This window comes from Danio aesculapii, chromosome 3 (assembly GCF_903798145.1).
Source record: "Danio aesculapii chromosome 3, fDanAes4.1, whole genome shotgun sequence".
Classification (NCBI taxonomy): domain Eukaryota; kingdom Metazoa; phylum Chordata; class Actinopteri; order Cypriniformes; family Danionidae; genus Danio; species Danio aesculapii.
Window position 1 is genome coordinate 9,207,315 of NC_079437.1, and position 72,089 is coordinate 9,279,403.

Sequence of the window (72,089 nt, forward strand, 5' to 3'; positions counted from 1 at the left end):
AATAACTATCACTTATATGTCATTTGTGCAATTTCAGGAAAGTCGATGTGCTAAGAGAGAGATGTACAAAAACCAATGATGTAAATGAGCATTCAGAGGCTCTCAGTCACTGACGCAAAGACATCATGGGGTTCAAATTGAACGTTCGTGAGCCACATGCTCTTGTAATGCCTGCCAATCACACAGAGAGAATCTGAGAGAGAGAGAGAGAGAGAGAGAGAGAGAGAGAGAGAGAGAGAGAGAGAGAGAGAGAGAGAGAGAGAGAGAGAGAGAGAGAGAGAGAGAAGGAAAGAAAACCCCTCTATAACGGTCATTACAGCCATTAAAAGAAAACATGCTTCTTAGTATGTGTTTAAGGCAACATTAACTAGTAACAATGAGAGGGGAAAAGCTTTTACTGTGAGTGTTACAATCATCAAACCTTTGATTTCTATATTAAAATATGCTAAATTTGGAAAATAGGACCGTTTTTACAAAAGGCACTTTAATAGTCGCAATTTCCACTTCTAATATCTAATTAGGACTTATTACAGTTGTGAAATACCTCAATTATGAGGTCAAAATTCAGAATTATGACAAATACATTTGTTTATTATTAAATTCTCCTTTAGATTTACTTTTGTCTTAATGCAATAGACTAATTTGATTTTTAAATCGACAATTATAAATCAAGATAAAGGTGTAAACGCTGACATTAATAATTAATATCAATTTAAAATATCAATATTATCACAAAAAACAAAATTTACATAAAATGTGTAGTCTGTGATTCTGAACCAAATTGGATATAATAATAACTGCAAAAAAACAATAAATTACAAAAGAAAATCTACTTTTAACCTCATTATCAAGACTTTTTATTGCATAATATATAACAGGCAAAAAAAACCTATATTAAAAATGAAAAATTATTAAATAAAAATGTACGTTTATCTAAATTTCACACTAACTCATTTTCTTTTCAGCTTAGTCACTTTATTAATCTGGGGTCACCACAGCGGAATGAACCGCCAACTTATCAGCACACGTTTTACGCAGCGGATGCCCTTCCTGCTGCAACCCATCTCTGGGAAACACCCACACACACTCATTCACTACGAACAATTTAATGGCATAAAACAAATAGGACAGAATATATATACAGTACTGTATAGGTGCCATATAAGAACCATTTTGGTTCCCCAAAGAACCTTTCGGTAAACAGCTTTTAAACAAAAAACATTTAAAGAAAACATGAAAATAAATTCTAAAATAACCTTTTTCCACTATAAAATCTAATATCTCCAGAATGTGTCTGTAAAGTTTAGCTCTAAGTACCCATCAGATAATTTGTTAAAGGGCACATAGTTTACCTCTTTTTTATGGTTTAATATTAATATTATGGTTGTTCTGAGTGTGCCAGTTTAGGTTCAGTTTTAAACACAATTCAGATTTTTTTATTATAATGTGTTAAAAAGTGTCATGTTGGGGGCGTGTCCACAGTTCGCTGATTTATGGGTGTGTTGCTTCACATGTAGATTAGTTTCGGCTTCCCGCCAACGTAACAAGGGGGCGGGGCCATGAGCTCAACCGCTCTGCGTTTCCAACAGAGTCTGACAGGCAGACGGAGGAGAGAGAGAGGATCAGCATTCAGTTGTACATGTACAACTCTGACACAGACCAAGCAGAGAGTACAAAATCATTTGTGTCTTTTGTACAGTTTTACAGCCAACTGTGTGCTAGTTTCAAGTGCCGAGCTTGTACACAGAAACTAATAACCACGCACACTGAATTAACTTTGACTGAGGCACCGGATGCGCCGCTCGAAGCCGCGACACGGCACACCAGACACTCTCTGTGGCGCGGCAGAAACATGAAGTGTCCCGAATCGTCGCGGCACGCATTTTTGAATTCTAAACATAGGTTTCTGCAGCGGTCCGCGGCGCCCAGCCGTCGACTTGAGTATACCCTGATAGAAACCGATGTTTAGAATTCTAAAACGCATGCTAGTTAAGATCACAGGGAGCTTCTGGGATCGCAAGAAATGCAAACGGGTGAAGTATAAGGTAGACTTAGAGAAGTACACATGTTTGCAAACCTACCTAAAGATCATGGCGAACCTACCTAAAGCGATCATGTGGAGAATATTGCTCTTGTGTTGAGCCCAAAGAGCCTTGCATCTAAAAATAGAGCTAGGGTGTTCCTTTAGTGATATTGCTTCGACTCGCGCTGAAAATGGCGGACGTGAATCAACAAACTGAGGATATAATGCCGCGCCTGTCAATCAATATTGGTGGGCGGGGGGACCGCTCTCCTACGCCAAGTAGCGGTCGATTTGAAAGCCGCTCCAATTGGTCCACCGTTTTTTATGTTGTTAAATTGAAAAAAAAAAGCACTGGGTGTGTTTATATCACCCCAATATGACGGTCTATACACCATACATGCACATATGTCTGTCCAAACAGCTTGAAAAGTAGATTTTTTACCATAGGTGCCCTTTAAAGCCTCCAGAATCTGTCCATTTTGGTGTCTGAACACACTGTAGCTGTTTTTGTAGCCTGTGGCTTTAAATCAAAATGAACTGCTTCTCCTCACCGTCTCTCCCAATTCAAAACTAGATTAAACACCTTTCTCTTTAGTAAAGCATACACTCAGTGCATCACTTAGCGGTATGATACATGAATGTGCTCCACACAGGTTTCTGCATCTTGTTTATATACACTATGAACAGCAGCTACGCTAATTATTCTCTTTATTTTCCATTTCCACCTGGGGATACTCAACCCGAGACCCTCAGACTAAGCAGCGCCACTGATTCGATCCAAGACCAACGACGAGATGATCCCAAGGTTTCTATAATCCTGGACCAGGCCGTATCCTGAGCAGCTGCTGTGGTGGTCATGGAGGAGTGGAGAGCATGAGTCTAATTCCTGTGACACTCCAGGGACAGCAGAATCTTCGCTAAGGTCCAGCATTCTCCAGCCTCCGGCGCCTATACTGCAGCTCTGCACAAGACGTTTGGCCAGAGGAGAAATGATCGTGCCCAACTGAGACTGGTTTCTCTCTGGGTTTTTTAATTCACTTTCGCCAATTGGTGGAGTTTTTTCCTCGCCGCTCAGGCCACTGGCTTGCATGGTTCGGGATCTGTAGAGCTGCGCATCGATGGATTTGCTCTTCAGTGTTTGGACTCTCAGTAGTGATTATTAAACCACACTGAACTGAGCTCAACTGAACTGAACTACACTGTTTCAATTTACTATGATCTTATATGTGAAGCTGCTTTGAGACAATCTACATTGTAAAAGCGCTATACAAATAAAGGTGAATTGAATTGAATTGTTGCCACATGTCTGCTTCTCATCATGCATTATGTCAGATAAACAGCAGTCAGTGATAGAGACACAGATGAAGCTGAAATACAGCTCACTAGTCAAAAATACCAAGCAAGTTAGTTAGTTTAATGTATTTGTTATGGAGTTTATTCAAGCCTTTCTGAAATGATGAGTCACACACAGATGCTGTGTGCAGTACACACACACAGACATACATATTCTCGTTTACTGACACCATGCGGTCGTGTTGATTATCGCGGTTAAGAATAAGCGATTTTACTGTCTTTATTACAAACATGCCCTGTTTTGAAAATGTTTTTAACTTGTAAGACTTTTAAAAATAACAGAGTTGGAACAAATATCTAAATCCCAGTTTACTGTATTTGCAACAACAAAAAAAATGTTCTGTGGACATGTGTTTACATGTCATTATAGAAACATGGCACCTGTCAAACAATTCGGTGGGCTGCACTCCTACGTCACGTTGCAGTGGGCCTCAAAATCACTGGGATTTGGATCCTATTTTAACGTCAGTAATTTTTTATTAAAGAGACTTGTTGGGTTTATATCACTCCAGTATGACTGTGGACACACTATACCTACACACAGTTCTGTCCAAACAGTTTACAAAAGTTGTTTTTCATCATAGGTGCCCTTCAAAGGTTTTCTGTGAATCCCTAAGCATCAACAAAAACATTTTTTATAAGTGTATGATTTGATTACAGAAAAAGCACAGCATTACTCTTTTTTAATATATAGAAAAAGCATTATAAACATTAGATGAACAGTAAGAACTTGGCAGATCTATACAGTGAAACTGGAATGCAGACACACTCACACAAATACACACCCATCATTTCATTACACCAGTAAAATATGCCGCTAAAGCTGTCAGACAATAGAGGTTTTCATTGATTTTAAACACTGGGTTGTTCACCTGCCTGTAAAGATTTACAGTGAGAGTGAGAGATTCACCTTATCAAACAGTACAAATGCCTGCTTATGAAAGTAAACATACTGTGCAAGAACACAGTCATAAGAAAATGGCTGAATATTAAACTCTATTAAGTACGTAATCTGGGAAATAAAAGTATTGCCATAAGAATATTTTCACCAAATTGTCCAGAGAAACACATTTTAGTCACTCTTTAGCTTTAGATACGATTCTTGCTATTATCAACCATTAACTCAAACTCCCAATTTGCTGCTTTTTTAGTTGGGTTTAACCAAATGAAAAGTACTAAACCAAATGATGTTTGGTAACTATAGTGTTTTTGAAAAATATTAAAGTTCTTAAATTATTATATGTGGTTTTCCATAGTTGCTATGGTAACACAACTACAGTAATATAAACAAATCACTAAGTTTTTTTTTCAACTATAATTTACACTAATTGGCCACTTTATTAGGTACACCAGTCCAACTGCTCATTAACACAAATTTCTAATCAGCCAATCACATGGCAGCAACTCAATGCATTTAGGCATGTAGACATGGTCAAGACAATCTACTGCAGTTCAAACCAAGCATCAGAATGGAGAAGAAAGGTGATTTAAGTGACTTTGAACGAGATTGTTGGTGCCAGACGGGCTGGTCTGAGTATTTCATAAACTGCTGATCTACTGGGATTTTCACGCACAACCATCTCTAGGGTTTACAGAGAATGGTCTGATGAAGAGAAAATATCCAGCGAGCGGCAGTTCTGTGGGCACAAATGCCTCGTTGATACCAGAGGTCAGAAGAGAATGGCCAGACTGGTTCCAGCTTATAGAAGACAACAATAACTCAAATAACCACTCGTTACAACCGAGGTATGCAGAAAAGCATCCCTGAACACACAACACGTCCAACCTTAAGGCGGATGAGCTACAGCAGCAGAAGACCACACCGGGTGCCACTCCTGTCAGCTAAGAACAGGAAACTGAGGCGACATTCACATAGTCTCACCTAAATTGGACAACAGAAGATTGAGAAAACATTTCTTGGTCTGATGAATTTCGATTTCTGCTGCGACATTTGGATGGTAGGGTAAGAATTTGGCCTCTTCAACATGAAAGCATGGATCCATCCTGTCTTGTATCAACGATTCAGGCTAGGAGTGGTGGTGCAATGGTGCTGGGGATATTTTCTTGGCACACTTTGGGCCCATTAGTACCAACTGAGCATCGTGTCAACGCCACAGCCTACCTGAGTATGGTTGCTGACCATGTCCATCCCTTTACGACCACAGTATTCCCATCTTCTGATGGCTACTTCCAGCAAGATAACACGCCATGTCAAAAGCGCGAATCATCTCAGACTGGTTTCTTGAACATGTCAATGGCCTCCACAGTCACCAGAACTCAATCCAATAGAGCACCTTTGAGATGTGATAGAACAGATAATTTGCATCATGGATGTGCAGCAGACAATTCTGCAGCAACTGCGTGACATTATCATGTCAATATGGACCAAAATCTCTGAGGAATATCCAGTACCTTGTTAAATCTACGCCACGAAGGATTAATGCAGTTCTGAAGGCAAAAGTGGGTCCAACCGGCTACTAGTAAGGTGTACCTAATAAAGTGACCGGTGAGTGTACTTTAACAAACCAGTTTACTCTAGTGAAAAAGAAAGTATTCTACAGTATTTATTACAGATTATCAGTTGGAAACGTTGACTCAACTTAAAATTGTAAGGCAATTTGAGCTTTTTGAGTGGAAGCAACTTAAATTGATCAAGTTCAGACCTAAAAGTTGAGTCATCTCAAAAAAGCAACTTTTTTTTTAGTGTGATGCTGTTGTAGCATTCATTCGCAAAGATTTGCAAACAAATCACCATAGCATTTTTCATGTGGGTATGACTACGAGTAATGTAGAATAATATACTGCTGTTCTAAGTAGTAAAATTCTTATAGGCAGGATAATGATGCATTAATAGACGGAATTGGTAGGCTACTTATACTAATGTGCTGGCCAAATTTCTTTCACAATCCATGAGAATGTGCATTGATCCACTAGACAGCGGCTTGAATTATAGGCGCACACACACGCACAGTATACAGTAGTGTGTTTTCAAAAGGCGTATCGTAAAACGACGATAATTTTTTACAACGCAAAGCAGTTTTATGATCTGTCATCTGCTCCGGCTGGGAACGATTCCCGGCGCTTTAATATACTTCAATATAATCAATGAGTTCGCCATTAGGAGCTCGAGCGAGACATTTATTAGCTTACCTCAGAAAGACAGAGACTAGCATGTGTCTGTGACGTAGCAAGCGCTCTGGACCTGTTGCGCGCGAATGAGCAGCCAAACTCATTACTCGCACGCTCATGGAGAGAACAGGTCCTTTCCTGATGAAACGAGCTGAATAACTCAACCATTTTACTAAGGAAACACCTGAAGTACATCTAGACATTTGCTTGAATCTTGGGTACAGATAGCGCCTTAAATAGTTGGCGGAATGTGATTGTTTTACCCAAACAAAGCAAAAAATATGTGCGCACCGCAGCATTACTTCTTAACGTGAAGTCTTTAGACTGGAACTGAGGATGAAGTGATGTCCAGACTCTCGATGTTGGATTTAAGTCAAAGAGACATTCAGTCATCAAATATCACTATTGTTCACTGAAAAGGAGACGAGTAGATTGTGGAGGAGCTCCTGAAACCCAGAGGACCGTGCACTGAGTTTGAGGTATGGACTGAATTACGCACTGTAATGTACAATGAGGGAATCATTTACCATCTTAATTGTGCAGCTGATTGTCACGTAACACGACGATTTCAATCAGATGTCATGTTTTTTAAACAGTTTTCGAAAAGTTTTAGCAATTGCAAGATATATATTATATTATATATTATAAAAGACACATTTTGTATGGGACATCCTTCTCTTACCATCTAAAATCTTTAGTTTAAAAGGTAAAACAGAACTAATTTTATTTGTTTACCGTGGTGGTTAATTAACATCAAAAGCTCTACAGCAAAGAGAATTTGACCCATTTTGGGAAAATACGAAACAACCCAACGGTTAGGTTTAAAACATTTTAATTAAAATAAATCCAGTTTAGTTGTTCTGTTTTTATAGCCTATAGACAACAACATCATAATCTCAGAGATTCTAGTTTCAGAATAATCTGGCTGAATAATGGTCTGGATATGTTGTCAGACAGAAAACAAACATCAGTAAACAAAATACTAGCTTTGATTAAACAAGCATGTACAGATCATGTAGGCATAAATGGCGTCAAGTAATGTAACAACAGGACTTATCTTATGCAATTTGCCTTTTGTCTTTTATTGTTCGTGCACTCTAATTTCTAAATTATGGGTTGTCATAAACCAATGACGGGTCAAATATGCACAAACCCAACGTTGGGTTATTTTTTCGACCAATTTTAATCCATCAGTTGGGTTATTGTGCATATTTGACTAAACGTTGGGATGAAATAATAGATTTTTTTGTGTGTTTTTGAGGCCATAAAGTCTTCATATGCAGTTAAAATCTTATATTTTTATAGGTCTATACTGTGATAACGTCTGCATTGTTACATTTTAGTTAATATTTACATTAATGTTTTGTTTTATTATTAAAGTAAGCTATAGCAATGCATTGGGTTAAAATAACCCATAGTTGAGAAGGTGCTAAACTCTCATTTCTATGTGGAGTTTGCATGTTCTCTCTGCGTTCGCGTGGGTTTCCTCCTGGTGCTCTGGTTTCCCTCACAGTCCAAAGACATGCGATACAGTTGAATTTGGTAGGCTAAATTGTCCGTGGTGTATGAGTGTGAATAAGTGTGTATGGGTGTTTCCCAGAGATGGGTTGCAGCTGGAAGGGCATCCGCTGCATAAAACATGTGCTGGATAAGTTGGCGGTTCATTCCGCTGTGGCGACCCCGGATTAATAAAGGGCCTAAGCCGAAAAGAAAATGAATGAATGAATGAATGAATATACTGTTTATATATATATATATATATATATATATATATATATATATATATATATATATATATATATATATATATATATATATATATATATAATTTATATATAATTTAAATATATATAATTTTTTTTTTTGCTCGTTCAAACTAATTTAAAATGAGCTGAAATAACACAATTCTTGAGATTTCATTGGGACAACTTAAATTTTTATGTTCAATCCACATAAATTTGTTAAAAGTGTTAACTTAATTTGTGTTGGGACAACATGAATGAATTGTGTGGAACCCTGCATTTTGTATGTTATATAAAAAATACAGGGTTATTTTTATATTTTGAATATGTTATATGTTGGGGTATTTTTAACCCAACGTTTACAGAGTTCATGTTACAAAAAATGTTACGTTGATGTAACCCAGCGTTGGGTCTAACATGAGACAAACTCAATTCTTGGGTCAAGAAATATCATAAAAAATTTGAAGTAACCCAATGAAGCATTTGTCCATATTTGCCCAATGAAATGTTACGACAACCCAGCATTTTTAGAGTGTATATTTATATAATTCCTTCAATACCTACACATGCTTACATAATTTAGGTATTCTACTGATTTTTTCCAGTAATACTCATAACAATCCATTTGATGCCAGCTATATATAAAACACCACGTTATTTTCATATATATTTACAGCATTGGCATTTTATTGTAGTTTATTTTTACATTATATGTCAATACTGTAAACTGGCATATTGCTCGATCACCAATAAAAAACAAAAAAATAACCAATTTTATCATTCATAAATGCTATATTAAGACCACCCTGCACAAAGGGTTTCTGCACATCTCAGATGAATCATAAACTGAGCAAGAGAGAACAGGGGCTCGTGATTAAATAAACCGTCTTGCACATCTGACACCTGTCATTATAAGCAATGGAAATCATAAGTGAACATGTCTGCACATCAACACGCTCTTTAGTCACGGTCACCCGCTGGATTAGAAGAGCGCGCGGCCGCGAAGGCGGGTTAAATATTGACCGCTGCGGACGGTTCAAATGAGTTAGTGTCCACTGGACTGTTTGTACTCATAACAGTGGCATCGTTACCCTTTGTTTCGATTCATGCTTCAGCGCATTTCTGAGGCAGAGCTTTATTTGTGCAACACATTGTGTCGCTCACTTTCCACGCCTCATATCCAGCCCGAGTGCCACTTAAAGTCAAGGTCGTGTCAACCATCCAGAGTGTAAACAACACGCAAATACTTCATACCTAGTATAATTTATTATTACTCTCTTAAATAAAGGGTTAAAAAGTAACTATTTATAGTACTTAGGTAATCTCTAATCTAAACAAATCCAATCAGTTGTCCAAGTAACTGGCAAACTCCAAATGCAGCCACTTAAAATTACTGTATGATCCTAGCATATGATGCTTTGACATTGATTTCACCAAGTAGGACATAAGCATTAACATCTATGTTGATCCTGGAACAACATTCCAATTAGCCAATCAGAATTAAGGGATACATCATTTATGTTAAGGCTTATGTTACTGATGAACAATGGGGGATAGGCCTTGAACAGATCCACAGATCATCAGTATGTGCAAGGCATGGCCTTATACAATTCAAAGCAACACATCGTTTACATTGGTCCAAGCTAAAACTTACTAAGATATTTGCGTAAGGGGACCCCGCATGTGATCGATGTGGACTAGCCAGCATCACTGGCTCATATGTTTCGGAGCTGCCCATAATTATCATCTAACTGGGAAAATACTTTACTAACATTCTCAAGAATGTCTTAAGCTGATAGATGTCCCAATCCCCTTTGCAGTTATAGGCTTTACTGATTCTGAGATCTAAAAACAATACAGAACAAAATATAGTTTCACTTGTCAGACTATTAGCACGGAGGTTAAACGTATCAAACTGGAAACAGAAAGCTGTCCTACATATATACACATCTAATGAGGGACGTAATGAAACATTTGGAATTGGAGAAAATCAGATTCTCCCTAAAAAGAAAGATGTCAAATTCTATGAAATCTGGCAACCTTTCATAGATTATTGTAAAGACATAAATTCCATGGGTAATTTAAATTGAAGAGGATCAGACTAACTTAGATTAAAACTGAAGACCAGTGTTTTATTCATTTTTTATTATTGACTTATTGCATTTACCTACTATTATTATTATTTTACTTATGTATTGTTAGTATTTGGTATGTTTTATTGTCAATTGTTGTGTAAATATTTGTAGGTTGGAATTTGTAAGTCATTGTATTGGAATGTAAAAAAAAAAAACGGTTATAAAAAAAAGTGTAGGCTTATGGTTGGGTTTAGTACTTCTACATGATTGTTATCCAACTATTATTATAGATCTAGATATTGATATTCAATAAGTAATTTTAGGATTTTTGGTAAAACTACAATGATGTGGTATTACTTAATTTTAGTTTATTTACTGAGTAAAAATGATAAACTGAGAGACAAACTACACTACAATGATGTGATATTAGTTAATTTTAGTTTATTTACAGAGTAGAAATGCCAACTGAGTGACAAACCACACTACAATGATGTAGTATTAGTTAATCTTAGTTTATTTACGGAGTAAAAATGACAAACTGAGTGACAAACTACACTACAATAATGTGATATTAGTTAATCTTAGTTTATTTACTGAGTAAAAATGACAAACTGAGTGACAAACCACACTACAATCATGTGGTAGAGTGTTCTCACTAATGGCATCTCCCTTTGGTATGAGAATAGTAGTGTATCTGACAAGAACACCATCAAGAGGATCATAAAGTCAGCTAAAAGGTCTGTTGGAGTCAAGTTGACATCTATCGAGGAACTTTATCAACGACGTTGTCTGTCTAGGGCAAATAGCATTTTAAGGGATCCAACTCACCCTGGCTATAGCCTGCTCACGCTTATGCCGTCAGGCAGGCATTACAGAAGCCTGAGGACCAAATCAGTGCGGTTTCGTGATAGTTTTTATCCTGTCATTATAAGACTTTTGAATAAGACCAATTCTTTAACACTATTGATAGCTAGTGTAAAATAGTAAATCAATAAATAGTTAAACTAGCATAAATTATTAATATTATAACTATTATAACAAATGGTGAAATAGGTATTTAAGTATTAAGTTACTCTCTACTTTCTTTTTAAATCAGGTTATATCTTATATAACTATATTTTTATGAAATTATAAAGCTTGTCTATCATGTTAGGATTTTATAATGTTTGTATAGTGATGTCTTTTATGTTCTTGTTGGGTCTGTTGCAACGTAATTTCGTTCTGCATTACAATTTTATTGTGATGTTTTGAATGACAAAATAAAGGAAACTGAAACTGTATTAGTTAATTTTAGTTTATTTACTAAGTGAACAAACAATGAACAAAACATTTCAGTATTGATTCATATTTTGTTAGTGGAAATAAAGTCATTCATTATTAGTTCATGTTAACCCACAGTGCATTAACTAATGTTAACAAACACAACTATGGAATTTAATAATGTCTTAGTAAATGTTGATCTATGATTATGATGTACAGGCCCGGGGCCCACCACCCATCTACTGACAAAGTTGAGAATTTGGCCCCTGTGTGAACTCATTTGTCCCATTTAAGACAAACTTGATATTTTATTATCAACTCGAGAAAATCTGACTGAGGAAATGAGCTGGTCAGTTTGTTTTTTTTGCCCATAGGCTACAGTTTTTAATTTAAACCAAGATATAACAGATTCCTAATTGTTTTTAATGTTGGATGACAATACATTAAAAAAAACAGCATTTTTTCATATTTCTTTGTTCAAAATGTTTCATTTAAAATTCTAATCTCATTACATTATTTATAAAAATGCACATCTTGTAAATGAACACTTTGTAGTAAAATAGTATGGTTATAGCATTAATAATGAAACCTTATTATAAAGTATAAACATTTTTGTTTTTGTCAAAATTCATTAGAATATTTAAAAAAAATAATCTTTCATGAAGACATTTTCTAAATTTCTATTTTATTTCTAATTCAATATTGGTGTTCCTCCAGGATAATGCCACACAATTCATTCATGCTGCCCAGACATTAAGTAAAAAAAAAATGTGTTGCTTCAGCTCATTTTAGAAAGCAGTTTGAACAAGCACCTAAATTAATTTGAGTGTAATTTTTCTTGTTAGTCATATACTTCACTAAGAACTAAATTTAGACAACTTTAAAAGATGATTTCTCAGTATTTCTATTTTTTTCAAACCCTCAGATTTCAGATTGTCAAATGGTTATATCCATCTTGGCCAAATACTGTGATTGTTAGCTCATTCATTTAGGTTTCAGGTGAAGTTAAAATCTCAATTTCCAAAAATCAACACTTACGACACTTGTGATCCAGGGTGACATATATGAAGAACCTACACTGTAAAATATTTGACCTTAAATTTACAGTAAATTACTGCCTAATAATTGCATTACTTTCAAAGTAAAGTACTGTATGTAAATTAACAGTAAATTACCGTGAGGTGCTTCGTTTAACAATAATTCTGTAAATATTTCTAAATATCAAAAAAGTGCCTGTACTAGCAGTAAAGTTAATGTGTATTAATTTCTATGTTGAATAAAATATTAATGGTGTTTAAATTCCTATAACTACGTGCAAAAGAAATAGCCATTTTTACAGTAATTTGCTGTAATCATGATGCCTGCCTTAATTTCACAATAAAATTATGAATACGTAAATTAAACAGTTAAATACTGTAATGTGACACTAATGTAATTTACTGTGAAAAATTACAGTAACATGTTGTGAAATTCTGGGAATTTATTACAGTGTTTAATACAAAGAGACATCAGTGCACAATTCAGTTGTTGAGTCTCTATCTTTAGGATATTTAAAACTCAAAGACTAGCTTTTCCAGTGTATTTCCATGTCTAATAAATCTGCATTAGATTTCTCTCAGAATATCCATCAATTTAAATATGCTAATCATTATAATGAATACATTTGAAAGGTCCTGCCTCTGCACTCCAGAGGTGTTTTCACATGTTTGGTTCAAATGAAACGAACTAATGCATTTGCTCTGTTGGCGGAGTTCATTTGAGTAGGTGTGAACGCTCAATCTGTACCTTGGTGATGCACACCAAACAAGCAGACAGAACGCTCTTCAAATATGGGTCCAAGTTCACTCGCAAACAAACTATGGTGAGTGTGAAATATAAATCCAGATGTAAAATTCAAAAACAAGACTTAAATTCACAAAATGTCTCTTCATTTGTATGTGTAACTAAGCAATTCCTCACAGTGTTTTGGCCACTTTACATAATTTGATAACGTCTTTGTGAGTTTTCATTTGATAAGAATATCTTCATATGTAAGCACATAAACAAACATGTTTAGGCTTATGCAGAACTGCTATGGTCACGAAATGTTATAAAAGCCTTTTTTTTTTGGTTTGGTACTGTATAGGTAACACTTTATTTTGATGGTCCATTTGAGTATTAGTAGACTGTCTGCTTAATATCTGTTGATATGATCCTTCAACAGACATTTAACTGACTATAAGAAACTTTGCAAGTACATGTCAACTTACACTAACCCTAACCCCAACCTAACAGTCTACTTATAATCTAATGAGAATTAGTTAGCATGTAGATGCAATGTAAATTAAATTCAACAAACAGACCATCAAAATAAAGTATGACATTCAAAAAGTAACTCAAATACTTTATCGATCACTTACTGTACAGAAAAAAGAAATGCATAACTGTTAAAAGTAAATTGAGTTACTTTTACAAAGAACATTTCAATGCTCCCATTAATGACCTTATCCGCTTTATTAATTGGTGACGTATGTAATACTGTTTCCGGGTCCAGCCGCTACTCAGTTAAATTGGGAAAATATTGTTTATGATCACTTTTTAGTCATATCATATCACACATTAAAGTGAATTTTATATAAAGTCATAGTGTACACAACAATCTCTGGGCCCAAAATTTTAACAATTTATAAAATAATTATCCACTTTCTGGCCATTGGATATTAGGCATTAATATATATATTGCGATCGTGATTTTTGAAAGTATTACAGCGATTTGTAAACGTTTATTATTACCATTTCATGAGTCTCCCCATTCAGTTTGCTAGAGCACTTGGACCTGGAAGCCGCTTCGCGTGATGTCACACTTAACAAGCGGATAAGGTTACTTCAGTGCTGCATGGGGAATACACTGTTGGTCAACTTCACGGTTTTAATTCATTTGCATTCTCACAACTAAAACACAAGACAAACTTCATACACAGTGGCAATTCAAAGTGCTTTACATAAACAAGAATAAAAAAATAAAAAACAAACAGTAAAATGATTAAAAACAGGTTATAAAAGAATAAAAAACAAAAAAGAAAGACATAATAGTGCGATCTGTTGAACGTAGCTCAGTGCTCATTCAGTAAAGGCACAGCTAAACAGATGTGTTTTCAGTCTTGATTTGAATGTGCCTAATGTTGGAGCACATCTGATCATTTCTGGAAGCTGATTCCAGCAGCGAGGGGTGCTGTTAGTAGATAAAAGCCGATTCACCCTGCTTTGACTGAACTCTTGGAATTTCTAGTTTATTTGATCCTAAAGATCTGAGTGATCTGTTAGGTTTGTATTCCGTGAGCATATCTGTAATGTATTGAGGTCCTAGGCCATTTAGTGATTTATAGACCAGTAATAATACTTTAAAATCTATTCTGAATGTAACCTGGAGCCAGTGTAAAAACCCGAGGACAGGTGTGATGTGCTCTAAAGCAGCTGAATAATATATTCAGAAACAAAAAAGCCAAAACTTAAGCTGCTTCAGCATCCTAAAAGATTGTATTTAACCTTTAAACATGTTTCTTCACAGCTTGAGTATGAAAACCAGCAACAAATATACAAACAAACAAAACCTTTATGAAATAAATCATTCATTCATTCATTCATTTTCTTTTCAGCTTAGTCCCTTTATTAATCTGGGGTCGCCACAGCGGAATGAACCGCCAACTTATCCAGCACATGTTTTATGCAGCGGATGCCCTTCCAGCTGCAACCCATCTCAAACACTGAAACACTCATTCACACTCATACACTACGGACAATTTAGCCTACCCAATTCACCTGTACCGCATGTGAGAGGAAACCCACTCGAACGCGGGGAGAACATGCAAACTCCACACAGAAATGCCAACTGACCCAGCCGAGGCTCAAACCAGCGACCTTCTTGCTGTGAGGCAACAGCCCTACCTACTGCGTCGCCGAAATAAATCAATGAAAGCAAATTAAATTATCATTCAGAATAAATTTGGTGAAACTCAGCACCAAAAGATAAACTTTACGGATTTTAAATAAAACAAAAACATAACAGCTGCTCAAAAATTTAAAATCGAGGAGCAATTTTCAAGCTAACCACAATTTAAACATGGTATGCCAGCACCTTATGGAAAGTCAGCTGTGTAAATTCAAGTGCAAAATCTGCGGTTGTATAACAGCTATAAAATATGTAAAACAATAAAAAAAAAGTTATCACAGCATTTTTCGGAGCAATACAATACTATACACTTAAATAACGTGTTCTGAAATATTACAGAAATGTGTCACTGTGTCTACTAAACTAATCAGCTTTGTTATACAGATAACAAATGTGTGCTTATTTATTTGAAACAACAAACAGAGTGGTATTAGTAATAGTAATGTTAATAGTCTCTTGCGTGCACACTTGGTGTACTTCACACACACTCGGTCTTTACTTTTGTCCAGTCTGTCGCCTCGTACACACGTTTTACGGTGGTTTGTTGGCATCCACTAATCCCACAATGTGTTACTTACCAAGTAACGGACGAACACATCATATTGTAATGATAACACAGTTATTATATTTAAAAAGTAATGCATTACAGTATCAGTTACTGTTAAAAGCAATGCTGTTTCAGTAACGCATTACTAGTAACGTGTTATTGCCCAACACTGCTGTTAGGCTTTTTCTTAGAGATAGTTTGCCTAAAAATGACACTGTTATCATCTGTCCTCACTCTTCACTTTCTCAAAACTATGTGTGCTACTTTCTTCTGGTGCACACAAAAGAAGATGAAGTCCCCACTGACTTCCATAGCATTATATTCTTTTACTATGGAGGTCAATGTGTACCATCAAATTTCTTGTTTAGTGTTCAACAGAAGAAAGAAACTCAAAGGTTTAAAACCCCTCGAGAGAATAAATGATGAGATGATCCTATCTGTCCAAACGCAGTATTAAAGTCACTGTTGGAGAACATTCATCTGAGGCAGCACATTTGTCATGTGGTGTTCCCCAGGGATCTATTTTAGGCCCTATTCTTTTCTCCTTATATATGCTTCCTCTGGGCTCTATTTTTCAAAAACATAGCCTGTCTTTTCCGTTATGCGGACGACACCCAAATCTACCTGCCTTTGAAATAAAGTTAAAACGGGCTAGAGACCTTTATGCTCTACTTGTCGGATGTGAAAGACTGGTTGTCCTTGAACTTTCTAGATTTTAATGAAAGTAAGAGTGAAATGATTTTGTTTGACCCGTCAAACTCTTCTAGAGCACCGATAGTTAATCTAGAAAAAATAAGTTTTTTTATGAAGCCCTGGGTAAAAAATCTTGGTGTTATTCTAGAATCTAGATGATGGCTTGAGCTTTGACAAACAGATAAATACAGTGGTCAAATCCTGCATCTTTCAGCTTCGACTTTTAAAAACAGTCAAATCTATTTTATCCAGAAAAATTTTGAAAAAATAATCCATGCTTTTATCACCACTAGATTGGACTATTGTTACTCATTATACTTTGGGATTAGTCAGAAAACCTTATCCCGTTTACAATTAAGTTCAAAATGCTGCTGCAAGGCTTTTAACAGGGACCAAGAAACATGAGCACATTACACCAGCTTTACGCTCTCTGCACTGGCTGCCTGTGCACTATCGAGTCACTTTTAAAATGCTGCTCTTGGATTTTAAATCTCTAAATGGCCTCTAAATCTCTAAATGGCACCTTCTTATCTGTCAGACATGTTAATTGAGCATCAGCCTAGTCGGTCCCTTCTGTCATCTAACCAGAGACTGAAATTATTTTGTTCGACCCGTCAAACTCTTCTAGAGCACCGATAGTTAATCTAGAAAAATTGCGTTTTTCTATGAAGCCCTGGGTAAAAAATCTTGGTGTTATTCTAGATGATGGCTTGAGCTTTGACAAACAGATAAATGCAGTGGTCAAATCCTGCATCTTTCAGCTTCGACTTTTAAAAACAGTCAAATCTATTTTATCTAGAAAAAATTTGGAAAAAATAATCCATGCTTTTATCACCACTAGATTGGACTATTGTTACTCATTATACTTTGGGATTAGTCAGAAAACCTTATCCCGGTTACAATTAAGTTCAAAATGCTGCTGCAAGGCTTTTAACAGGGACCAAGAAACATGAGCACATTACACCAGTTTTACGCTCTCTGCACTGGCTGCCTGTGCACTATCGAGTCACTTTTAAAATGCTTCTCTTGGTTTTTAAATCTCTAAATGGCCTGGCACCTTCTTATCTGTCAGACATGTTAATTGAGCATCAGCCTGATCGGTCTCTTCGGTCATCTAACCAGAGACTGATATGCATCCCTAAGTCGAGGCTGAAATGCAGAGATGACCGTGCTTTCGCAGTAGCTGGTCCTAGGCTGTGGAATGCTCTGCCCCTCTGTATCAGATCTGTTTCTTCCCTGTCTGTTTTTAAATCTAGGTTAAAGACTTACCTCTTTGATTCGGCATTTTATCAGTGAAAATTGTCTGTTTTAGCTATAATTTTATATATACATTTGGTTTTATCTGTTTTGATTTGTATTGCGCAGCACATTGGTCGACCTCTGCTTGTATTAAATAGTGCTATATTAAATAAAATTGACATTGACAGTAAAATTTTGTTGTGAAATATCTCTTTAAAAACAAAAGATGATCCATTACTAAATATATTATTCAGCATTTTTTATTTTGGTCCAGACCAAACTACAAATTACAAACTGAACTACAAATGTAAATACCAACACAGGGTCGTTCTAAAAATGTAGCCCTATATACATTTCTGGAGATCATGAATTAAGTAGCTAGAAGTACGTATGGCTGCATTTCATCTTTAAAATGAACACTAGGGGGGCGGTATGACATCATTCCTTGTCGAGCTAGCAGCTGACCACTTACCTCCGTATGGGTGGATTTCCCGCTCTTACCCGTTTGTCCAGTAGCTCAACATGTACGTCAGCGGACTTGAGACGCAGAGAGGAGTTGACCACGAAGACGAGGTTCGAGTCTAGGTAGAACAGAAAGTGGGTAAGAGAAAAACAGAAGCCAAAAAATAAAATAAACAAATAAAAAACAGGGTAAGAATGTGGTAAACTCTGAAAGCATGGTAAAAATCTGGCCATGAGGGCTTTTCTTTTTCTGGATTGCTTTTTAAAACTGTCGGTTGGGTTTAGGGAAGTGGGTGGGTCGATCGGTGCTTTTCAAAACACTATAGGTTGGGTTTAGGGAAGGAGGCGGCTGGGTCAGTCGATCGGTCAGTCAGTCAACAGCAGCCTTTGGTGGATTTATGCAAAAAAAGCAAGCTCGAATGGCAATCACTAGAAAAATCTGAGATCTGATCAAGCATACACAGCGGCCTCTGGTGGATTTGTGAAAACAAAAACTGCAAAAAACATACCTCCTGGGACGTATTTGGCGCTCTCCAGAAATGTATATAGGGGTACGTTTTTAAAATGAGCCTGGGTTGGTAAAAACACAATAAGAAAAATCAGTAAAGCAGAGTAATGCATTGTGTTGTGAAGATTTCCAGCACTGATGTGTATGCTGAATGAATAACGTCTCAAAGGAATGTCAACAAAACAGATAAAGCCATTCTCCAATGGATTTTTCAATCACACACTGTGCGCACAAGCATGCAATTCCAATTGCACATCCACACTTGAGATGATAACACCATTGCATTCTCATTTTGCTTTCAGCCCCCCGGTGACCACTTTTGCGCCTGTATCCAAACATGGCAACCCAAGAGCCGATATACAACACGACCCTCTCAAACCAAACCACCAATTTCTCCATTGACATCAATGAAAACCTGCTGGCTGAAGAAGAAAGCACCAAAGCCCTGGCTGTGATCTACCTCGTGGTGTTCATCGTGGGTCTAACAGGAAACTCTCTGGCCATTTTTGTAGTTCTCCGCTACACCAAAATGAAGACGGTCACCAACATGTACATTTTAAACCTAGCCGTGGCTGATGAGCTGTACATTCTGGGACTCCCGTTTCTCACCACCCACAACGTGCTCTCCTACTGGCCCTTCGGAAACTTCCTCTGCCGCATCCTGATGTGGGCCGACTCCATCAGTCAGTTTACCAGCACATTCTGCCTGACAGTAATGAGCATTGATCGCTACATGGCTGTGGTGCATCCTATCCGTAGTGCCAGGTGGCGGAGACCCAGCGTTGCCAAGGTGATAAATAGCATGGTATGGGCGCTTTCATGTCTACTAACGCTGCCAGTCATTATTTATTGTGACGTCCAGCCGGGACTCAACACCTGCAACCTGAGCTGGCCTGAGCCTCGTGATGTTTGGTCCACAGCTTTCATCCTTTACACCGCCATATTGGGATTCTTCTGTCCACTGCTAGTTATTTGTCTATGCTACCTGCTAATCGTGATCAAAGTTAAATCCACCAGCGCACGAGCCGGACTCTCCAAGCGCCGTAAATCTGAGAAGAAAGTGACCAGAATGGTGGTGATCATCGTTGTTGTGTTCGTTATTTGCTGGCTGCCTTTCTTCATGCTGAACATCTTCAATTTGGTGGTCACGCTTCCAGAAAATAACATCATCACCGGTGTTTATTTTCTTACTGTGATCCTGACCTATGTTAATAGCTGCGCCAATCCGCTGCTCTACGGATTTCTGTCGGACAACTTCAAGAGGAGCTTCCAGAAGGTCTTGTGCATCCACAGGGTCAACGGGGTCAGCGACGGACATCCCAACCGCGCTCGTATTAGCAGGAACCATCAGGAGGCGTTCTTTCCTCCGAGGAGCTTCGATTATAATGACCACGTCCAGAGCTATCAAGTAAGGTGCTTTAACTCTGTATATATTAATGATATGTTTGTTAAAACACACAATACATCTTTTAATTCTCTAAAATAACATGTGGACGTTCATAGTTTTGAAAGACAACAGTCGGCGTTGTGTACATTTGAATATAAATAATGCTTAAATAACATTAACAACACAATAACATATATACACTCACTGGCCGCTTTATTAGGTACACCTGTCCAACTGCTCGTTAATGCAAATTTCTTATCAGCCAATCACATGGCAGCAGCTCAATGCATTTAGGCATGTAGACATGGTCAAGACGATCTGCTGAAGTTCAAACAGAGCATCAGAATGGGGAAGAAAGGTGATTTAAGTGACTTTGAATGTGGCATGGTTGTTGGTGCCAGACGGGCTGGTTTGAGTATTTCAGAAACGGCTGATCTACTGGGATTTTCACGCACAACCATCTCTAGGGTTTACAGAGAACGATCTGAAAAAGAGAAAATATCCAGTGAGCGGCTGTAATGTGGGCGCAAATGCCTTGTTGATGCCTGAGGTCAGAGGAGAATGGCCAGACTGGTTAGAGCTGATTAAGGCCATTCTGAAGACAAAAGTGGGTCCAACCCGGTACTAGTAAGGTGTACCTAATAAAGTGTCTGGTGAGTGTATATTAGTTATGGGTCAAAGACTAAAAGAGACTTTTTTTTTGTTCTGATGATGACAATCATATATTTTACCACAATGTAAAAACTAAAATGTCATTTAGAGCGGTGTTTCCCAACCCTGTTCCTGGAGGCACACCAACTGTACATATTTTGGATGTTTCCCGAGTCTTATCTGACCTATCCATTTCAGGATTTGGAGTCTCTTCTAATGTTCTAATGAGTTGATTAAGGCAGGGGTTCCCAAACTTTTCAGCATGCAACCCCCAAAATAACAATGCCAGTGACTCGCAACCCCTAAATTTCTCTGAGGTGTAAAATATAAATATACAAACATTGCGCACACAACAATAGGCCTATATAAACAAGCATATTGACAGCACAAGAAGCAGTCTAACAACCTTATCTTTTTTATAGTCATTTATTAATTTAATATTAGCCACCTAATGAGACTGGTGGACACAATTTCAGCACAAGTCTATTCTTGCTTTAATTTTGGAGACCGTCAATCAGAGATCATTCTCAATGTTCAGTCGTGGCCTGTGTTGCTTTTAATGCATTTGATTGGCATAAAGGTGTCAAAGTTTAACCTGGTGCTATAAAAACAATCTGCTGCAGCTGACGCTATTGCTGTGTTGTTAATCTAACTTAGACACAGTGATTCTATGAAAAACATATTGAAAGGCTGACTGCTTTTCCTTTGCATGTTGTTGTTTTTAAAGGAACTATTAACTACTAGTATTATCTTCTGTGGGTTATGGATAAAATATGATAATTCTAATAGTTTAATCTAATTTATTTGACTTTTGGAAATCACAGTTCCCCCTGTCATTGTCCCGCGACCCTCACTTTGGGAACCACTGGATTAGAGAGAGGTTGTAAATGTGTACGTTTGGTGTGCCGTCAGGATCAGGGTTGGGAAACACTGATTTAGAGTACTAACTAACAGTAAGCATACAAAATTGATTTACTAATATAAAATCTGTTTAAAACTGAACTTAAGATCATTGAAAATATATTTAAGGATCAGTGTAGACACAAAATACTTATTTATTGTCATATTAACTATGAACTATCCTTCAAAAGTGCCAGATTTGAACCCATTTGTCAGCAAGACGATTTTTATTGATTTAAAATTTATTAAAATAGATTTTTTTGTTTCTTTTAAGTAGAACAAAAAATAATGAATCATTAGGCAAGCCATTAAACAACATTAGTTTGTTCTGTAACTAATCGGGAAAAAGGCTTAAGGGAGTTCTTTTAGTTTGGCTGAAATAAAAAGGTAAGAAAAATATACACTGCCTGACTAAAGTCTTGTCTTGATCTCAGTTGTAAGAGCAACAAATAATAACTTGACTTCTAGTTGATTATTTGGGAAAGTGGCAGAAGGTCGATTTCTCTGATGAATCATCTGTTGAACTGCATCCCAATCATCACAAATACTGCAGAAGACCTACTGGAACCAGCATGGACCCAAGATTCTCACAGAAATCAGTCAAGTTTGGTGAAGGAGAAACATCAGCAGCCTGAGTTGCAGCTGCGTATTATATTACTAACCACAGGAGAGGGCAAATTCTTCAGCAGGACAGCGCTCCTCATACTTCAGCCTCCACAGCAAAGTTCCTGCAAGCAAAGATCAAGGTGCTCCGGGGTTGGCCAGCCCAGTCACCAGACATGAACATTATTGAGCATGTCTGGGGTAAGATGAACGAAAAGGCATTGAAGATGAATGCAAAGAATCTTGATGAACTCTGGGAGTCCTGCAAGAACGCTTTCTTTGCCATTCCAGATGACTTTATTAATCAGTGATTTGAGTCATTCAGAGATGTATGGATGCAGTCCTCCAAGCTCATGATGGAGTCATACACAATATTCATTCTTTTTCCACTGCAGTATAACTTTATATTCTATACTGTACATTATTTCTGTTAAGTGACCAGACTTTTTGACTAAGCAAAGTCAGACCTTACTGTCCTAATGAAATAATTAAAAAGCCATGATCATATTTTATTTTGGTAAAATAAGCGTAATCTTGAGGCCTTTGCCTTTCATATAAGCCACTTCTGATACCAAATGATCAACTAGAAGTCGAGTTATTATTTGTTGTTCCTAAAACTTGGATAGGTGACAAGACAGTGTCAGGTAGTGTACTAGGAAGTACTGAAATAAATCCATGCTCTGTTAAGCATCACTTTAGAAACATTTGAAAAATAATTACAATTACACATGATGAGGGCTAATAATCTTATCAGGTGTTGTTTTCCCAAAACTTTTTGAAGCAAACAAAACAAAAAAAAAAACTGATGCGGACAGACACTAAAATAGAACATCTTGTCTTTGACCCTCATATCTGGCAGATTATTTACAGCTGGTGGAAAAGTTGATGCAGGCAATTTTAGGCAATAATTTTGCATTATATTTTGAACTTTCATTGAGATCCCAGCATACTGCTACTGCAATTATTCTGCTTCTCTCATACTACGACTAAAGCGGGAAGGCTCAATGGTTACAGTCATAAATGTCAGGGTTATCAGAGTAAACAGCCCAGGCAGAACATCACTAAATCTTCTCAAATCAAACAGGTCAAACCCATGACAACTCAGTCATCAGATTATGAAACCCATCTTCAGAGAAGTGATTCAGGACCATAAACACTAAACAACCAGGTACATGTTCTTTTCTCATGGAGCGCCAACATTCCAAAACATCCCAACCCGACCGCATGGACAAAAAATAATCGGACTATTTGAAGTTTTGGCGAATTAGTGAATGGTTTGTATTTTTTTATACAACCACAATTGCGTGCATTAAAAAATAATCAAATGAATAAAAATTTTAACTGGTTTGTGAGAATTTATGCAACCAATTCGTCAAAATGTAGAATAGTTACCAACTGCCCAATGATTGTGTTCTAATTAGAATGCATGAAGAATAGAGGAATGTTGACGTTGGAATGTTGGAGCTCCAACTTTTAAAATCTTTCTGAATGCATGGAAAATCTATCTATTTTATATTTTGGCGAATTCGTGACTGATTCGATTTAGTTCATACGTCCTCATTTGTATGATTTTTTTTAAGAGAGGAAAAGCCACCAACTCGCCAAAATGTAAAATAGTTACCAACTGATAAATAATTCTGTCGAATATTCTACTTAGAATATTGAGAAACATGGAAGTTTGAATGTTGACGAAGCATTCCTAAACAGTCCAACCCGATTGCATGTAAAAAAATTTATATATTTTAAGCTTTGGTAAATTAGTGGCTGATTTGTATCATTTTAACAACCTCATTTGTATGCATGAAAAAAATTAAATAAAATGCCACCAATTGGCCAAAACATAAAATAGTTACCAACTGCCGAATCATTTTGTCGAATATTCTATTTTTATTTTATTTTTTTTAAGTTGACTGATCTCAAAATTGTAAGGCAACTTGCTACACAGTTTTTTTTGTTGTTGTCAACTTTTAATCAAAGTACTTCACTTGACTTTATTTAAAGGAGACCTATTATACAAAAATCACTTTTATAAGATATTTAAACAGTTGTTTGGCAAAAGTCTGTGAATATAGCCAACCTCTGATATTTTTTTTCTAATCAGACTTCATAAAAACAGCCTACAGAAACAGTGATTGACGTTTCCCCTTTGTACATGTCAACAGATTTAATGCTCCGTGCATTAGTGACGACCCCCCCTCATTAGCATGAACAGCCCTGAGTGAGAAGCAACAGTTTTAATCTGCTGCTATGCTGACGCATAGGCACTTTTAGCCCTGCCCTAATTCTAAAATAGAGCTGGGAGCACAATCTCATTTGAATTTAAAGCGACAGTCACCAAAACCGCACTTGGAACTTGGATCAAATCCTAAAGGGTTCAGTTCTAAAGAGTTAGGTGGTATTAAAGTGTGTGGTATTTTGAGCTGAAACTTCACATACACACTCTTGGGACATCAGAGACTTATTTTACATCTTGTAAAAAGGTACTAAATAGGTCTCCTTTAAGTCGAGTCAACTAAAAAGCTCTGCAGTAAGTTGCCTTATACTTTAAAGAAAAGTTGATTCAACTTAAAATTGTAATTAGAATACTGAGAAACGTGGAGGTTTGAATGTTGGAGAAACAACATTCCTAAACAGTCCAACCCTATTGCATGAAAAAAAAAATTGATCAATTAAAAAATATTGGTGAGTAAGTGACTGATTTGTCTCATTTTTAACAGCCCCATTTGTATACATTTAAGAGAAAAAGGGGGAAAAAAGACACCAAAGACGTCAAAATATAAACTAGTTACCAACTGCCAAATAATTTTGTTGAATATTCTGCACTTAAAAAAAATAATAAAAAAATAAGTTGACTCAACTTAAAATTGTAAATTGTAAAAAATTATTTATAGGGTATTTTTAGCTGAAACTTCACATACACACTCTAGGGACATCCGAGACTTTTTACATCATGTAAATAATTCGCCTTTAAGTAGAGTCAGCTAAAAAAAAGCTCTGCAGTAAATTGCCTAACAGTTTTATATCGCATTAAAAAATAACTAAAAATAAAAGAGACCAATCCACCAAAACATAAAATACTGCCAAATAATTGTCGAATAATCTACACATTTTTTTTTTAAGTTGACTCAACTTAATATCGTAAGGCAACTTGCTACACAGCTTTTTTGTTGACAACAAAAAGTTTAAAAGTTGACAAATTTTAGCCCAAGTACTGCTCTTGACTTGATTTCAAGGGGATCTATTATGCAAAAATAAAAAAACTTACGTGTTTAAACAGTTGCATTGCAACAGTCTGTGAATATAGCCAACCTCTAATATTTGATATCACATTTTATAAAAACAGCCTGCAGAAACACTTTGATTGACATTCTCCCATTGTATATATCAACAGAGGAGAAAAGCCCCGCCCATTAGTGACGATCTCTCCCTCATTAGCGTAAACAGCCCTCAGTAAGAACACACTCTAGGGACAGAGACTTATTTTACATCATGTAAGAAGAGACATAATAGGTCTCCTTTAAGTTGAGTCAACTAAAAGGCAGCAAGTTGCCTTACAATATTATGTTGAGTAACCTTTTTTACAGTATCGTTAGAATATTGAGAAACATGGAAGTTTGAATGTTGGAGAAACAACACTCCACACAGTCCAACCCACTGCATGGAAAAATCGATCTATTTGAAGTTTTGGCGAATTAGTGACGGATTCGTATCATTTTGTTCAACCTCATCTGTTTACATTTTTAAAAAAAGCCAATTCGCCAAAGTGTAAAATAGTTACCAACTGCCAACTGATTCTGTTGATCATTCTAATTAGAATACATTTAGAATACTGCGGAACATGGAAGTTTGAATGTTGGAGAAACAATGTCACTTTGAACTCTACCGCAAATAGAGTCGTGCAAAAAAATACCAATAGCCTGTTCAACACTCAAAGTAAATCCCCTTTAAATTAAGATAAGGAACAGAAATGCTCGGATTACATCTAAACTGCATTTTGAACAATAGAATTCTCAGAAAAGCTGCTTCAGGCTAAACACTTTATTCCTTCTGTTTTCTGAATCTGACACCTACCTCTTGCTTTTCAGTCTATTGGTTTGGATGCCGAGCACTGCGCCAAACCTGAAAACCATCATCCGGGACCACAAGTGATCAGCCAGTCCATCTAAAAGCCGGCGTTGTCCAATTGAAGACATTCCTGCATACAAACAGTACTGTGTATATGGAGTTTATTTATAAAGTTATTGTCGTCTAAGCCTAGATCAAACACTCTCTGGTGCACACACACACACACACACACACACACACACACACACACACACACACACACACACACACACACACACAAACACACACACACACACACACACAAACTACATTGCCATATTATTATCATATATGTAAATATCCTTCATGTAAATATGTATTATATTTGCTCATCATTTTGTTCAGCATGACTGAAAAAACCTTTGGACCAGTGTCTTTTGCTGTTACAACTTGATGGATTGTTGATAATTTGGTGGTGGTGGTGTTTTTGTGGATTTCTGGATTGAGTATACACAAATCCATTTCATATATAGGACTTGGAGGAAATGCCAGCTAGCCTACTGTATTTATTAAAGACATATTTTGTTGATGATGGATGAAGCTGCATGTCTGAAGCAGAAAACAAACAATTGCCCAGAAGATCTTCAGAGCTAAAAGAAAATGCACAGGCAGAAATTGGGTGTTTATTCTTGTTGTTCTTGGGTTTAAAGAGGTATACCTGTATTTAGCTATAATAGTCTGTGTTTATTTTACTCCTAATAAACCTGAGAAACAATCTAACAATGAGTTTCCAATATAAGCACCAAGTCTATTGAAAAACGTGCATATTATTTGATTTTTGTACTGTGTGTAGCAAACAAAACCAAGTAAATCGCTTTAAAGAGAGGACCAAATTGTAAAAGGGGCTTATTTACAGTTGAAGTTAGAATTATTCAAGTGTATCTCTCTGCGGACTGCAAGACAAGGACGTAACATGAAGACACACAACTTGTAGTAAGTTAGAGGTGTAACTTGCAGTTATCGAGATCCCATTGAACCATGCGAGATGTCACAACGAAATATTGTCGGCAAGATGGCAGAATTATTTACCATTCACCAAATGTTTTCATTAGTTTTCTCCAGTTTTATCCACAACCAATTAATTTGATGCATTTGAGTTTAGGGTTGGGGAAGGTGTAGACGTTAATAACTGTGATGGTTGGGTTTAGGGTTGGGGAAGGTGTAGACGTTAATAACTGTGATGGTTTGGTTTAGGGTTGGGGAAGGTGTAGACGTTAATAACTGTGATGGTTTGGTTTAGGGTTGGGGAAGGTGTAGACGTTAATAACTGTGATGGTTTGGTTTAGGGTTGGGGAAGGTGTAGACGTTAATAACTGTGATGGTTTGGTTTAGGGTTGGGGAAGGTGTAGACATTAATAACTGTGATGGTTGGGGAAGGTGTAGACGTTAATAACTGTGATGGTTGGGTTTAGGGTTGGGGAAGGTGTAGACGTTAATAACTGTGATGGTTTGGTTTAGGGTTGGGGAAGGTGTAGACGTTATTAACTGATGGTTTGGTTTAGGGTTGGGGAAGGTGTAGACATTAATAACTGTGATGGTTGGGTTTAGTATTGGGGAAGGTGTAGACGTTAATAACTGTGATGGTTGGGTTTAGGGTTGGGGAAGGTGTAGACGTTAATAACTGTGATGGTTGGGTTTAGGGTTGGGGAAGGTGTAGACGTTAATAACTGTGATGGTTGGGTTTAGGGTTGGGGAAGGTGTAGACGTTAATAACTGTGATGGTTGGGTTTAGGGTTGGGGAAGGTGTAGACGTTATTAACTGATGGTTTGGTTTAGGGTTGGGGAAGGTGTAGATGTTAATAACTGTGATGGTTGGGTTTAGTATTGGGGAAGGTGTAGACGTTGATAACTGTGATGTTGGGTTTAGTATTGGGGAAGGTGTAGATGTTAATAACTGTGATGGTTGGGTTTAGTATTGGGGAAGGTGTAGACGTTAATAACTGTGATGGTTGGGTTTAGGGTTGGGGAAGGTGTAGACGTTAATAACTGTGATGGTTGGGTTTAGGGTTGGGGAAGGTGTAGACGTTAATAACTGTGATGTTGGGTTTAGTATTGGGGAAGGTGTAGACGTTAATAACTGTGATGTTGGGTTTAGTATAGGGGAAGGTGTAGACGTTAATAACTGATAGTTGGGTTTAGGGTTGGGGAAGGTGTAGACGTTAATAACTGTAATGGTTGGGTTTAGTGTTGGGGTAGGTGTAGACGTTAATAACTGTAATGGTTGGGTTTAGTGTTGGGGTAGGTGTAGACGTTAATAACTGTAATGGTTGGGTTTAGTGTTGGGCAAGGTGTAGATGTTAATAACTGTGATGGTTGGGTTTAGGGTTGGGGATGGTGTAGACGTTAATAACTGTGATGGTTGGGGAAGGTGTAGACGTTAATAACTGTGATGGTTGGGTTTAGTGTTGGGGAAGGTGTAGACGTTAATGACTGTCATGGTTGGGTTTAGGGTTGGGGAGGTGTAGACGTTAATGACTGTCATGGTTGGGTTTAGGGTTGGGGAAGGTGTAGACGTTAATGACCGTGATGGTTGGGTTTAGGGTTGGGGAAGGTGTAGACGTTAATAACTGTGATGGTTGGGTTTAGGGTTGCGGAAGGTGTAGACGTTAATAACTGTGATGGTTGGGTTTAGGGTTGCGGAAGGTGTAGACGTTAATAACTGTGATGGTTGGGTTTAGGGTTGCGGAAGGTGTAGATGTTAATAACTGTGATGGTTGGGTTTAGTATTGGGCAAGGTGTAGACGTTAATAACTGTGATGGTTGGGTTTAGGGTTGGGGAAGGTGTAGATGTTAATAACTGTGATGGTTGGGTTTAGGGTTGGGGATGGTGTAGACATTAATAACTGTGATGGTTGGGGAAGGTGTAGATGTTAATAACTGTGATGGTTGGGTTTAGTGTTGGGGAAGGTGTAGAGGTTAATAACTGTGATGGTTGGGTTTAGGGTTGGGTATGGTGTAGACGTTAATAACTGTAATGGTTGGGGAAGGTGTAGATGTTAATAACTGTGATGGTTGGGTTTAGGGTTGGGAAGGTGTAGACGTTAATAACTGTGATGGTTGGGTTTAGTGTTAGGGAGAGTGTAGACGTTAATAACTGTGTAGACGTTAATAACTGATGGTTGGGTTTAGTGTTGGGGAAGGTGTAGACGTTAGTAACTGATGGTTGGGTTTAGTGTTGGGGAAGGTGTAGACGTTAATAACTGTGATGGTTGGGTTTAGTGTTGGGGAGAGTGTAGACGTTAATAACTGTGATGGTTGGGTTTAGTGTTGGGGATGGTGTAGACATTAATAACTGTGATGGTTGGGGAAGGTGTAGACATTAATAACTGTGATGGTTGGGTTTAGTGTTGGGGAAGGTGTAGACGTTAATAACTGTGATGGTTGGGTTTATGGTTGGGGAAGGTGTAGACGTTATTAACTGTGATGGTTTGGTTTAGGGTTGAGGAAGGTGTAGACGTTAATAACTCTGATGGTTGGGTTTAGGGTTGGGGAAGGTGTAGACATTAATAACTGTGATGAATGGGTTTAGTGTTGGGGAGAGTGTAGACGTTAATAACTGTGATGGTTGGGGAAGGTGTAGATGTTAATAACTGTGATGGTTGGGTTTAGTGTTGGGGATGGTGTAGACATTAATAACTGTGATGGTTGGGGAAGGTGTAGATGTTAATAACTGTGATGGTTGGGTTTATGGTTGGGGAAGGTGTAGACATTAATAACTGTGATGGTTGGGGAAGGTGTAAACATTAATAACTGTGATGGTTGGGGAAGGTGTAAACATTAATAACTGTGATGGTTGGGTTTAGTGTTGGGGATGGTGTAGACATTAATAACTGTGATGGTTGGGGAAGGTGTAGACGTTAATAACTGTGATGGTTGGGTTTAGGGTTGGGGAAGGTGTAGACGTTATTAACTGATGGTTTGGTTTAGGGTTGAGGAAGGTGTAGACGTTAATAACTCTGATGGTTGGGTTTAGGGTTGGGGAAGGTGTAGACATTAATAACTGTGATGAATGGGTTTAGTGTTGGGGAGAGTGTAGACGTTAATAACTGTGATGGTTGGGTTTAGGTGTGGAGTGGGTTTAGATGTCAATAACTGATGTACAGCACCATTGCTGACAACAAAGGTTTGAATTGTGGGTATCCATAATTTAAAATTGCACCTCTACTGCAAGCTACACACCTTCATGTTACGCCCTTGTCTTGCAGTCTGCAGACAGAGCCTACTCAAATTATTAGTCCTTCTGTAATTTTTCCCCCAATTTCTCTTTAACATAAATATATTTTCAACACATTTCCAATCATAGTAGTTTTAATAACTCATTTCTAATAATTGATTTCTTTTATCTTTGCCATGATGATAGTACAAAATATTTGACAGGATATTTTTCAACACTAGTATTCAGCTTAAAGTGACATTTAAAGGCTTAACAAGGTTAATCAGGCAGGTTAAGGTAATTAGGCAAATTATTTTTTAACAATGGTTTGTTCTCTAGACAATCTGAAAATGTATTGCGTAAGGGGGCTAAAAATATTGACATTAAAATGTTTTTTTTTTTTATAAATTGTAGCCAAAATAAAAAAAAATAAGACTTTCTCCAGAAAAAAAACTTTATAGGAAATACTGTGAAAAATGTCTTGCTGTGTTTATTGGGAAATATTTAAAAAAGAAATTCAAAAATCACAGGAGATTGAATAATCGTGACTGCAACTGTATGTCAAATCACTATAATCACAGATCTACATGAGCAGCTGCTTATTTAAAGAGGACCTTAAAAGAAATACCTCCACCCATTCTGGTTTAAACGTTAACATCTTGTTTGATCTGGATTTCATAATTGCAGACCAATTATATTTCACTCCTGACTCACTTCAACATCCAGGGCAAACAGGTCAGCAGCTTTTCCGCACTTCACTGGCTTTAGATTTACAGAGACCGTAAACATTAATAGACGCTTCATTAAATGGGTCGGTTTAGCCAATTTATAACCCAACTATAACCCTTGGGTATGTACTGTACTGTACAATGACAAAACGCATGTGTAGACGAGAATACTCAAAACAGCAGCAGTATACTGACAACATCTTACATGGAGGAAACAGTCAAACCTTTTTGGATTTTTGTTGGTATATTTTATAAACAATAAGAAAGAGCAAGAAACATTAAGTGCACAATTTTTTTTGCTCCAAAAAATGTTTTATCGTTTAATATATATATTTAAAAAATTACATTTTAGTAGGAAAAAGATTGTAAGTTATTAGTGATGAATTGTTGTGCACTATAGGATTTTAATCTTAACATGAAGCAGTGTGTGGATTAAAATCCTGCAACACTTTAAGTGCCAAGTTCATTCATCCATCCATTGATTTTCCTTTGGCTTATAGTCCCTTATTTATCAGAGGTCGCCACAGTGGAATGAACCACCAACTATTATGGCAAATGTTTTACGCAGAAAATGCCCTTCCAGCCACAACCCAGCACTGGGAAACACCCATACACACTCACATTAACAAACAAACACTAGTCAATTTAGATCATCCAGTTCATCCGCATGAGTTTGAACTGTGGGCGAGCACCTGAAGGGAACCCACACCAACATGGGAGAACATGCACACTCTACACAGAAATGCCAACTGACCCAGCCGGGACTTCAACCAGCAACATTCTTGCTGTGAGGTGACAGTGCTAACCACTGAGCCACTGAGCCGCCTAAACGCCACGTTTTCACCATCAACTATAGTGGCTTATTACCTGCCTATTATTAATATATTGGCTGTTTATTAATACTTAAATTACATATTCTGCATGTTTTATTGTATATCTTTAATCCTACTCAATACCCAATCCCAAACTACTTCCTTAATAACTACTAATAAGCAGCAAATTGAGAGTTTATTAAGCTAAACGTCATAGTTAATGGTTTATTAATACTGAGAATTGTACCTTAAAATAAAGTGTCACCAAAAAGCCATTACCATGTGGTAATCTGTTCACTATCCCACTTGCAGCTTCTCATTTGCCTAGTTATAGACAATACAGTGAAATATTCAATCAAATATGTCATGAGTATATCTAATACACTGTAAAAAGCAATTAGTTGAAGTTTCTTTAAAAAGTGAGTATTCTCTATTCACATTCTTTAAAGCCCATGCACGCGAGCGCTCTGTTTTTAGATGCTGTGTCATGTAAAAAGATCTTAACTTTAACACGCAGTGCAGTTCATCACTGTTATATCCACAGCAGTGCACTGAAAAAGATACATTGGATTAACATAGATAAGTGGTTACAAACTATTAATATGGGTTCAATTTAAACAAATACAATTTAGTAATGTTCAACTTAATTGTTTAAATTCAGCCCATATAAACTTTTTGCAACCACTTAATTTTGCTTCCAAAAGAAAAAAAAAAAAGTCCAATGAATCCTTTTTTTCAGTGTGGACCAGACCAGAAGGGGTTTGTTCTGTTTAAAGGGCGCAGTGGCTGTGTACACACACGCTTTATGCTGTGCTTTTTTCCCCAAACCAATCTGAAGCATTGTATCTCATGTTTTTAGAAGTAAAGACATGTTCAGTGTGCATGAGGCCTTAGTATGTTCATCAGCCAATCAGAATCAAGCATTCAGCAGCCCCATAATATACAGGCAAGCCTGAAATTATTCATACCCCTGGCAAATTCTGACTGTTACATTTTTACGGAAGCCCTGAACCGCAAGGTGAAAAAAAAAAGCAATCTTGGTGGTGAGAAAAAAAGAAAAAAAGAAAACTTATGTCGTTATAACGAGATATTATGTCGTTATAACGAGATAATCTCATTATAATGACATAATTATGTCAAAATAACGACTTAATTATGTCGAAATAATGACTTATGTCGAAATAATGACTTAATTATGTCAAAATAACGACTTAATTATGTCGAAATAACGACTTATGTCGAAATAATGACTTAACTATGTCGAAATAACGACTTAATTATGTCGAAATAATGACTTATGTCGAAAATAACAACTTAATTATGTCGAAATAACGACTTATGTCGAAAATAACGACTTAATTATGTCGAAATAACGACTTATGTCGAAATAACGACTTATGTCGAAATAACGACATATGTCGAAAATAACGACATATGTCGAAAATAACGGCTTAATTATGTCGAAATAACGACTTAATTATGTCGAAATAACGACTTAATTATGTCGAAATAACGACTTAATTATGTCGAAATAACGACTTATGTTGAAATAACGACTTATGTCGAAATAACGACTTAATTATGTCGAAATAACGACTTAATTATGTCAAAATAACGACTTATGTCGAAATAACGACTTAATTATATCGAAATAACGACTTATGTCGAAATAACGACTTAATTATGTCGAAATAACGACTTATGTCGAAATAATGACTTATGTCGAAATAACGACTTATGTCGAAATAACGACTTATGTCGAAATAACGACTTAATTATGTCGAAATAACGACTTATGTCGAAAATAACGACTTATGTCGAAAATAACGATTTAATTATGTCGAAATAACGACTTAATTATGTCGAAATAACGACTTAATTATGTCAAAATAATGACTTAATTATGTCGAAATAACGACTTAAACACAGTTAGGCTATGTCGAAATAATGACTTAATTATGTCGAAATAACGACTTATGTCGAAATAACGACTTAATTATGTCAAAATAATGACTTAATTATGTCGAAATAACGACTTAAACACAGTTAGGCTATGTCGAAATAATGACTTAATTATGTCGAAATAACGACTTATGTCGAAATAACGACTTAATTATGTCAAAATAATGACTTAATTATGTCGAAATAACGACTTAAACACAGTTAGGCTATGTCGAAATAATGACTTAATTATGTCGAAATAACGACTTATGTCGAAATAACGACTTAATTATGTCGAAATAACGACTTAATTATGTCAAAATAATGACTTAATTATGTCGAAATAACGACTTAAACACAGTTAGGCTATGTCGAAATAATGACTTAATTATGTCGAAATAACGACTTATGTCGAAATAACGACTTAATTATGTCAAAATAATGACTTAATTATGTCGAAATAACGACTTAAACACAGTTAGGCTATGTCGAAATAATGACTTAATTATGTCGAAATAACGACTTATGTCGAAATAACGACTTAATTATGTCAAAATAATGACTTAATTATGTCGAAATAACGACTTAAACACAGTTAGGCTATGTCGAAATAATGACTTAATTATGTCGAAATAACGACTTATGTCGAAATAACGACTTAATTATGTCGAAATAACGACTTAATTATGTCAAAATAATGACTTAATTATGTCGAAATAACGACTTAAACACAGTTAGGCTTTGTCGAAATAATGACTTATTTCTATAAACTTGAATTACAAGATGGCAGAATATAGGAACAGGTCAATGTGCATGCTTTAAGTAAAATCTTTAAGGTTCAGAAATTATCGAGCGTTAATATGGGAATTAACCAGGCATATTCTTTCACATATGCACTGGCGTGTTCACTTGTTCATTTTGTTCAAAGTTAAATAAAAGCTGAGAAATATTTCTTCCACAATGATACCTGTTGTACATCCTCTTATTATCCTTTGGGAGAAGTCTGTGTCATTTCTGGTCCAAAAAATACATTAAAAAATGCTGGTTGAATAAAAGTAACTAAGTCAGAATTTGCCAGAGCCATGACTAAATTCATGCTTGACAGCACTCTGTGTGTGCGCGCTGTTTTTTTCAAACTATTTAAAATGAGCTGAAACAATGCAATTCTTGAGTTTCTTTGGGACAACTTAATTGTTTTATGTTTAATCTACTTACTCAACACTCAACACAAATCAATTGTGAAGGAACCCAGCATTTTTTACAGTGTGTATATGATTTTATTGCACACTTTAAAGCCAATCAAAATCAAAATTCCCGACAGACCATGGATTAAATTGACAGAATAACACTGGACATAGTGTATGGACAAACAAAACCAATAAAACTGTATTCAACAGAAGAAAACCATACAGATTCGAAGCGATGCACTGTTGAATTTTTTGGTTTAACATGAAAACAGTGAGGACAGTGGCATCATTTGCATGTGCATTATGTGTGTTTGAACCAATGCCATCTCACGCCAATTCGTAACTTTGATTTAGTGGCTAAATCATATGAATTTGTACAATCTCATTTGTACATTTTAGTATGTTTTCTTATCTTCCGATGACGGTTGTGTTTAGGGGGTGGGGTTTGGTGAGATGCAACCTTTTAAAAATTGTATGCGTGTGCGACTGAACTCATGAATTCATACAGATTAGCCATTAAACTGACAAAACGTGAAATAGTTACATTTCCTCGTGAGATCAGACTGGTTTAAACACAATTACAAACTACGTGACAGTATGGTCACAGATTAGCATCGCCAGCTACTGGCCTACAGTATTAGGGGTAACGAAATACAAGTAACATGATTTACGTAATTACATTCGTTTTCTAAGTAACGATTAAAGTAATGCATTACTTTAAAAAAAAAAAAAATTAATAATATTAGTAATAATATTTGAGTTACTTTTTTGAAAATGTAATCCGAGTTACTTTTTAGTTTAATTAATTCGCTTTTAACAAATAAATTGCTGAACTAAAATGAACGTTGTCACATCAAATCACGCGCTCAGTAAGAGAATGAATTGGCTTGGACAGAAAACCAAGAAACCAGAGCCTTACATTTCTGCGATGGACGCGTTCTCATTATTTTAAATGCATTGATGAAAAGGACAAGGGAATCATCTCAAAGGACAGTGAATTTATGTTACTAACAGGACAAAAAGTACAAAAGATGCAAACACACTGCTTAAACTTTCATTAATCTGTATTTATGGCATGCATCCGCTAGTTAAGTGGTGACGTATGGAGTACTGTTCCTGGGTTTAAGCCGCTACTCATTTGAATTGAGAAAATATTCGCTTATGACCACTTTATAAGTCATATCACACATTAAAGTAAATTATATATAAAATCATTGTGTACACAACAGTCTCTGGACTTGCTGCGTCGCCGACACTAATATTTGAACAATTTATAAAAATAAAATTAATCACTTTCTGGCCATCGGATATTAGGCATGGAGATATATATTTTAATTGCGATTTTTTAAAGTATTACAGAGCTTTGTAAACGTTTATTATCACCATTTGTTGAGTCTCCGCATACATAGAGCATCAACACTGCTTGATAGAGCACTTGGACCCAGCTGCTGCTTCACATGACATCACACTTAACAAGCAGATAGCTCTGGGGTCAAGAAGTTCTCAGAAGATAACTTTATCATTATTTGGCATGTGTGTTATTTTAAAGTAAATTAAGGTGTAGGTGCGTTGTTAATTCAGGGTGTTGCAGGGTCTTAAGTATTAAAAGTTGATAAATCAATTATGAGAAATTTAAGGTCCTTAAAAGGTATTAAAGTCTTAATCACATTTTTTATGAGGTCATAAATTTTGTTCAAGCATTATCAAAAGTGTTTGACTCCAAAAATAAAAAAAGCATTAATATATTTATTTTCCTCCTAATATTAACAACGGCGTGCTTGAGCCACGCGATTGGTTCGGGCCAAGCTGCTCTCTCTGGGTGATGTCATGTAATTTGCACCAAACACGGAAAGGTGATGTGGCGCTCTCCACATGTAGCAAAACAGACGGCAAAATGGGAAAATGTAAGCTTGCGTGCTCCTGGTTGGAGAAAGACAAGTTTAAACAGTGGCTGAAGCCTGTCGCTTAAAACAGAAAAAAATTATTCTTTCAAGCTTTGTTTGTTTTGAGCTTATCTGAGTTCTGTTGCGTAGTTTTGCTCCATTCAATTAACTACAACTGTTTATTAACAACTGTTTATTAAGTTAAAGGCTTGATACTGATCAGAATTTGAAGTGGCGATGAGGTCTTAAAATATTCTGAGAAGGTCTTTAAAAAGTCTTCAAAAGGTATAGAAATGTCCTTCAGGTTTCCTGCATCTACCCTGTAATTGCAAAGCTTCTATTTAAAAACTAGAAAAAACCCTGCAAATTCTGAAAAAGATCAAGCTTCAGCCAGATAAGAAAACGAAAAGCAAAAATAACTCAAATATAATGTAACACACTACTTATAATAAAAAGTACACTGTAAAATAAATCCGGAATTTTATGTTTTATTTCCAGCAGCTGGGATCCTGGAAAAAAAGTGGAAAATAAAGTCTGTTAATTACAGAAATTTACTGTAAAATAACGGAAATTAAATTACAGAAGTTTCCTTCAATTTAAGTTTCTGGTAAAATTTCCGTAATTCAACCTGTTATTTTACAGTAAATTTCTGTAATTTAACGGCTGTTATTTTCTGGGGTTTTTTTCCAGGACCTCAGCTGCTGGAAGTAAACCATAAAATTCCGGATGTTTTTTTACAGTGTAACTAAGTAACGCAACTAGTTACTTTTTCGGGGAGTAACTAAATATTGCATTACTATGCTAAATAATGCAATGCATTACTTTCAAAAGTAACTTTCCCTAACACTTAGGGCTGGCCGATTAATCGAAAAGTAATCGAAATCGACATTCAGAACCTATAATTGATCAAATTTTTCCAGGTAAATTTTTTTCAATTACTCTTTAAAAATGTAACTACATGTCGCATGTTTGCACTACATTGACAGTGATTGGAAGCTGCGCCAGAGATGCCTTAGGAGCCGATCACACTGAACACGTTTTTTGCGTTGAGAGGCGCCTTTTTTTGAATGGTTTACTAATGGCTGCAAGCGTTTTGCACGCTGCTTATGCGCCCTGCGCGCCTCGCGTTTTAACCACCTGCTGCACCTCGCATTTTTGCCCTTATGCGCTGTGTGCACGCAGTTGAAAAAAAAGTCAACTCTGAGCGGAAAAAGCGTGTTACATCACTCGCGTCTTTTTCATTCTCCAATCAAATGAAAGCAGAGGCGGGGTTTCCTTTGAGATGCCTGCAGTGTTTGTGTTGTCAAGAAAATAACGGAGACTTTTGAAAAGGGAGGAGAGACTTGAGGTTCCTGTAGAGACTTGAGGTTGCTGTTTTGAGCTATCCAGTGCTGTATGACTAGAGCCAGGCAGAATCTGCAGACATTTTTTGCTATTTCTGCGGAGAATTTTGGTAAAAATCTGCAGATTTCTGCGGAATTTTTTTGGGAGTCTCATAACTAAAACCTTAATATGTGAAACCTTGAGAGAAACCAGACTCAGTTTCAATTTCTCCGCTGGCCAAATGCCATGTTCAGAGCTGCAGTCTCAGCGGCGGAGGCTGGAAGCTGGCCTCAGCGAAGACTCGTCTGACCCTGGAGCGTCACAGGAATCAGTCTCATGTTCTCCACTCCTCCATGACCATCACAGTAGCTGCTCAGGATACGGCCTGGTCCAGGATATGGAAACCTTGGGATCATCTTGTCACCGGTCTTGGATCGAATCAGTGACTCTGCATAATCTGAGGGCCTCGGGAAGAGTGTGATTATAATTAACATAGCTGAATAATTAACGTAGCTGCTGTTCATAGTGTATATAAACAAGGTGCAGAAACCTGTGTGGAAGCCCGCTAAGTGTTGCACTAAGTGTATGCTTTACTGAACAGATAGGTCTTTAATCTAGTTTTGAATTGGGAGAGTGTGTCTGAGCCTCGGACGTTATCAGGAAGGCTATTCCAGAGTTTAGGAGCTATAAATGATAAGGCTCGACCTCCTTTACTCGACTTAGCTATTCTAGGTACTACCAGAAGCCCTGAGTTTTGTGACCTTAAAGAGCGGGTTGGATTGTAGCGAGACAGAAGATTGGTTAGATAAACAGGAGCTAGATTATTTAAAGCTTTGTAGGTAAGAAGCAATATTTTAAATTCAATACGAAACTGAACAGGCAGCCAGTGTAAGGAGGATAAAATTGGGGTGATGTGATCAAATTTTTTAGACCTGGTAAGAACTCTGGCAGCTACATTTTGTACTAATTGAAGTTTGTTAATAGAGGATGCTGGGCAGCCAGCAAACAGTGCATTACAGTAGTCCAGCCTAGAAGTCATATCAATTAATATCAACAGCAACACTCTTGCACAATACCCAGCAGATTCAATCGTTGCCTAGCGACATAAAAAAAAGGCCACTAGGCTTCTTTTTTTCTTGTCAACAAAAAAGGCAGTGTAGTGCGCCTTGCGTTTTCGAAACGTAAATTCGCGTTCTGTGTGATCGGCCCCTTAAGATGGCATATTTTTTATTATGTTGTTCAATAAATAATCATAGATAGTGTGCGTTTCCTTTAATTATTTTAAAATCAAGTAATGCACCATTCAAAAATCTCTCACTTGTAATATGTGAGCATATTTCATTCATTTATTCACTTTTCGGCTGAGTCCCTTTATTAATCTAGGGTCGCCACAGCGGAATGAACCACCAACTTATCCAGCACATGTTTTACGCAGCGGATGCCCTTCCAGCTGCAACCCAACACTGGGAAACTCATACACACACTCATTCGCACACATACATACATTATGGACAATTTAGCCTACCCGATTCACCTGTACCGCATGTCTTTTGACTTGTGGGGGAAACCGGAGCACCCGGAGGAAACCCACGCGAACACGGGAAGAACATGCAAACTCCACACTGAAACACCAACTGACCCAGCCGAGGCTCAAACCAGCGACCTTCTTGCTGTGAGGCGAAAGCACTACCTACTATGCCACTGCGTTGCCCGTGAACATATTTACTGCACAAAACTTGTCAGTGAACTATGCGGACAAAAAATAAAACAAATAAATAAAAGAATCATTAATCGTAATCCAGATAACACGTTCAATTAATCGAGATTTAGATTTTAGGCCAAATCGCCCAACACTGCTGGCCTGGCATGTGAAATACAGCATTGTCAGTCTTTGTTCATAGATCAACGTTGTTGTCTGTACTAGAGAGGTTGACTGTGTGTTTCTAAAAAGCACACAGACCAAATCCCTTTATGTTTGGAAATACTACGCTTCAACTGATCCAGAACGACCTTTAAGAAAGGTTCAACTGCAGGATGATTCTATTAAATGCTCACTCTTGCCCTTTGGACTCTATAACACTGCTGAAGGAATGCAACACTGCACCTTTCTGGCACACAGACATCCTCCTGCAAACCTACAGATCACACCGGCATCACAAGAGCACATATTATGCTTCTTTTAAAAACGTTTCATTACGCTGAACGAACAACGCATGAACTCACGGTTTATTGTTGACACATCATCAACAGGCTCTGAGCAGTGTTTTTGGTCACAGCCATCCTAAAGTTTATTTAGAGTTCAGTCACTCATTTGTAGAGCTATAACCAGTATGTAAGACATTTACCAGACACAGACCTGACAAACCAGTTTCAACACCATGCCATTTCGCTCTTTATCTCTTGTCAACATGCCCCCCCCCCCCTTCTCAATTTTGCCGGCTGGACCCCTATGCTTACTCTGTTTACTGACAATCTCTCTCTCTCTCGAGGCACAGGAGGTTGTGAGTGTCATTTGTCCTTTTTCGATATGTCCAAATCTGCTGTATACAAACTCTCAATGTCAAAGTAGAGGACAATGACCAGTGAAAACAGCAGCAAGACTTACGTTTTCCTATCAGTTTATAGTATTCAACGCAATTCAATTCAATTATTCGTAAGCAACATATTCTAAGTGCTCATGGTTTATATCTGCACATGTGCGTGACATTTTTGTGCATTTACACAGTATATCTGACCATGGATCACAAAAACCATCCTGCGTATGTTGAAGAGGTATTTTTGAGCAAAAGTCAATAGCCAACAATACATTTATGAGTCTAAATGATAGATTTTTCTTTTATGCCAAAAATCATTACAATATTAAGCTAAGATCATGTTCCGTAAAGATATACACTGTCTAACAAAAGTCTTGTCTTGATCCCAGTTGTAAGAGCAACAATAATAACTTGACTTTTAGTTGATCATTTGGGAAAGTGGCAGAAGGTCGATTTTTCAGATGAATCATCTGTTGAACTGCATCCCAATCATCACAAATACTGCAGAAGACCTACTGGAACCCACATGGACTCAAGATTCTCATAGTAATCAGTCAAGTTTGGTGAAGGAAAAATCATGGTTTGGGGTTACATTCAATATGTGGACGTGTTAGAGATCTGAAGAGTGGATGGCAACATCAACAGCCTGAGATATCAAGACATTTGTGCTGCCCATTACATTACAAACCACAGGAGAGGGCAAATTCTTCAGCAGGATAGCGCTCCTCTTACTTCAGCCTCCAAATCAAAGTTCCTGAAAGCAAATAAGGTCAAGGTGCTCCAGGATTGGCCAGCCCCATCACCAAACATTAACATTATTGAGCATGTCTGGGGTAAGGTGAAGGAGGCGGCATTGAAGATGAATGCAAAGAATCTTGATGAACTCTGGGAGTCCTGCAAGAACGCTTTCTTTGCCATTCCAGATGACTTTATTAATAAGTGATTTGAGCCATTGCAGAGATGTATGGATGCAGTCCTCCAAGCTCATGATGGAGTCAGACACAATATTCAGCCGTTCTCCACTGCAGCATGACTTTATATTCTATACTGGACATTATTTCTGTTAAGTGACAAGACTTTTGTCTCAGCAAAGTCAGACATTACTGTCCTAATGAAATAATTAAAAATCAAGACATGATCGTATTTTATTTAGGTAAAATAAGTGTAATCTAGAGGCCTTTGCCTTTCATATAAGCCACTTCTGATACCAAATGGTCAACTAGAAGTCAAATTATTATTTGTTGTTCCAAAAACTTGGATAGACGACAAGACTTGTCAGGTAGTGTAAATCAAAATCGGTGAGTGGGTTGTAGAAAACATGTAGAAACAAAAAAAGTTTTAAAAAATTGTGCATTTACTTAGTGAGCTTCACACAGGTGAGTGGGCTTGACAAACCACCAGTAGAAAACACTCTAGTACTCTGTAGAAAATAGTGTTCATGTATGTTCAAAGGACTTAAATAAAATTATTCATAAGTGACCATAATCTAAGTGCACATGGTTTATATCTTCAGATGTATGAAACCTTTTTTGTAAATGACACCATGTAAAAGGGTACATTTTAGCAATAGCCAAAAATACATTGTATGGGTTAAAATAGTTGACTTTATTAATACCAAAAATCATTGGAATATTAAGTAGAGATCATTTTCCATAAGGATGTTTGATAACACTCAATTAAGTTCAAGTAACCATTTCACACCACTCATTTTACTGTTTATTAGCACTTATAAACTATGATCTTATCCCAGCAGACACACAATGTCATTCATTCATTTTATTTATGGCTTAGTCCCTTTATTAATCCGGGGTCGCCACAGCGGAATGAACCACCAACTTATCCAGCACGTTTCACACAGCGGATGCCCTTCCAGCTGCAACTCATCTCTGGGAAACATCCATACACACTCATACACTTCGGACAATTCAGCCTACCCAATTCACCTGTACCACATGTCTTTGGACTGTGGGGGAAACCGGAGCACCCGGAGGAAACCCACGCGAACGCAGGGAGAACATGCAAACTCCACACAGAAATGCCAACTGACCCAGCCGAGGCTCAAACCAGTGACCTTCTTGCTGCGAGGCGACAGCACTACCGACTGCACCACCCACACACAATGTCATAAGATGTTAATATTAGGTTAGATTTAGGTCACCAGTGTCTTAAGGACAACGTTATTTTGACATCCAATAATGACGAGACATGATGTTGATATTTGGTTGATTTTAGGTTGTGTTGGAACGTGACCAAAATCCAACATCTAGAAAACATCTCAAACCAACGTCATACTGACGTCAAATACTGACATTTATTCGTCAGGTATGGCAACTAAAATCCAACATCTGATAGATGTTATATTGGTAACGTCCACACAACATCAAGTTGTAACATCATTAGACGTTGATATTTGGTTGATTTTAGATTGTGTTGGAAAGTGACCAAAATCCAACAAAGCCAACATCTTAAACCAACGTCATATTGACGTAAAACATTGACATTTATTCGTCAGGTATTGCAACCAAAATCCATCGTCTGATACATCATTAGACGTTGATATTTGGTTGTTTTTAGGTTGCATTGGAAAGTGACCAAAATGGAACATCTGTCTGACGTTGGACATTGATGTCAGCCTGACGTCAGGTTCTGACTTAAACTCAATATTCATTTCCAAACAAAATGCAACGTCCCACGATGCTGGGGTACAACATCAATCCGAACTACTACATTACTAACTATAAATAAGCAGCTAATTGGTAGTTTATTAAGCTAATAGTCTTAGTTGAGGGTTTGGTAATGGTTTGTTAATAGCGTGACTGAATATTTTGTAGAGCTTTAACCACAAATATATGTCAAAACTCAATTTCTGATTAGTAATTTGCATAGTTAGAAAATTTATTTAGACAAAGATGATTTTATCAGTATTTTGATTGTTTTTAAACACTCAGATTTCAGATCTCCACACTGTTATAATACAACAATCTCACGGCAATTCGTAACTTTTTGATTTAGTGGCTAATTTGCACGAATTCGTATGATCTAATTCATACAATTTAGTACGATTTGCTCATCCCCCAATGACAGTGGGGTTTAGGGGTGGGGTTAGATGCCACGCCTCCTTTTTAAAAATTGTACAATTTTGTACGAATGAACTCATACTAATTTGTACGAATTAGCCACTAAACTGACAAAACGTAAAATACTTATGTTTTCTCCTGAGATCAGGCTGTATAATACACTAAATTTGGCATTAATGGAAAGGAATGGAAAGATTATTTATTCATCTTTCAGACTAAGCATAAATCGACAAAATTTGTTGATATAAATAATTGACACTTAAGACTGATTTTGTGGTCTACGGTCACACATTACAAGCATCCACACGCCTTATAACAAATCCCCCACTGCAGAATTCCAAACACTCATTTCTCTCTGTTTTCCAAACCACAGGAAGTGATCAAACTGTATGCTGACTTCATATTCAACATCCACTCTCCTTATTAAGTCCTAAACAAAGCATGCTGAGAGCTACAGACCCCATGCTCAGTTTCAGTCAACACAATAGCACAAAATTCATGTGGTCCAAATGAAAATCAAGTAGATGAAATATGATGAGACCATAAGGAATCAAAAATATTTTACGACATTTTTATAAACAATTTTTGGCTTATCAAATCTATTAGTGCTAAATATTATGTGAAGAAGACCTTCCTCAAACCTTTATCAGTTTCCTTTTTCTGTTAAACACAAATTATATTTTTGAAAAATGCTAGAAATATGTAACCATTGACTTCCATAGTAGGAAAAGAAAGAACTATGGAAGTCAATGGGTACAGGTTTCTAGCATTTTTATCTTATTTTCTGTTCAACAGGGAAAAAAGAAACTCAAACAGGTTTGCAACAAGTGGTGAAAGTTGAGTAACGATAGCAGAATCTTCAGTTTTGGGTGAACGATCCTTTTATTTCAGTACAGATAAATGAAAAATGTTCTCAGATTTCACTGTAATGCTAAAATCCTGAAAGTTCAAAAGAAATAAAAAAAAGTTCATTTCAACACTGTAGAAACTGCAGCTGGGAATTAAGTATTGAATGCGTTTTTGAACACCATTTTTCATGTATCGAACACCATTTTTCTCAGAAAACATATTTCTAAAGGTGCTGTTGACTTGAAATTGGATGTTGGTAACAACCAAAGAAATGTATATATGCAAAGAGAACAAATCTAATTAGTTTACAAATTAAGCTATGCATAACAGGGTTCATATACAGTTTTACTACTAAAATTCCATGACTTTCCAAGACTATTCCAGAACTTTCAAGTACAATTTCATGACGTAATGTATAATGTCTTCATATACATGATAAATAATAAGAAAAACAATGCAAGTTTATTACAGCATATCATAGAACTTGCAACAATCGATTTTGTTTACATTTGTTTTTATCTATGTAAAATAGATTTTGATAATGCTTAAACAGCACTAATAATGTAAGAGCAAGTTTTTGGCCAACCTATATTCAAGTTAGGGCTGCACAATATATCATTTCAGCATTGATATCGCAATGTGTGCATCTGCAATAGTCATATCGCAGGATATGCAATATTGGGATTATAGTTTTATATAGAGTTTAATCAAAATGGAGTAAAAGTTTATCATCTGCGTGCATTTTCAAAGTGATAGTTCACCTAAAAATGACCATTTATTATACCCTTCACCTGCTTCAAACATTTGAGTTTTCTTTTTTCTGACCACAAAAAGAATATAATTGAATAACTCCTATAGTATTGAAACAAGTGAAGTGTGAGTGAATAGTGAGTACATTTTAATGTAAACTGTCCCCTTAAGGCCTGTGACTGTGTGAACATTTCAATATTTCAGAGTTTAAAACATCCGGCCACAAGAAATGTTTTGTAACTTTAATAAAGATGAAATAATCTACAATGAAGACATTCAATATCAGAAGATTATTCAATATCTGTACCTGAAAACTATAATTCACTTTAATCTTCACTATATTTTATATATCTGTGCTTGTAATTTATTTGTTATATATTATTCGAGATTCACTCCTCTACAAAATCCCCCCAATCAATCCAAATAAACCTGTTAGATCATCTGGTGAAATTGTATTCACATCGCAATAAACATCACAGAAATACAAAATATGGTAATGATTTTTCCCAATATCGCGCAGTCCTAATTCAAGCATACAGATATTTGTTAAACTAATTTCCTGGGCTTTTCTAAATCTTTGTGGGTTTTTCTGTTTTTCCAAAACCTTTCCAGACCTGAAAAATGCCATGTCAAAATGTCATGACTTTTCCAGGCTTCATCATGACTGTATGAACCCTGGCATATCAAAATGAAATGACCCAGGGAAAGAGAACTGAACACATGAAGAAAGGGAGGTGTAGAAATACATGGAAAGCCCAGACAGCAGCTGAAATCTCTCAGTAGTTCTCCATCAACCCTCTACCCTTCCTCATAGTTAATGAATATTAGCTGCTTCAGTCCAACATCTACACCATCAGGATGATGAAGATAAAACCAGGGTGGACATTTCAGCAAGACAGTGATCCAAAACACAGCCAAGGAGACTCTCAAATGCTTTCGGAGAAAAAAAATCAACCTGTAGAATGGCCCAGCCAATCACCTGACCTGAATCCAATAGAAAATACAAAGTAAAGCTCAGATTTGATAGACGAGACCCACAGAACCATCAAAATTTATACACTCGGTTGAAGTCTGTGGAAAACTCACATCTGGTTCAAATCCATGTCAACAGCTCCTTTAGAAATATTATTCCCAGGAAAAAACCTGACATGTTCAATACTTATTTTCCCCGCTGTATATACAGTGCGGCATCCGCAAAAGTCATAGCTTACTATTACATTTGCTGTTTAATTGTTGCATTTGCAGCGCTGCTGGAAATATTCATGTCCACATTGCATTGTGAATGTTGAAATGCACACACAGGTTTTAACGCATCATGCCATACCCTGTGGAAAGCACTAGAATGCGAATGTTTATTAGTTATTATGATAAAGATGACAAACACAATGCTAATGCAGGGAAATCATATTTGGATAATCATACAATAATGCCAAGGGAGCTCACTAACTAAATAGTGATTGTGTGAGGTGTGTGTGCACTTGCCTACCTAAGAGGGGATCTTTGGTGTCATTACACACCTACTAATTAATTTATTAGTGACGGAACATTTTTCAGGTCCCCTCTTAGACGTGCCTTAAATCATGTTCAATTCAAGTGAAAAAGCCTCTGGTAAAGACCAAAAGGGTACCTTTATGCATGTGTGTATGTATGTGTGTGTGTGAGAGAGAAGTATCAGGACACAAATCTGTATATTGTCATGTGTATTGCCAGTAAAATGTGACTTGAGGACATTGACCACTTCCACATTTTTCAAAAGGCTTAGAAATCATACAGGGTGAGTTGTTTATTTATTGTTTGTTTGTTTGTTTGTTTGTTTGTTTGTCCTCACACACAGAATGTGTCCTGTGAGGGCTGGGTTTGGGAATAGGGTCGAAAAATGAAATGAAATTACCTTGTGTGTGTGTACACCTTGCATTCCTTACATCGTGGGGACCAAATGTCCCCATATAGCAGAACCAGTCAATTTTGACCTTGTGTGGAATTTTTTGATGGTCTCCATGTGGAAAACAAGTTATAAATCACACAGAATAAAGTATTTTGAAAATATAAAAATGCAGATTTGGGGAATAGAAAGTTGTCTGAAATGTTTAAAAATCAATACTTCTATGAAAATTCCCCATAAAGATTGTTGTACAAGTGTGAGTGTGTGTGTGTATGATCTTGTGTACATATTTATCTGCATCTGTTTCACTGTATACCTAAAATCCAAAATTTTTGCTCAATAAAATTGGTGAAATAAATACAGAAAACCTCGTTAATGCAAATTTCTAATCAGCCAATCACATGGCAGCAACTGAACGCATTTAGGCATGTGGACATGGTCAAGACGATCTGCTGCAGTTCAAACCGAGCATCAGAATGAGGAAGAAAGGTGATTTAAGTGACTTCGAATGTGGCATGGTTGTTGTTGCCAGACGGTTTGGTCTGAGTATTTCAGAAACTGCTGATCTACTGAGATTTTCACACACAACCACCTTTACAGAGAATGTTCCGAAAAAAAGAAAATATCCAGTGAGTGGCAGTTCTGTGGGTGCAAATGCCTTGTTGATGCCAGAGGTCAGAGGAGAATGGCCAGACTGTGAAGAAATGGGTTTGCATTGGTCACTTTTACTGTGGAGAACTCACTGTACAAAAAGACAGCGTTCAGTGTAAACACGGTGTAAGATTACGCAATAACACAGCACACCTACAAACCCCACCTGCCCAGCCTCTAGTAATGAACTGCTCTTTTTAACGGAGAGTTGGTTTGTTTTGTACACACAATGTCCTGACAAAGGACGTGTTTTGAATTTGTATTGACTCCTGAAAACGGTTTTATTTATTTTACTCAATTTACATGCAACACACAGCCTTACAACAAGTCCACCCAACAGAAGCACTTAGTCAAACTATTGGAAACTGGACTTATTTTGTTATTCTGTGATGTCTATTGCAGTTTGAACACATTTTTACTAGTATAGCTCTGTTTTGAAATAAATCATACATTTAAATAAGTCTTAAAAAGGAATAATCAAATGTAAAACCAGTACACGGTCTTCATTGTATGAATAATTAAATGTAACAATTAATCTTTACTAAAGATACAAAATTATTTCTTGTGTTCTTGTAGTCTTATGCCTACAAAAATGCTTCACCGACTTTCTCGTTTCTAGCCCAAATATATGAAACATTTTAAATCAAGAAGCATTTTCTAGACAACCGAAAGTATGGTTTTGTTTTCAGAAATAATGTCAAAATTAAGAGTGTTTTCCTTAACACAAGCAAATAATCTGCCTATGGAGTATGTGAAATAACCTTATTTGAAACCAAAGCATGATGATTTTACTTGTTTTAGTGAAAAACACACTTAATTATGACATTATTTCTGAAAACAAAATATTTTTTTTACTTTTCTAGGAAATGCTCCTTGATTTAAGAATTGTTTTCAATATTTAGATTGCACCATGTCTTAACAACATGCGATAAAGCTATCTTTTTCATGCTAAAAACATTTGTATTAACCCACGATGCACAAAATTTCTATTTTAGAAACCGTTTCTATTTCCACTTCATTGCAAATCAACATAAACTACTAAGACAATGATCATCTCGAGTACTGATGTGCTTTTTTCAGCATTAAATGCTACTAATGTGAGCTTTTACATGACATTTACTTGCCATAATGCTGAAAGCAGCAGCATAGTTTACCTCAGATCTTTAAAAAAATAGCAGAGGGTTTGATAATGAAAGTCACTGACTCAGTGCAAACCAACAACAACTCGGTCGATGTACTTTTACTAATGTTAAATTGGTTTAATATGTATTTCCAGGCTGATCTCATGTGGAAACTATTTTACGTTTTGTCAGTTTAGTCGATAATTTGTATGAATTTGTTCAGTCGTACGAAAATGTACGCTTTAAAAGGAGGCGTGGCATCAAACTCCACCCATAAACCCAAACGTTATTGGGGGATGAGCAAGTCATACTAGATGTATGATCAACAACAGAGATGCTTTTTCCTACCAGTATTTTATTTCTTTTTTTCCTATAGGGTTGCACAACAAAAATTGAAAAATGATGGTTGACCAGACACATACACTCAAACAAATGGCGCTTCCTGCTTGATCAAACTACTTATTTAAAAAAAAATACACTCTCAGAAATAAAGGTACGTGAGCGGTCACTGGGGTGGTACTTCAAAAGGTACACATTTGTACTTAAAGTGTCCAAAATAAGGTGAATAACGTAATAAAAATAAGTTGAAATAACGATTAAAATAGGTTGAATAACGCAATTAAAAGACCTTGAAATATCACAATCAAAATAAGTTGAATAACGTAATTAAAATAAGTTCAAGTATCACAAATACAATAAGGTGAATAACGTAATAAAAATAAGTTGAAATAACGATTAAAATAGGTTGAATAACGCAATTAAAAGACCTTGAAATATCACAATCAAAATAAGGTGAATAACATAATAAAAATAAGTTGAAATAACGATTAAAATAGGTTGAATAATGCAATTAAAAGACGTTGAAATATCATACTCAAAATAAGTTGAATAACATAATTAAAATAAGTTGAATAACGTAATTAAAATAAGTTGAATAACGTAATTAAAATAAGTTGAATAACGTGATTAAAATAAGTTCAAATATCATAATTAAAATAAGTTGAATAACGAAATTAAAATAAGTTGAATAACGAAATTAAAATAAGTTCAAATATCATAATTAAAATAAGTTCAAATATCATAATTAAAATAAGTTGAATAACGAAATTAAAATAAGTTGAATAACGAAATTAAAATAAGTTCAAATATCATAATTAAAATAAGTTCAAATATCATAATTAAAATAAGTTGAATAACGAAATTAAAATAAGTTGAATAACGTGATTAAAATAAGTTCAAATATCATAATTAAAATAAGTTGAATAACGAAATTAAAATAAGTTGAATAACGAAATTAAAATAAGTTCAAATATCATAATTAAAATAAGTTCAAATATCATAATTAAAATAAGTTGAATAACGAAATTAAAATAAGTTGAATAACGAAATTAAAATAAGTTCAAATATCATAATTAAAATAAGTTCAAATATCATAATTAAAATAAGTTGAATAACGAAATTAAAATAAGTTGAATAACGAAATTAAAATAAGTTCAAATATCATAATTAAAATAAGTTGAATAACGTAATTAAAATAAGTTTGAACAAAAAAATTTGAAAAATGATGGTTGACCAGACACATACACTCAAACAAATGGCACTTCCTGCTTGATCAAACTACTTATTTAAAACAAATACACTCTCAGAAATAAGGGTACGTGAGCGGTCACCGGGGTGGTGCCTTTTCAAAAGGTACACATTTGTACTTAAAGTGTCCATATTGGTCTTTCAAAAGTACATTTTAGTACCTAAACATTTTAAGAGGAACAATTTTGTACTTTTTAGCTATACCTTGAGGTATTAATATAGACCTTTAAGGTACAAATTTTTACCTTTTGAAAAGTAACGGCTCGCAAACCTTTATTTCTGAGAGTGTATTTGTTTTAAATAAGTAGTTTGATCAAGCAGGAAGCGTCATTTGTTTAAGTGTATGTGTCTGGTCAACCATCATTTTTAAATTTTTTTTGTTCAAACTTATTTTAATTACGTTATTCAACTTATTTTAATTATAATATTTAAAAACTTATTTTAATTACGTTATTCAACTTATTTTAATTATGATATTTGAACTTATTTTAATTACGTTATTCAACTTATTTTAATTATGATATTTGAACATATTTTAATTACGTTATTCAACTTATTTTAATTTCGTTATTCAACTTATTTTAATTATAATATTTGAACTTATTTTAATTACGTTATTCAACTTATTTTAATTATATTTAAACTTATTTTAATTACGTTATTCAACTTATTTTGATTATGATATTTCAACGTCTTTTAATTGCATTATTCAACCTATTTTAATCGTTATTTCAACTTATTTTTATTACGTTATTCACCTTATTTTATTTGTGATATTTCAACTTATTTTAATTACGTTATTCAACTTATTTTGATTGTGATATTTCAAGGTCTTTTAATTGCGTTATTCAACCTATTTTAATCGTTATTTCAACTTATTTTTATTACGTTATTCACCTTATTTTATTTGTGATATTTCAACTTATTTTAATTACGTTATTCAACTTATTTTGATTGTGATATTTCAAGGTCTTTTAATTGCGTTATTCAACCTATTTTAATCATTATTTCAACTTATTTTTATTACGTTATTCACCTTATTTTGGACACTTTAAGTACAAATGTGTACCTGTTGAAGTACCACCCCAGTGACCGCTCACGTACCTTTATTTCTGAGAGTGTATTTGTTTTAAATAAGTAGTTTGATCAAGCAGGAAGCGCCATTTGTTTGAGTGTATGTGTCTGGTCAACCATCATTTTTCAATTTTTGTTGTACAACCCTATAGGAAAAAAAGAAATAAAATACTGGTAGAAAAAAAGCATCTCTGCTGTTGATCAGTGCTGTGACGTAATGTGGGATTCAAGTGTAGCTGAGTGAAGCAAAACAGCTGAAGATGCACAAACAACACGAGCAGATAAGGAGGAGTATTACAGATTACAGTGTTATCTTCACATCTACAACTTCTCAATAAAGGAAAGAAAACAGTCAATGTGTAATGCAGCACATAGAAACAGTTTCTTTCTTTTTTTTCAAATTGTAATATAATGCTTTTGGTGAATTAAAGGAAAAACCCTGACAGATAAAGTATGTGTCCTGTCACCTGAACCTCCTGCACACAAACACCGACATGGGAGAGTGACAACAGCACTGTCCGCTGCTCTTTAAGACACCATTGTACACAGATTGACCAATTTACCATGAAGTTACGCCCCACTGATAAGGGTTTATGAGAGAAATGCAATTTCAGGTACCATTCAACAAATAAGACATTTTATTTTCCCTTCATTTCCTCTGAATAGAGACCGGATTGTGGGCTATTTTGGGAAGCTGTTAGCAAATTGCGTTTTCCTGACTGGATTGATGAATGGTTGAGTCGTCTCAGGGCCTGCAGATCACCACTGACCTTTCCTAAAATCACATTTACCATTCATTCTCATGCTGAGCGGTGCACAGTGGGCAAAAGACCCTTTATAAATACTCAAAATTCAATTAAGTCTAAAAAGTCAAGCTTACTTCACTCGAAAAACTACTTAAAAGAAGCTGAAAGCTGTGTTTTTTGGGGACAACTTAAATGTTTTACGCTCAATCAACTTATATTTGTTGAAACTATTAAGTTAACTTAATTGATTTGTGTCAGGTGATATGAAGGAATTGTGTAGAAATGCAGAATTGACAGCGTTGTGTAGCCCTTTTCACAATAATTACGGTTCCAAAGCAGCTTCAGTAAAGGTGCACATCATTATAAGGACGGTCAAAATCAAATGTTGAGGAGTTAAGTAATGTGCTGGCAGTATATAAACATACACTGTAAAGCGATTTTTACTATAAAGCAACCGGTTTAATCACTTTAAAGTTATTAAGTAAATAATCTGTCCATAATTATATAAGCTGATTTAACAGTTGCAAGTTACTAAGGTAATTGTTAAAGTAATAAGGTAATTGTTAATCTCTTTTTAAACGTGTGTTTAACATGCAGTTGTACAGCATAGTGTCCAAAAAAAGAAGGTATTAAACAAACCAAACTTAAATTAAAGACAATTTCTCCATGAAATTGAGTTTTCAACTTATTCTAAATATGTTCTTAACTTACCTTAAACTACCTTATTAAAATAAGTTGAAATATCATCATTAAAATAAGTTGAAATAACAAATAAAATAGTGAATAACGTAATTAAAATAAGTTGAAATAATTAAAATAGGTTGAATAATGCAATTAAAAGTTGAAATATAATTAAAATAAGTTGAATAACGTAATTAAAATAAGTTGAAATAATTAAAAGTTGAAATATAATTAAAATAAGTTGAATAACGTAATCAAGTTCAAATATCATAAGTGAAATAAGTTGAATAACGTAATTAAAATAAGTTCAAACATCAATTAAAATAAGTTGAATAACAATTAAAATAAATTGAAATAACGTGATTAAAATAAGTTTAAATAACATCAACTTAATTTAATTTTGGTATTTCAACATATTACAGAACCAAGTAAAATTATTTTACGATTTGTCAAATCATTTTCATTTGAAACTTCATGCACTTTATACAATTATAAGTTCCACACAATTTCTTCATGTTGTCCCAACACTAATCGTTTAAGCTAACTTTGTCATTTAACAAATTTAAGTGGATTGAATATAAAACAATTAAGTTGTCCACAAAAGCTTAAGAATTGTGTTATTCCAGCTTATTTTAAACAAGTAGTTTGAACAAGCAGCAAAAGTCATTTTTTGAATGCAGATTGAACTGCAATAAATTACAGCAAATTCTGCTGTAATTTATTGCAGTTCAATCTGCAACTGTTTTAATAATGCCTATACAGTTGACTGAGACTGATCTCAGAACTGGCATTAGCACATGTTATGACTTACTGAGGGAATTAACAAACAATACTTGTTAATAAAGTTCTTTACAATCAAAGCAGGAGAGCTGCTCTTCTCAAAACTCAAAAATAACTTCTAAATCTTTCAACAAAGTGAGGAATAAACTCATACAAATAATAATTTTTTTTTCTTCATTTAAAGATGCACCATGTGAGTTTGACACTCAGTGGTAAAACAAGGTATTGCACTCCTGGTTCAAAACACAATTATATTTTAGAAACGGCTTTATTTCTTGCAGCTGAACAACAGATGATTGACAACGATAACCTCAGGTGAACCTCATGTGCTTTATTCAGTGTTACTACTGAAAGCAGCAGCAGATAGTTCACCTCAGATGTGGAAAATAAAATAAATAGTTTGAAATTGAACTTTAGAACTGTGACTAACCAACACATATCAGTGATTAAGCATCTGTATGTAATAACTTTAAAGAGATTTAATATGTATTCATTAGATTATAAACTTTACCATTTCGTTGGAGTGCAGTGAGTGCACTATTCTGTGCTTCTGAATGGCTGTATTTCAGTTCCTGTCATGTTTTGTTTGGTGCAAACAGCCTAATTGCTCATCACTGCAAATCTCATCACACAGCATGTTGTTAGGACACGGGGTTACAGGGTTTTGGTTGCGGACGTAAACTTTGAAAGCCTTCATGACTGAATGAAACACGCTGTTTTCCACCAAGGCAACCCGGACTGCTGAAATATGGCTAAACTGGCATTGGGCGGGATAAATGACTAAAACAGATGGCCCGTAAATCACATTTTCAAAGCAGAATATCTGATGTTAGCACTGTGTTCCAGATAAACAAGAATGTTCATTTGACATGTTTCTTAAACATCTGCAAACATATTATGGAGAATATCTCTTCAGAAGAGGCACAAACTGACATGCAGCACCTTTAAAACACCTAAGATTACTTTTATTTTCAACTTTTCACCCTCAATGTAATCTCAAGCAAAACATGCTGAGAACGCCATACAGTTGAAGTCAGAATTATTAGCCTCCCTGTATTATTAGCTCCCTTGTTTATTTTTTCCCCAATTTCTGTTTAACGGAGAGCAGATTTCTTCAACACATTTCTAATCATAATAGTTTTAATAACTCATCTCTAATAACTGATTTATTTTATCTTTGTCATGATGACAGTAAATAATATTTGACTAGATATTTTTCCAGACACTTCTATACAGCTTAAAGTGACATTTAAAGGCTTAACTAGGTTAATTAGGTTAACTAGGCAGGTTAGGGTAATTAGGCAAGTTGTATAACGATGGTTTTTTCTGTAGACTATCAAAAAAATAGAGCTTAAACTGGCTGATAATTTGGACCTTAAATTTGTTTTTAAAAAATTAAAAATTGCTTTCATTCTAGCCAAAATAAAACAAATAAGACTTTCTCCAGAAGAAAAAATATTATCAGACATAATGTGAAAATTTCCTTGCTCTGTTAAACATCATTTGGAAAATATGTAAAAATAAATAAATAAATAATAATAATAATAATAATAATAATAATAATAATAATAATAATAATAATAATAATAATAATAAATAAATAATAATAATAATAATAATAATAATAATAATAAATAAATAAATAAATACATACATACATAAATAAATAAAATAATAATAAATAAATAAATAAATAAATAATAATAATAAAAATAAATAATTAATAAATAAATAGAATAATAGTAATAATAATAATAATAATAATAATAAATAAATAAATAAATAAATAAATAAATAAATAAATAAATAAATAAATAAATAAATAAATAAATAAAATAAATCAAAGGGGGCCTTCAACTGTACATTATAACCACATAGCAGGTAGTTTCACCAACAAAATCCCTTCATGTTGTCCCAACACAAAACAATTAAGTTAATGTTTTACAAATTTAAGTAGATTGAACAGAAACAAATCAATTGAGCAAAGAAATGACAAGAATTGTGTTGTTTTCAGCTCATTTTAAACAAGCAGCGCAATCTATTTTCTTCTAGTTTAGCATGTGTGTCTGAGGTTTCAGTGCTGTTCATAATATCCAATACATGCCTTTTTGACTTCACTAATCAAAAGCAAAAGATGAAAGCGCTGTGGCTGTTCATTGAAAGCGTTCTGAGAAAAATCCCAGTTTCTTCTTATAATAAAATGGCGAATACCAGGCGGTCAATCAGCACGGCACTTCCTGGAAACTGATTTTCCCTCTTAGGAAATAATCACATTTGTCCTACACTTTTTGGCCAGTGCATTAATTTCTATATATACATGAGACTACATAATGGAAAATGACTGCTGTGCATTCAGGGTTAAGGGTTTGAGAGGGAACAAAAGCATTAGAGATGGAAAAAAAGACAGAAACTGACTGTCACAAGAGGTGGGTGCACATTATATGAAGAGGCAGCGATGCTTTTAATGCTGAACTGGAGGATTTCACATGGAAAGCTCAAAAACTATGATCTGTTTCCATCTTAACATGACATTATGCCACTGTTTTTACACAAATAAAATGTATTTGAGCAAGCAAATGTGTTGACATCCAACAGACGGCAACTGTGTTTCTCTGAATTACCATTTGCATTGTGATGGAGCACATATCTAATGTAATGTAAGCTCAAATGTGTTTAGTGTAAACATTTTCTCTGGGAACTGAACATGTAATGCTTGGTGTTGGAGTTTGTTTGTCTTGGAATAAAAGCGCTGATTATTTGTGATGTAATTTGACTCCTTGAAAACTGACAGTGTAAAACTGTAATAACTGCGTTTATTTTAATAAATGTGCATTCAAATGATGTAATTTTGATTCAACATTTACATTGAATGTCTTATTTAGCATGGCAAGCTGTTTGTGCATTAAATTCAATTAAATTAGTCAAGTCAAGCGATCGTAAATGTGCTAGTAAATGAAATGCATTTAAAGAACTCAAATCAAATGTCTTCTATTTAGCATGGAAAGCTGTTTGTGCATTAAATTAAATCAAATATGTCAAGTCATGGCTGTAAACTGCATGAGAAATTCATTCAGATTGTAATAATGTGCGTTTATTTTAATAAATGTGCATTCAAATGATGCAATTTGGATTCAATTTAATGCATTTAATAAACTTCATTTAAATTAAACCTCTTCAATTCAGCATGGCAAGCTGTATGTAAATTAAATGAGATTAAATGTCAAGTCATAACTGCATGAGAAATTATATAAGTAAAACTCTAATGTGCTTTAGTTTAATAAATGTGCATTAAAATTATATCGTAATTTTGACTCAATTAAATGCATTTAATGAACAATTACATTAAATGTCTTATATTTAGCATGGCAAGCTGTTTGTGCGTTTAATTTAATTTAATTACATCAAATTAAATCAAATATGTCAAGTCATGGCAGTAAACTGCATGAGAAATGATACAACAAAGTAAAACTGTGACAAATATGTGTTTATTTTAATAAATGTGCAATAAAATGATACTGATTTTGGTTCAATTAAATGCATTTAATCAATCAACATTTACATTAAATGTCATATTTAGCATGGCAAGCTGTTTGTGCATTAAATTCAATTCAATTCAATTCAATTCAATTCAATTCAATTAGTCAAGTCAAGTCAAGCGATAGTAAATGTGCTAGTAAATGAAATGCATTTAAAGAACTCAAATCAAATGTCTTCTATTTAGCATGGAAAGCTGTTTGTGCATTAAATTAAACCAAATATGTCAAGTCATGGCTGTAAACTGCATAAGAAACTCATTCAGATTGTAATAATGTGTGTTTATTTTAATAAATGTGCATTCAAATGATACTAATTTTGATGAAATTAAATTAAATTAGTATCAAATTAATCAAATTAAATCAAATTAAATTAAATGCATTTAAAGAAAATAAATCAAATATGTCAAGTCATGGCTGTAAACCGCATGAGAAATTATAAAACAAAGCCAAACTGTTGTAAATGTGCATTTATTTTAATAAATGTGCATTAAAGTTATACTAATTTTGATTAAAAGCATCTAAGGAACAAAAAAATAAATGTCTTCAATGTAGCATGGCAAGCTGTTATTAAATTAAACTGCATGAACAACTATACAACAGAGTCAAACTGATAAATGTGCATTAAAATGATACTATAATTTTAATTTAATTTAATGCATTTAATGAACATTTAAATGAAATCTCTTCACTTCAGCATGCCAAGCTCTATGTGAATTAAATTAAATTAAATTAAATGTCAAGTCATGGCTGTATATTGCATGAGAAATTATACAACAAGGTCAAACTATCATTTCAATGCACATTTAATAAAATAAACACACGTTTACTACAGTTTGACTTTGTTATATAATATCTAATGCAGTTAACAACCATGACTTGATATTTAATTAATTTTTATTTAATTTACGTAAAGCTTGGCATGGTAAATCGAAGACATTTGATTTAAATGTCAGTTAAATGTGCTCAATTGGATTAAAATTATGGTATAATTTTAATGCACATTTATTAAAATAAATGCACATTTATCACACTCATTTTGATTTGATTTATTGCATTTAATGAACACTTAAATGAAATGTCTTCAATTTAGCATGGCAAGCTGTATGTAAATTAAATTAGATTCAATTACATTAGTCAAGTCATCGCTGTAAGCTGCATGAGTGATTATGCAACAAATAAAATAAAAATGAATAGATGAATAAATATCGCATGACAGCTCACAGTAGTATCTGACAGGGACATTTAGCATATGCAAATCATCAGTACACACAGTATATACACTCTAGTCTAGTCTATTGTTTTGTATTTGGAGAGAAGCACAACGCAACAAAATATGTGATCATTTCTCTGTGGAAAGATTATGATTTCCTCTATGATGTTTAGCAGATGGTTGCCAAGCAACACTGATGCAGCGGCGCACAGTAATACTTATGTTATAAGGTCACAAGGGTATGTTTTATAGAGTATTTTATAGAGTCTTTGAACATGCCTCAACCAATCATCATTAAGGACCGGAACTGTGCATTTCAATGACTGCTATTATTATAGAGTGCAGTGAAACTTAACTACTTTATTTTAGATCATTAAAATGAGTGCTAGCAGGTCCTTGGAAATGTTTGGAAAAAAAAACATTAAAAATGTAAAAAAAATGTAATAAACACATAAAAAAAGGAAAAATAAAAACCCCAAAAATATTTAAAGACATTATACTTTAGCATTTATTTACACATTAGAAAATAATAATCTGCCCCCAAAATTATAAGAACTTTAACATTCTGTACAAAACTCTATAACTTTTGATAAAATTATAAAAAAAAGTCAATAAAATAAATAATAGTTAAGAAAAATGAATAAAAATAAATATATAAAATTATACAAATAAATAAATACAAATAAATAAAATAAAAATATATAAATATATAAATAAATACAAATAAATAAAATATACAAATAAAAATAAATAAACAAATAAACAACTATAAAAAATAAGATTATACATAAATACAAATAAATAAATAAATAAACATATAAAAATTAATAAATAAAATCATAAATAAATAAACAAAGATAAATAAAATAAATAAATAAATAAAAATAAACAAATATATTAATATATGAAAAAATAAATAAAATTATGCATAAATACAAATAAAATTATGCATATATAAAAAATACTAACAAGTGAAAAAAAATATTGAATAAATAAAAATAAATAAATAAACAAATTGAGATAAATAAGACATATAAATAAACAAAAGAAATAAAAAATAAATAAATAAAAATGCATTTTATAAATACAAATAAATAAAAAATAAAATAAATAAATATATATAAAAAAGATAGATAAATAAATACAAATAAATACAAATACAAAATTATACAAATAAAATAAATAAATACAAATAAACAATTATATAAAAATAAATAAAATTATACAGAATTGCAAATCAATAAATATATAAAAATTAATAAATAAATATAAATAATAAATGAATTAAAAATAAACAAATAGAAAAAATGAATAAAATTATACATAAATTAATAAATAAATACATAAATAATTAAATAAAAATAAACAAATATATAAATAAACAAATTTATAAAAATAAATAAAATTAAATATTTTAATATAAAATAAAAAAATACAATATTGAAATATAATAAATAAATAAAACAAATTGAGATAAATGAAAAATGTAAATTAATAAAAATAAATGAACAAATAAATAAATAAAAATGCATGTTATAAATACAAATAAATAAAAAATTTAATAAATAAATATATAAAAATAAAATAAATAAATAATAAAAATAAAAACAATTAAACAATAACATAAAAATATAACATAAAAATTATTTTATTAAATAAATCATACATGAATAAAAATAAATAAATGAATAATTAAAAATAAACAAATATAAAAATGAATAAAATTATACATAAATAAGATTAATCAAATATATAAAAATAAATAAAATTATGAATAAATAAACACAAAAAAATTAATTCATAAATAAAATTATACATAAATAAAAAAAATACAAATAAGTATAAAATTAAATATTGAATAAATAAAAATAAATAAACAATTTGAGATAAATAAAAAAATTAAAATAAAAAAACATAAATAAAAAATAAAGTAAATAAATAAAAATGTATTTTAGATTTTAGGATGACAGAAATACAAATCGATGCTTCAATGTCCAATGTCTAAAAACATTCATTTAAAACCATTAACCTATCAGCTTTCAGAATATTTAATTTCCCTTTACAATGTTAAAGAGCTGCCAAATATTTTAACAAATGTAAATTCTGTATCCTTTTAAAGTACCTGTATGCAAAAAGGCACAAAGTTTCTATCCAGACTGGAATCCCTTAATTATAATGAACCAGTGAGAATAGAAAGGACTACAAGAACTAGTTGATAGTGACATCTAGTGGTTCACAATGGAAACATTTAATGGGTGAAAACCCATACAGTATATGGCAACTTCACTACATACGACAATTTATACGACAATATAAATAATTTAATATTTTTAAAAAGTCATAAAAGCTCAAAATTCTTGTAACAAACCCAAGTAACACTCCAGGGTTTTTCCAATTTGTATTTCATTGAGTGCATTATAAAAAGGTAAACTCAAACCATCTGATTTGCAATTAATGTAATGCTGATTTATTGTTAAAAGGCTCAAATGAATTTCAGATAGTACCACTTTTGCCATTTAAGCAGTTTAATCATGGCTGTAAAGTTCTTGTCAATCATAAACATTAGTCGTGTAATAATAAAAACTACTTGTGCTTTAAACACGCTAGCTCTCAGCTAAAATAATACATATTAATAACGAGGTTTCGCCATGAGCTCAAGCACATCTAAAATAATCATCACAGCACTAATCACCGCGAGGCACTTTTAGCGATCCTCCCTCAACACTTGCTTGTAAATGCAAAAATATTCAAACAACTCTGCACAAAGCAAAGCTAATGGCACGACAAAACACTAGCAGATCACACAGAGAAATCCCTGCAGGAGGACTGAAGAGAACAAAAGCTTCTGGATCAGATTCTGCAGTTTTCTAATTTACCTTCCGTCAACACACAGATTCATATTGGGTCAAAAAGAAAAGAAGACATGTCATTTATGCGCCTGCAATCATATTACATTTACTAAAGGGACTCTGGGCCATGAAATCAGTCACAAGTATCAGTTGTTTGGAGATTTGTGTATTTTCTGAGAGCTGAAAGAATATCATTTCCATTAATATAAACTATTAGTTAGGACAGGACAACATTTTATTCAAGATACTACTGGAAAAATCTGCAATTTGGAAGATTTAAAAAATTAAAAATAATAAATACTGATCAAATTGCCTTTAATTTAAGTACTTAGCCATGCATAACCAATCAATAATTACATTTTTACAGCAGGAAATGTACTAAATATCTTCATGGAACATGATCTTCACTTTATTTTCTAAAGCTTTTTGGCATAAAAAGAAAAATCCTTCATTTTGAGAATTTTTGGCTGTTGTCAACATAAGACTGTTTTTGTGCTCAAAAGTTTTATATACAAAGGTTTTAAATACCTTTTGAATATAACATTTCCAAAATATGGGTGAAAACAGACAAATTCAAGCCAAAAACAAAAAGAAAAAGAAATATATACAATACATTATACATTACAAATAGTATACAATACTATAAGTACACATTATTCTGACCTGTACACTTTTTAAAATAATGGCCCGTTTCCACTGAGTGGTACGGTACGGTGCGGTGCGGTCTGGTACGCTTTTATGGCCGTTTCCACTGTCAAAAAAGCGTACCGAACCGAACCATACCGTACCACTTATTCGGCACCCTTTCGAAAGGGTACCAAACACGACAAAGGGTACCAAAAGGCGGAGCCACACGCGCAGCTGAACGCTATTGGTTTACAGAGATACGTCATTCACTTACGCAACAAGCCAGAATGAAAACAAAAAAGCCGCCATGTTTAAAATACACAGCGAGAGATTTTAGCGGAATTATAAATTCATATAATAACGAGCCATGGTCCATCTGGGCTCAAACAAACCTTGTCGTCGTCTTGATAAACAGCCACAAAGCCAAGAAGAAGAGCAGATTTACCCTGTGCCCTGTAGTTTTTTACGAGCCAGTCTGAGCGAGCGGTTTCGCGATCTTCCTTGCGCTCGCGCGCGTCTAACATTATATCTGAAATAACAAACTTCTTGAGCTGATGATAATAACCTGCGCTTGATTATTGACGTGCTTTTGAAACCCGATCCTGTCAGACACCGACAAACGCGAGAGTGAAGCGCGTAAAAGCAAAGGAGAAGCCGGAAAAAAGGAGCACATTATTTTTCAGCAAACATGAACAAAATGCCATGTTTAACTAACTTATTATCTTCACCTTTTGGACTAATATGAACTCAGAATGACGGAATTACTCTCTAACAGAGGCTACATGTGCTGCTGAAGATTACAGACACAGATGAGAGGTTTTCACTGACTGTAGGCTATATTTTGTGTTGTTTTGAACCTAAATACAGGCGAAATGTCTGCTATATGTAGTTCTTCTGTAGTTGATAACATATCGGAGACTGTAAGGGTCTGTATGTGTTTATATATGTTCATTTATTTACTTATTTAATATAATTACAGACGTTACAGTAGGCTGTTTCGCTCTATCATTGATCTGCAGTTATAATCAACTCATGTTCATTGAAAAGTTAGTAATAAACATTTCTACACAAGTATTTATGTGTATGAAGCGTCTGTTTTGTGAGAAGTGCTTCTCATATCATATGTAAGTGACCCGTACAGCTTTATTGTTGACATTTCCTCGAGTGAGAATGACGTCGACTGAAACTTTCTGTCATACACCACGCCCACCAAAAAGGTACCCTTGTTAGTGGAAACGCAAGCCTGATAAAGGTGACATGTACCAAACCAAACCATACCAGTCAGTGGAAACGAGCCAAAAAGGTTCTTTATTTCCAATTGATGGTTCCTTGCAGTGGTGTAGTCCTTGCTATACGCACGTATACTCAGGATGCCTACTTTTTTCCACGAGCTGTTTGGGTATTACGACTTCTGAGGATCATACTCTCGGTATACTCACTTGTTTTGGTGATTAGACTTCCCTAATTTTTGTCTATTGAGTATTTGAGTTTTTCGAAGATCACAACAAATTAGCTGAATGAAGTCTCGCTGAAACGATCAAGTAAAATTATAAAACAGCATGGGCGTCACTTTAGCCTTCCTATATTTCCATTCAGCTCCCCTAACACCTTTGCGATTACCTGCACACTACTAAATGACCGCCTCAGTCCCCTTTAAATTTGATATAAAAACAGCGGCAGAATCCCGCTCCTGAACTCGTTTTTTAGTTAGTCAGCAAACCACAGCTGTGCAGCGTGTGTATATATATACATCACATGAATCAAATATACATTGACTTTCATCGTTTCTTTGCCTACTTTTAAAATGTGGATTGGGTGGGTAATAGTACACCACCTATTTTTTTAGGACTACACCACTGGTTCCTTGGAAACCTTTACCTTCGCATGAAACTTACATATTCCAAAGGTTAAAAAAAGGTTCTCTCATGATTATTAAAGTGATCGCTCACCCCGCCATAACTAAACATCCTCATCATTTATTCTTCCTAACCTGGTTCTAAACAAAATATCTTTAAGATAATATTTTTTAGGGCGTCAAGGTGGGTAGCCTCACGGCAAGATGGTCACTCGTTCAAGCTCTGGCTGGGTCAGTTGGCGTTTCTGTGTAGAGTTTGCATGTTCTCCTTGTGTTCGTGTGGATTTTCTCCGGGTGCTCCGGTTTCCCCAACAGTCTAATGCCATGCGCTATAGGTGAATTGGGTAAGCTAAATTGTCCAGTGTATGTGTGTGAATGTTTCCCAGTAATGGGTTGCAGATGGAAGGGCATCCACTGCGCAAAACATATGCTGCATAAGTTGGCGGTTCATTCCACTGTGGCAACCCCAGATTAATAAAGGGACTAAGCCGAAAAGAAAATGAATGAATGATTATATTTTGAAGAGTAATGGTTGCTGGAACCCATCAACTTCTATTGAAAGAAAAAAATACTTAGTAAGGTAATAGGTGCCAGCTATCAACATTCTTCAAAATATCTTTAGCATCTCAAATAGGTTTTGAACACATAAAGGGTGAGTAAAAGATGATGTTTTGGTTGCTATACATGCTAATTTAATAATATACATGCTTATTTAAAATCTATACATGATCATTTATTTTTGTATATATATATTTAATGTTTTGGGGTTTAACAATTCAAATGATTCTTGTTCAAATGTCATACAATATTATATTTAATATGCAATATAAACATTTATATATGTAAACACTGAATATAGAAATAAATGTAATAAACAGTATACATTCAACATACACACTATCATATTTAAGTGGGTATGTTCAGCTCAGGGGCGTCGCTAGACCCAATTCACTGGGGCACGTGCCCCAGTGAAAATCTCCAGTGCCCCAGTAAATGCATTGAGATATGATTTACTTCATATGCAAGTGTATTTATTAAGAGTGGCAATTCCGAAATAAAGACGTTATTCTCTATGTGCAACCGAACCAACGCTGGTGAAAGCAATGTAATAGCAATGTAATCAAAAAGCCAACTGACGCATCTCCGCGTGTGCGCAAAGAACACGCGCGCCTCGCGCACGCGCTGCTCTTCTGAGAGTCCCGGTAGTTAACATGCGCGCCAAAAAAGCAGGCTGCTTGTTACGCGCCGCTCATGCGTTGGAAAACCAGCGTAACAGCCTTTTTTGTCTTGCAAGTGGACAAAACTAAAGTTTAAACAATATGACGGTGATCTTACTAAGCATGCCTCCTGATAGATTTATTTGTATGAAGCAAAAAGGAGGTATGAGGAGTCAGGGAGGTAAGACTTAACAAACCTAATTCTCTGCCATGTGTCAAGTCTACAACAGATAATCCTATAACAAATCTTTTTTTTTTTTGTATTTTATTGAATTGTCTATAGTATTTCATTCAAATTAAATTAATATTTATGCAAAAGTAATTTCTGAAATGATCTTAGCATCACTCCAGTTGTCTTAACATTGTTTTCCAGATACATTTAAGATTATTTTGAAGAATAATTGTATAATAATAAGAATACTTTTATTTATAATAAATATAATTTACATAAAAGTTTTCTTATTATTATACAATTATTCTTCAAAATAATAGTGAATAATAGTGTATTTATATTTATATATAATGTATAAATATATTTAAAAAAAAAATAAAAAATTGGGGGGGATGGGGGGTGGAGGGGGTCAGGTACGTGCCCCAGTAGAGCTTTATGTCTAGCAACGCCCCTGGTTCAGCTTAAATAAATAAATAAATAAATAAATAAATAAATAAATAAATAAAATGTTTATTTTATTCTTTAAATGCACTGTAAAAAATCTTATGTGCTATTTACAAAAAAAAATTGTGGTAACACTATTGCACGTATTATTTTTAAGTAAATTTCAAGACTTGATTTTTTTAGCAAAAACCACTTGAATGAATCATGTGAAAATTACTAAATGTTTTGAGTGATAGATGAAGATTTTAATATTATTAGCGGAATGTGCTTTTATAATTTAAGCAAATCCACCACCATTTACTCATTTTTATTTTTTTTAACAAAAACCACTTGAACGAATCATGTGAAAATTACTAGTTTTTTTAAGTGATAGATCATGATTTTAATAATATTAGTGGAATGTGCTTTTATAATATATGCAAATAAATCACCATTTACTCAAATTTATTAATGAAAATTACTCATTCATCAAATGTAAAATATATAATGTATAATGAAATACATACACAATACATTTAGGCCAAATATCATTTTATTTCATGTTACACTGATAACAAAATGGTACAATATGTTAAACAAATCTATATAAAATTTACAGCAATGTTAATCTCTGATAAAAATTCCTTTATCCATGTCATGGAAAAAACTGACCTGTCAACTTTCCTTTGTAGGAATAGTCACATTTTAGACAATATTTGACAGAATTTGTGTATTGCAAACTTAATATACGTTTCTTTGTAAGTGATTTTAATTTGTGGAATATTTGTATAAATCCAGTTCAGCGATTCTAGATTTTCCAGGCTAGCCATGACTCACTTATCCTCCAAGACAATGCAGAAGTCCTTATGGTTGGTCATCCCTCTGACAGACAGCAATTCTCTGTGCATTCCCACACTGTAAAATAAACATTACGTTTATTATATTGAAATTATGCAGTTGTACATTTCAAATGTTTAAGGTTTACTAAAACACATTAAGGAAATATATTAATGAAATAAACCATTTCTTTTTATATCTGTGAACAGTAATTCTTCAAAATGTTTGAGTAGATGTTGCTGACTGACACAAATACACAAGTATTTTGACTTATAATGGACAGGGTGTTTAAATGTATACTAGTGTACAGACATTTATAAAAACATACCATGTTTATACAAGGAATAGTGCATTCAACAGTGTAATGCTTGAGCTATATATTTTTCTGTAAGCATGCAAAAATATAAAATGCAGTTTTCGGAAGATCATAAATATCTGAAACACTTTGAGACACTTACATTGCACTCCTGAATGAGCTCTTCCTCTTATTCATACAGATAGACCAGCAACAGAGGACGACATCTCTCGTTTCATCCCTGATTTAATGTGAGGTCTGATGCAAAAAAAGTGTAGAAATTAGTAATAATAATAATAATAATACACAAATAACATTATTAAAAATACCTGATTAATGGCACCCATTCTCTTTATCAAAATCTGCCTCAATAAACTGCTCCTCTTTAGTGGAAAAACTCTGCGAACGTTTTCTTCATTAAACTGAAAAATGAAGCAAATAAATATTAGTATTTATGTACAGGATTATATATAAACAGTTCATTACATTACATCAGCAATGCTGTAAAAGAATCCTTATGAAATGGAAAAGCACTAGCTGTACATAAACCCCATTGAATAGCTACGTAGCTAACTTAGCTTAGCTTACACTTACCACTTAACAAGCTCACTGTTGTGCGTCTGCTTAACTGTTGCCTGATCGTTGCTGTTAAATATTATGATGCAAATAATTTGTTCAACTTCATTATATAATTCAGAATGAACATTGAAGCAAATCAATTTCAAATAGGAATGGGTGGTTAAAAATACCTGTGTATCCCTATATACATCATATGGCAAAAACTAAGCTCCTGAACAAGTTTGAACAGCATGTGTCTTTCCTGAAAGAGCTTAGGCTATTTAAGACAATAAAATGATAAACTGTTAATGCTTACCTCTTAACATGCTCGCTGTTGATCTGCTCCTTCAAAATGTCGTCTGATCACTGCCGTTGTTGAGATTCAAATGCAAACATCTCAATCAAATCCACATAATTGAGTGAATTTTCTTAAAATAAACGTGAAGCCATCTTTCCTCAATTTTATTAGCTTAACTGGTTTCTTAAATTAAGCTTAATAATTGCACTAGTTTGCTTAAAAAAATAAGTAAAATTAAAATCTTAGTTATATTAGCGAAATCTTCTCAATATTTTATAATAAATCCAGAATATCAATTTTTTAAAGAAAATATGCTCATTATTTTAAATGACCGCATTAATTTTTTTAATGAAAATTACAAGCCTCAAGATTCATTTTTTACAGTGTGCCTCATCTTTGGCCTTATATGGATTGTGTCTGAAATCTCCTGGATTTGCCTCTTCCTCTAGGACTCAAGCACACCCAGTTGTTCTCTTTTACTGGTCTCATTTTCTTCAGATATTACAGGAAACACAACACTCAACTTCAAACCTCACTGAGCTCTCGTTCCCACAGGTAAGCTGATTTTATTGGTATAAAAAGAGAAAAATATTCAAATGTTTTAAAAACTTCAATTTTAAATGTCATTTATCTCCCTTTTCCTGTCTCAAAAATGAATTCCAATGAAGCTGTAATATTGCTAGCCATTAGGAGATATGACGAATAATATATATAAAATCATTCATTTTTAATGACTCCATTACATATAGATTATGCATTACATCAACACATATATCAACACATCAATATACACTGTAAAAAAATGGCCGTGATTTCAACAGTAAAAAAACTGTAAAAATGCTACAGTAAAAATCCATAACCTGGCTAACAGTATGTTTCCTTTGTCAATTTACGGTTATTCACCGTATATATTAGAGTTCCCTGCATGACACATCACTCCTTATGCTTTTTGTTGACATTACTATGGATCTTTTTAGTTATTTCCCCATCCGTTATAAACATTAGAGATTTATGCTACATCTAATGTTGATAAACAATGTTTAATTCATGACTTTAATTGTATGTGTGTTACCATACTGGTGTTTAGTAGCTGTGTGAATGACACTGAGCTCCTTCTATACACTGATACACTTTTACCATACTGGTGTTTAGTAGCTGTGTGAATGACACTGAGCACCTTCTATACACTGATACACTTTTCTGCTTGTGGGTAAAGTTGTTTGTGATGAGCATTGGCTCATTTTGTAACTTTCTCATCACCACCTGCATATGGGTGTGCTAACATGTCTATCTGTGTAACAAAAGAGGTGTAGATGTTGGTAATTCAAAATACAGACATATTATATCATATTATATTATATTATATTATATTAAATCATATCATATCATATATTATATTATATTATATTATATTATATTATATTATATTATATTATATTATATTATATTAAATCATATCATATCATATCATATATTATATTATATTATATTATATTATATTATATTATATTATATTATATTATATTATATTAAATCATATCATATCATATCATATATTATATTATATTATATTATATTATATTATATTATATTATATTATATTATATTATATTATATTATATTATATTATATTATATTATATTAAATCAAATCATATCATATTAAATCATATAATATCATATTATATTATATTATATTATACTATATTATACTATATTATATTATATTATATTAAATCAAATCATATCATATCATATTAAATCATATAATATCATATTATATTATATTATATTATACTATATTATACTATATTATATTATATTATATTATATTAAATCAAATCATATCATATCATATTAAATCATATAATATCATATTATATTATATTATATTATACTATATTATACTATACTATACTATATTATACTATACTATATTATATTATATTATATTATATTATATTATATTATATTATATTATATTATATTATATCATATTATATTATACTATATTATACTATATTATACTATATTATATTATATTATATTATATTATATTATATCATATTATATCATATTATACTATATTATATTATATTATACTATACTATACTATATTATATTATATTATATTATATTATATCATATTATATTATACTATATTATATTATATTATATTATATTATACTATATTATACTATATTATATTATATTATATTATATTATATTATATCATATTATACTATATTATATTATATTATATTATATTATACTATACTATACTATACTATATTATATTATATTATATTATATTATACTATATTATATTATATTATATTATATTATATTATATTATATTATATTATACTATACTATACTATATTATATTATACTATACTATATTATATTATATTATATTATATCATATCATATTATATTATATTATATTATATTATATTATATTATATTATATTATATTATATTATATTATATTATATTATACTATACTATATTATATTATATTATAGAAAGGCATAACATTTTTTTGTTATTATTTAAAAATATAAATGAGGTGTCTTCAGATTTGTCTTCAGAAATAACAACTCGATTTGATTTTCAAATGGAGAAGGGAAAGACTTGGTTTACACAAGCTGAACTCTTCAAATGACTTTGGTTTCTGGTGGAAAATGATGATCTGTTTCCATGACCAAAAAGGAAAAGCAGCACAAAATACCTCACAGAAAATTTCCATGTCCGAACCAAATTTGCTTAGACTGAGGAGATTTGAATGCGTCTTGTCAACATTTATATATTTTTTGTTTGGTGCAATTTGCATTGAGACGCAAGTAGTTCAAACTCCAGAAAGTGTGGTGAAGTTCACTCCTAACCCATTTTCACTGCATTTCTTCTATGTTTCAAGGAAATATAAATATGGATAAGAGTGAAGAATTGGAGGACTTGGAAAAGGACTATCTGGAGGAAATGGAGGCTATAGAAGCTCTGGAAGCTATTGGAACGCTTGAATCTGCTCCGCCGTATCCTGGTCATCCAGGAGATTATGGGGGATTAAATCTGGGCCATAACTTAGCTTATATCTCGTCTCCATATCCCAACGTTAATATGGGGTACACCTCATTCCCAGAGCCTGGAGTTAACACACACTATCAGGGAGGTACGTTTCTCTCTTCGTCTTTTTTGTTTTACAGTTAAATAGAATACATTTCAGAGTAGAAACTATCTTTGAAATTGACAATGAAACATGATTTTCTCAAGTATAAGATTGTTATCCTTAAACAGATAGTTTGCCCCCCCCCCCCCCCCCCCCCCAAAAAAAAAAATTTGACTCACTATTTAGTCGCCCTAAAGTGGTTATTATAAGTTTTTATTAGTTTCTTATTTCTGTTGAACACGAAAGAAGATATTTTGAAGAAAGCTGAAAACCTGTAAGCACTGACTTCCATAGGAGGAAAAAATATTATAAAAATACTATGGAAGTCAATGGTTACAGGTTTTTCAGCATTCTTTAAAATATCTTATTTTGTGTTCAACAGAAGAAAGAAACTCAATGATTTGTAACAAGTAAAGGGTGAGAAAATGATGACAACATTTCATTTCTGGGTGAACTATCCCTTTAAGTAGAAAGAAAAAATGTTTCTTGTGGAACTAGTTGTTTACTGTACTTTTTTATTTTTTCATTTGTCTGGTAAATGATCCGTAATACCAACTTTACACTGTTAAATCATTCTGTATGTGCCAAACGTGACAAATTTTAAGTCTTCATTAATTCAAAATGTACGTTTATTTTGCTAGTACACAATGTTAGTTAGGGAACAATTAATCTGTGCAAGTT

General features: G+C 34.1%; 2 protein-coding genes across 4 annotated transcripts in view; both read left to right on the forward strand.

Annotated features, from left to right (window-relative positions):
• The first annotated feature begins 6,572 nt into the window (after window positions 1-6,572).
• On the forward strand, window positions 6,573-26,844 carry sstr5 (somatostatin receptor 5). Of its 3 annotated transcripts, XM_056453096.1 has the most exons (4): window positions 6,573-6,984; window positions 19,262-20,367; window positions 23,585-23,668; window positions 26,586-26,673. In XM_056453096.1, the coding sequence occupies exons 2-3, from the start codon at window positions 19,297-19,299 to the stop codon at window positions 23,651-23,653; spliced, it is 1,140 nt and encodes a 379-aa protein (XP_056309071.1). In that variant the 5' UTR covers window positions 6,573-6,984; window positions 19,262-19,296; the 3' UTR covers window positions 23,654-23,668; window positions 26,586-26,673. The 3 variants fall into 3 exon arrangements, with proteins under 3 accessions (XP_056309071.1, XP_056309072.1, XP_056309070.1); XM_056453097.1 differs by lacking the exon at window positions 23,585-23,668 and having other exon boundaries at window positions 19,262-20,372; window positions 26,586-26,844; XM_056453095.1 differs by lacking the exon at window positions 23,585-23,668 and having other exon boundaries at window positions 26,586-26,844.
• Window positions 26,845-71,170: 44,326 nt separating this feature from the next.
• LOC130217162 (lipopolysaccharide-induced tumor necrosis factor-alpha factor homolog) overlaps window positions 71,171-72,089 on the forward strand; it is a 10,708-nt gene continuing 9,789 nt past the window's right edge. The window contains exon 1 of the mRNA XM_056449213.1: window positions 71,171-71,411. Coding sequence (XP_056305188.1) covers window positions 71,171-71,411 — 241 coding nt within the window. The remainder of the gene's footprint in view (window positions 71,412-72,089) is intronic.

Coding starts and splice junctions, on each gene's coding strand:
- sstr5 (XM_056453095.1), top strand. CDS start 19,297: ATGGCAACCCAAGAGCCGATATACAACACGACCCTCTCAAACCAAACC. Junction 20,368..26,585: donor ACCACGTCCAGAGCTATCAA/GTAAGGTGCTTT, acceptor CTTGCTTTTCAG/TCTATTGGTTTGGATGCCGA.